This window comes from Triticum urartu, chromosome 7A, assembly GCF_056163025.1.
Source record: "Triticum urartu cultivar PI428250 chromosome 7A, HENAU_Tu73, whole genome shotgun sequence".
Taxonomy (NCBI): Eukaryota; Viridiplantae; Streptophyta; class Magnoliopsida; order Poales; family Poaceae; genus Triticum; species Triticum urartu.
The window spans coordinates 672,810,176-672,881,033 of NC_141879.1; the positions used below are offsets into that span (position 1 = coordinate 672,810,176).

Here is a 70,858-nt window from a genome sequence, read left to right on the forward strand (position 1 = left end):
CGGGTAATTCTCCATAGCATATTTTTTACCTACCAACAGGAGACCTATAACATTTCTAGGGTTTCCTGAATACACAGGTACACGGCTGTGGCCCCGGGCAAGAATTGTACCAATTGTTTCCCTGTAAATACAAGTAAAGAAGGTTCACTATAAATAACAGTATGTGATAAGCATGTCAAAAGTTGCATAGCGGAGTCCTCTCGATATATACTATTCACAACTGTTTGTTAATTATAATATCTAGGTCAAACTTTAAAATGATTACATCACCGAAGTATAGAACCACAGATAGAGAACTAAGGGAGTTCAATCAGGATCAATGGAATATGCTTGCTAGAAGAACCAACACAATTAGAAGCAGAAAATGGCACCGATGGACAATGCAAACTGCTCATTGCAACCTTTCAACTGAAGGACTTAATACTTCAACGAATCTAAAACTAATATGATTCAACTTTGTTATCTGCCATCAATAAGCATACACACACTGACCAGAATCACAGTCACAAGTGTTGATGCTTGATACACAGTCACAAGTACATGATCAAGTTATTAGTCTTGAGTATGTGCCTTCAGAGCTTGCTTCAGTTGATCAAACTAACTGTGTCTGATTCACCTGATTTTGAAAAGGGGGTTGTTAGCTATGTATAGTATATACATAGCATGTTTACCTAGTTCTAGCGTGTTTGTATCACCCAATTGTATAAGGTGTTCTCTACATATTTACCACACATTTACGTGTATATATTTAGGCATAGAAGCTCATAACAAATACACATGTTCTTAGACCTTGGTAACATGCGTATCATTATTTTCCTAGGATGAGGAATATATTTTGAGCAACGCTAACATAGTACATGTGTTTCTCCATAGAAACTCATGGGTATTTATCTAGCATGAGGAAAGCAAAGAATTGGGAAAAGAATAGCAAAACGCAACAAGAGAACCATTAGATCAATGGTAATAAGGAACACCATTCAGATAATGGTCTACCAAATGGAAATGCATTTTTACCAATCCAACTTGGAGTCCACATCTAAAGAGAAAGTTGATTCAATAGGTGTCATAGCTTCTTCGGCGGTCTACATACACAATAAAATGAGTTTTCAGCTGAAGTCAACTATATAAAATTGAGTTCCGATTCACAGTGAAGCACTACACTGTGAAATCGTAACAAAAATATTTGCTTCATAAATGAAACTGAGGCACCTCATCCTGAACTCAATACAAAGAAAGAAGAAGCACACTATTGTTGACTGCTCAAGCCTTTCCATGTATATTAAACTAGTTTTGGATGAGAACCATGCTTCGTAGCTGGAAGCCTCACGTGCAGGCATGATTATTGGGGATATTACACATTGTTAAATGCTAATAGAAGAACACAAAAGAGAATCATAGCTAAGTTTGCTTTCGTCTCCCCCAAAAGCAAAATGATGCAGCTACATCGAGAAACAATAAGTCAAGCAACATCTAGTTTTATGCCAACTACCAAGTTTATTTCAATTTCGGTTGCCAATTGTGCCCCTTAATCAGTTTTTTTCAAGTGGTAACAATGAGGTTGCTTGGTTTGGTACAACAAAATTGGCTTCCCAATATTTAGGCAGACCAAAATTTTGGCTACTAAGTGGTATGGCCACCAACTTACCTAGCCCACCTCTGAAAACTTGGCGATTTTCGACAAGTTTTAGAGTTGTCAAATGTAATGTGCCACAATTTTGGTCAGCCAAATTTCTGCCGCCGACCAAGTATGCCAAATATTTGTTAATTTTGCAAAGCTCCAGATATATGGTTTGAAAATCAGTTCAAATTTCAATTACAAAATTGTTGTAGGAATAGCTAATTCGACCAGGGATCCTGCCTGGTCTTACATGGCAAATTGCCAAGGTAAAAGCTACCACACCCCTGGGTAGCCTTGGTCATTTGTCAAGGACCGCTAGCCTATATAACCACAACCACCAGCACCACCCACCCTACCCCTGGATAGCCTTGGTCATTTGTCAAGGACAGCTAGCGTATATAACCACAACCACCACCCACCCCACCCCCACTCCCCGCGAGAATGTAACCATTCAATCTCACTTGAATAGAACTCAAGGGGAAAGGCCTCCAAGGGCTTGAAGATTAGGGATGGATCTGAGGGAGTCACCTCACACGCCTAATCCTCCGGCCTCCAAGGTGACATTGTCAGGAGTTTGAAAACATCAAACGACATGGCCGCAATCAAAAAATAACAGAAGATGAAGGCAGAGGCTAATCCCATAAGACGCGTGTTGTTGATGCACATGTGTTGCTCTGATGGTGAATGCACGGCAAGGTTAAGGGTTGTGGTATTTTTTGAATTATGTTAGTAGAGTATGCATATTGTTTATTTTTTACTTTTTCTTAGTTTAGTTGTCATCTGTGTGTATCGCAAGAAGATCAAGTTCAAATGAGTAGCGAGTGGTGTATTCAATGACATGTCTCTAGGTGACGCTATATGATTAGTTGGCTGCTAGCATGTATTGCGCACGGAGCGGATGGTGTATTCAACAAAATTGCTAGTTTGGTATGTAATAATGAGTTGTGCCTATAAAGAGAACAAATCAAAATTAGGGGGAGATTATGGCAAACAATCTGGCTTGACAATTAGACTTGTCGTGGTCGAGTTGGTGGAGTAGACAAGTTTGGATTTAGATTTTGGAAATAATCCACAGCTTCTGTAGTAGTCTCTGAATTGAAAACATGGTTTCCAATCCAAGTTTGCCTACATGCAATGCATACGTGAGTCAAATTCATGTTTGATTCGTTCTCCTACTTTCCATTTATGAGTAAGTCTACAAGTCGTGTAGTTTGGTTGCTATAAATAAATGGGAAGGTGAAAAACCAAAGGCCTGAAATTTTATAAGAACTATTAATCGTACTTCAGTTTATGCCTATGTGATACCAAAAGGAAACATTGATTTGCCCCATAGTTGATGTGCCTAAGAGGATCTGTCCTCCTTTACATTACTATATTCTACCTTATTGAACTCCCAGTACAGAATAGTTTTTTGCTGAAAACTGTAGAGGAAACCCTGAGATTTTGTTCTAGTAAAACAAATAAGTACGTACAAATAGCGCTATGCAAGACCGCGGGGGGTAGCACCTCGCTCCTTTCATTCTTGAAGAGAAAGAACCAAGTGCCCAAACTGAGGTTGATATGGCAAAGATTATATAAAGTCAAGCAAATCCTCAAAGTCACCTCAACTATGGGGCAAATCCTCAATTCCCTCGTGAAAAACAGGTTAGGACCAAAACTATGAAGATGATGCACACCTTTTCAGTTAAGTCCAACGCTCCACTTATGATTGTAGTCTCATCATGGGTAAGCTCTCCACCCTTACCAGCCTGCCATGAGAGAGGCAATTAACTGTGAGATAACATGGGTACAAGACTACAAGTGCATACTTCTTATAAGGTTACATGTTAAAAGCATATTACCGCTTTGCTATGGATAGAAACAAGAGCTTTCAATTGAGCTCGCCTGAAAAGCGCAGATTCATGCCCAAGAGCAAAGTCTAGGAGCTGTGGGGCAATATAAAATGTCAACCACTTCAGTCACCAATAGATAAATCATATCAAGGTTAAACTTTGAACAAAAAATTTATACAGATAAGGTTACATACTATTCCATGTCAATTTACTAAAGGGTAAAAAAGATGCTACATTAATCTACAACATTTGTATTTAATTACTGCATGAGCCGTGTACATTAATTGCAATTTTTCAATCACGCATGAACACTACATATTTTTTGTTTGAAATAGAACAAAAGGGTACAAACAGATTGTGGATGGCTCTTAGCTACAGAAACCTTGATACAAGCTAGGCAGCTACAGCAAGGGGCGTTCACTAAATATGCTTGGACACAAAAGTTAACTGTTGACGGTCGTTTTCCCAGGAGAAAATTAGCATCACCAAACTAATGCAAGGCATTAAGAAAGACCTAAATATTATAACATGGATGGACTTCAGAAGGATTCATTTTTCTGACTGGAAACAAATGCCTGGAAATTGTAAGATACTCTTTAAAACCACCAATAACACCCTATTTAGTAGAGAACCATAACTAGCAAGCACTACCTTCTATTATTCTTTTGCACCACGCAGACATGGGTCATACCTACAATTTCTAGTAACTAAGTTTTTCTTTCTCGAGACATCCGGCAGCACTAGTTCAAGTCCCAACATACAACACCAAATAAATAAATAGAACTACATGTTCTTTCGTAAGATATTTAAAGTTTGTGTTAGCTCAGCATATACAAACCAACCAGGTGGCTGAAATGGAATGTAAAGCAACAATGGATATCTATGATAATCTGAATACCAGCTATGAGGGGCAGGGCTAAATAAGAATAGAAACAAGAAATCACTCGCACGCATGTTACCAGAATCACCTAATTAGAAAAGTGTAACCAAAATATCACTTCATGACCTTGTCAATCGACAATGGCACCAAGGAGCAGTGAGCCCAAGCCTCATAATAATAGTCTAATTCATTGGAATTCAAAATCTAGGCCACTGGAGAAGCTTCAAAGGATATTGAGTAATGTGACTTTGATGATTTACCTTCCCAATCGGGTAAGCAATAGGATAGGCAATGACCATGACGATGCGTACAAGCCAGACAAAGCTAGCACCCACTGCCAGCCCATACCTAGTACATATTGCTTGAGGTATAACCTGGTTGTCGAAATGTAATGATCAATCAGATAATCTGTGGGCTGGTAACAGAAATATAAATGCTTGGACATAAGATGCATTACCTCCCCAAAGGCAAGAACAAAAGTCACTGACAATATAATAGCAAGAACAGGATTGAAAATCCTGTCAAGGAATATAGGGAGAGCCTGAAAAGGACGCAAAGAAGTAAGCAGAAGAGCCACTGGTTAAAACAAAATAACACAAAAAAGACACGAGAGAAGAATGGATTCTCTGTCTACAAACAGCTCAACAATTCAGAAATGAGGTACAGAAAAAACATACACATGTGTGTCACCTAAACTAGGAGAAAGTACCACGCGTAAGGCGGGGAAAAGTTTGCAAATATTGAAGTTGAAGATCCATAGTGCAGAGCTGACCAACTATACCAATGGGGCAAGCAAAGATACTGACATGAATGTTATGAAATCACTTAGCAGTTAGCACTGATACTGACATGAATGCTCGGCAATATGTTAATTTAGCTACGCCTTTTTGGTACATTCTCAAGTAAATCATAGCTACGCCATTTTGGTACATGACTACGTTCCCAAGTAAATCACTTCAGAGTAAATTTATATTGGATGCAAAGCATGATAATCTAAACTTCATAAGGCACTAACACAGAACTAACATCTCTTTTCTCTTCAAAAGAATGCAAACATTTAAAAGTATAACACATGCAAATACTGACTCCCACATGTAGAATGATCATATACCAGAAATCGTGCAGCGACGTGACTTAATACAGACAAAAGTGAACAAGGTGTTCAAGGTCGATAACTTTTCGAGTGCCCGAGCTAGAAACTTGAAACGAAACTAGCACTGTTTCAGCCATATCCATGGAGTGCAAAGCAATGCGGTAAGTGTCAGACAATGCTACCAAAATTACGTACCTCCATGGCACAAGCATTACACAGCAGCAGAGTGACAAGAAGCTGGTGCTGCTTCTTTACAACCGGAAGGATCGCGGCTGCAGCAAACATAATAGTTCATCAGTAACCTAAACAGGAACAGCAACAGAAAATGCCAATCGGGTAAAGGAGATGAGCCGTATTTATTTGCATCAGTCGAACATTCAATAAATGGTGCTGAAAGATGCAGCACTTAGCTAGTAACAGTAAATAAGCGGCATCATTGTTGCCATTAGAAATAACTTTTGTAGAACCTGACACATGAACTCTGAGATGTCCAGATAGAGATGTGTAATGTAATATAATTACCTAAGACGACTGATGTTTTGTCCTAATGTGAGACTGAGGAATGGAAATTATGGAACAGATAACGGGAAGAGGAGGGCGTCTGGTCCAACTATCCAGCCGTAGGCCCCACCCACGATATTTTCCGCCGCCGGGGGAATGGACACGGGCAGCTGACTCCTATCTAATCCAATCCACACCTCCCCGCACGCCGGCACGGGCCCGCCCCTCTCCGGCGGCGACCGGCCCAGCCCTTGTTCCGACGGAGCGGAGGAGGCGGGTGTTTGGGGATCTTACCGGCTTGAGCCTTCTCGGCGTCGGTGCCGCTGCGCATGAGGATCTCCAGATCCACGGGGCCGAGCGACATGAGGCCCAGGGTGAGCCCCGACATGATCCCGGCCAGCAGCACCAGGAGGGCGGAGAAGGCCGCGTACGCCCACCACAACGCCGTCCCGAACTCCGTGTCCTCCCCCCGCACCGCCGCCATCATCAGCGCCGCGCTCGGCGCGGGCCGCGCCGCCGCCCCCACCACCATCCGCACCGCCACCGCCGCCAGGCTCGCGGCCCTCGCCCTCCCGGCGGACGACATCCGGGCCTACGGCCTCTGCTCTCAATGTGGGCGAGAGAGAAGAACACGAATGCAGCCCTGCTGTCCTGCTCGGTCCAACCACCACCACAAGTCTTCTACTGGTGCAGCTATCAAACTTGCCTGCCGTGATGGGGAAATGGTGCGCCCCACAACTCGTCTCCGAATAAAACTTTTTTTTCAACTTCTTTTCAAATGAAGCGCTCTGACTTTTTTACAACTAAATAAAGTTGTCATCTCAAAATAAAAAACAAACAAAATAATAAACTAAAACTTGCTATCTAAAAAAATGTTCATGCTTGACAACTACAGTTGTCATCCTCGTGTCACTAAGGGGCTGTTTGGATGGAGGCCTATCAGGCAGCTCCTTTGTCGGGCACATATCTCAGCCTCAAGCCTCCAAAATCGGACGCCTGAGATTCATGCCTCACTCAGCCTGGTTTCTGTGAAAAAGAACCAAATAGCTCCTAAATTGCCATCATAAACGTTCGGAGTTGACATATGTTCGTGCCACACGTGTGGTACTTATCAGGGTCTTTCTTTTTTTAGAACCACCATCTCGACACTTTATTCAATAATAAGATGGTTTACATTAGATTGCACAACAGCAATCAAAAAATCAGGGCATGCATCAAATGCGGTTACACACGAGGAAGAAACTAAACCCTTCTTTGCACACCATTGAGCAGCCTCATTGGGTTCCTTTCGAGCATGTCGGATGCTAAAACCCTGGAAGTGTGAGAGATATGATCTGATCTTTCTGAATACTAAACTCCCCACCATACAATCCTCATATTCCCATTCCTCTCTAATAGCTTGACAGTCTATTTCAATGGTCACATATTGCCAGTTCTTCTTCATTGCTAGGTAGACCACCTCCACACAGCTAGTAGCTCAGCAGAGTATGGATTCGTCAGTCCAATGAGCTTTACCATTCTCGCCTCCATGAAACTTCCCACATGATCCTGGGCTATCACACCTGCTGCTACATGTCCACCATTGTTGTCTACCGCTACGCCTGTATTAAGCTTGAGCCAACCATCGATGGGTACTACCCACCGGGCCCTCCGCCTTGTTTGAGAAGAGCATCTAAATAAATCAGACAGCCTCTCCGGCATTGGGGCCAATTGACCGTTTGCCCCACTTTTACTGTACCCTAGGCCCATATGCCCCTGTCTTATAACGCAATTGATAACATGGCTCATGCATCTTTGTTTGTACAAAATGACACAAACTTATATTGACGATGTATCTTTACTATATGATAGAAATGAGAGGTGAAAAAAATTACCTCTTATACAAAAAAGTATGTTAGTGGCTCATGCAATCGTATGAATATGTTTTTTTAAATTACAAAAACTAGCATGCCCAGAAAATCCTAAAACAATTACATAAAAAAAAAGTATAATCATAGTAGTCTATTGTTCAAATTTCAGCCAGTTATGGACAACGAGCAGAGAGAAATCAAGATTTCAAATTTATGTTCATTTTGTTTAAATTTTGGGCAAAAAATTTGAACTACCCAGAAAAATCTCACAAATTACAGAAAACCAAGTATATTTGTAGTAGTGTACTATTCAAATTTCAGCCAATTCTAAACAAGTATCAAAGAGAAAACGAGATTGTAAATTTTTGTCCAAATTTGTTTAAATTTTGAGTGAAAATTTGAACTGCCCAGAAAAATCGAAACAAAATACAAAAAAAACTAGTATATTCATAGTGGTGTGCTTTTCAAATTTCAGTCAATTCGAAGAAGCTATAGCAGAGAAAATTGCGTACATACTTAATATCCAACAAATTTGGCACATTAGCCATACACAAATAGATGAAGTTTCCCATTGCATAGTTCCAATTTTCATTCTACATCACAAAAGAGAGCCACACATCACAAAGAAAATTTCAAGTCCCAACACATCACAAACATATCATAAAATAGAGCAAATCTCAAGTTCACATGCAAAAGCTTCCTCTTGTTCTTCCTTAGGGTTATCCTTTTGAGAGTTGATGTGGTTGTTCTCTTGGGAGTCATTTGCCTTAGAGAGGTCGTGTGCATCGAAGATTGACCATCTCCGCCAGCCATTGCCAAAGCAAGCAGTTGTGATTTATAAGTTCACCTTTAGGTGAGAATGCAAATAGTAAAATAAATGTACTAATGAAAATAAGCAAGTTATCAATTCACCTTCTCATGACTGGCCTAGAATTGTTTTATAAGCTTGGGGGAATGGTGATGAACATTATATTGGGAGTTATTGGGGTGATAGTTGTAGGGGCATCATTTGTTTGACCATCACATACATCCACCAAGGTAGCGTTCACCTTATTTCTACTCCTTGGCACATATCAAGCCCTAATTCGTCCAAATCAGGGAAATAACCATCCCCATGGGGCATCACGTGTAGAGATGTAGAGCAAGGGTAGGGGTAACTCACCTAGATGGCCTCTCTTTCCCTGGATCCGAGAGGCTACAATTGGTCGTTATCGCGGACACGGCCAGATGGGTTCAAGGAGCTCTGGACGTGGACAAGTTGGGGGGAGCTCTAGCGATGGAAGGGGGTGATGGGTCGGCAACTTGGTGGGGGAGCATCGGAGTTAGAGGAGGCCAACGGCCGGTGGCTCAAAGGAGGAGGCCGGCAGGCCGACACCTGGGCGGAGGAGCTCCGACGGCGGAGAAGGACGGTGGGTCTGCGCTTGTGCGGAGGAGGACGACAGGCTGGCGGTTAGATGGTGGTGCTCCTACGATGGAAGTGGTGGGACCGAACGGAAAGGAAAGATATCGTTCTGGATGCATGCTTTTTGGTGATTGTCTAGGGGCAATTCTAACATTTCCCATCTCTAATTGCAGTTGTTAACTAAAGATGTATGTTTATTTTTAATGTGTGGAATTTTGTCTAGAGGCATGGTGAAGATGGATCATTTATCAACTGCATTGTAAGATGAGGCATATAGGCCCGTGCAGAGCAAAGGTGGGGCAAATGATCACCTCGTAATAAAATCAACAACCTCTCTAGTATCGACGCCCCCCCCCCTGTGTCACAAATGATTGATCTGCTTCTGGGCCAGCAGGTGGCAATAAAAAATACCGGAGCCAAAAAGTACCAGAGAGGACCCACTAGGAAACTGCATGGAAAGGTAGCGCGGCCACCCCCTGGTCGCGCCATGTGTCCGTGTGGGGCCCTTGGGCACCGCTTTGACCTGATTCCAACACTATAAATTCACATCCACCCAAAAAAATCATAGAAAATTTTCATTGCATTTTCTGGCTTCGAAGAGAGCGATTCGTCGTCGTCATCACCAACACTTCTCCATCAACAATTTCATGATGCTCACAATCATGTGTGAGTAATCCCTTTGTATGCATGCTAGAGATAGATGGGATTGGATGAGATTTCATATGTAATCGTTGTCATTTTGTTTGGGCTTGATCCCTACTTTCCACTATGTTCTGAGATTGATATTGCTATGACTTTGCTATGCTTAATGCTTGTCACTAGGACCCGAGTGACATGATTTCAGATCTGAACCTATTATATTTTCATGAATATATTTGTGTTTCTTGATTTTACTTGCTAGTTGCATGCACCTATTATTGTTCTGAACCCTAGACCCCAAGGTGACAATTACTGGGATACTCTACAGGGATGATTGTAATTTGAGAAGTTCATGTATTCATTATGTGTTAATGCTTTGCTCCAGTTCTCTATTAAAAAGGGTTCCTTAATTACCATTAGTTTCCATTAGGACCTTGCTGCCATGGGAGGGTAGAAAAAAGATGTTATGCAATTTTTTATCGCAAGAACATATGACTATATACAGAATACATGCCTACATATGACTGATGAATTGGAGCTAGTTTTGTATCGCTCTAAATTTTGACCATTGAATATTAAATCTCATCTGAACACCCCATCACTACTCCATGCCTACACTTTCTACTACTGTCATCATTTCAATTACTACTGCTCTACTTGCTACACACTTGTTACTATTATTGCTACTGTTACTTTATCACTACTACTACCATATTATTTTGCTACTAATAAATTACTGCAAGAAAGTTTCTCTCATGTGTGGTTGAATTGACAACTCAACCGCCAAGGCTTATAAATATTCTTTGGCTCCCATATGTCAACTCAATAAATTTGGGTGAAATACTACCCTCTAAGACAGTTGCGATCATCTATACTTGCGGGTCATTAGTCACCAACCCTATCTTCCTCCCCCTGGCCCTCCTTATTTTCTACATCCTCCACTCATCCACATTAGCCAAGTTTGCACCTTGACATGGTCCCTCTCAGCCGCAATGGGGATGATCATCTACCAATTACAACTGCCAGAATCGTCGGCTAGTGCACAGCAAGGTGGGAGCTCCACATTTGGCAGGGGCAGTACATCTCAAGCGGTTGGCTATTGTGGGCAAGAAGAAACAAGTCTTGTCGCCACTAGGGAAGAAATGCACCTCTATTACACCCTCCCACAATCTACGTCAGCGCTGCTTCTCCTCACAAAGAAGGGACGATATACAGTAGGGAACACGTGGCCAGGTTGAACGGTTGCATATAGGAGATGCCTCTTCGGGGCCTCCTCGTCACATCATCAGGCAAGATCGCAAGATGTCACAGCCAGTGTTGCCGATGAGACGTGATTGTTTGCTTATTGTGCTTACCATGTCTCATGTTTTTTTGCCTCCACTTTATTTCCATTGGTCATAAATCACCGGTTCGCCACATCAATGCACCAACCTCTGGTGCGCTCATTCCTTTTTTTTGTCACTAGAATTTTTTGGGTTAAATTGGTAATCAACAAGGAAACTGCAATGTTTTGTATTTTTATTTGAGGTAAGGCTAATTGTCATCAACATATCCTCAGGTATTTTGTTTGTGTCTGGTTCAATGTTCAGGCATGGTGCAAATTTGACTCTTACAACCAAGTAAGTGGGCTCCTTGGATGGTCAATAAGAGAATGATGCCAATTAGTCTGGAAACGGTGCTATCGTGCAAATCCTAGAAGGTGTTCGCCCAACCGTGCCACTCAACCGTGCTGTGAGAAAAATTTCAGTTCGATATGCCTCTCAATTCTTGCCGCATCCATGTGATGCGATTAAAATTTGGAATCTTCATTGTTATTTCCAACTATTTTTTGCGCTCGAGTGTACAATATTTCCGCTACTAACTTACTTTCTTAAAATGACTTGCCAATGATCCTTGAAAAAATTATAGTGTTTTGCTTTATTTTTTGTAACTGGCATCCTTTAAAATCAGTTTATTTAAGGCCTGCATTCCTTAACAAAATTTATCCAGTAAATTTCTATGTCTGCTCCACTCGACAGCACCTACAGCGTTTTATGTTTGGCTCTTGCACCATTGTTTCAGATTTGTATGCTCTATTTTTCAATTCAGTCGCTTTGATCTTTATAAGTTTATATTCGGCTTGTGTTTGTGAGAAGCTTATTTGATCAAAGGTTATAATATATATGACATGCATTGCCTTTGTTGCCAGTGGCGGAGCCAGGTTTAGAACCAGGGCAAGATCTAAGTGCTGCCAAATTACTTAGTTTCTGCCCAAACAAACTTCCACTTCACCCAATTTTCTCTACTAGAGCTTCATGGACTTGCACCAAGGGAGCCCGGGCAAGTGCCCCAGCTCGCCGGGTGCTGTCCCCGCCACTGTTGTTGCAGTCAAGGATACATATGGTGATGAAAAATCTGTGGTTTGTTCTTGCTCAGTTGTGTTTCTCACCAATTTTTTGCTATACATTTGTTTGTGCAGGTTATATGCCCACATATAGAGACATACAGTCATGCCCACATCAACAGAAAAGGCTAGCGATCAGCAGCAACTGAATTGATTAATCAACTTCACGTCACAATTGCTCAAGGTAAATGTTTTGATCTCGTGAGCTGCTACTCCATTTCTCATGTCCACATCATCATTTAGAAATCTTGAGTTCGCACAGCCACAAGGAAACCTTACTCGGCGGTAGAGAAGCCATTGACACATTAACACCACACTAGCATGGCACTTGGTATACAATAATTAATTAAACAACATCTTCATAATCTCTCAACTACTAAAAAGAAGCAAATGTTGTAGTACCCAGCAGCAGCTGCAGCTGCGGTGCATTGCAAAATTATAACGTACTAGCATTATAAACAAATGGGTCGGATAGAGATAAGTGAATTATTTTTATATGTCATTTTTATTATATTTTTTCCGGTGGCAACACATGTACATTTAGCTATTGTATTTACAAAGACATCATTATCATTTTTGTGTATACAAGAAATCTATCAATTAAAAATTACTAAAGAATAGGGGTGCCAATCACCTCAATTGTTTAGAAATAATCAATACAACTTCCTAATTTTCAATTTATCACGGATCCTCATGAATTTACCTGGAATCACCTGAAGGAGTATATTGAGATCGGTCAAATATTATTAAAATTGTCATTATTAGATATGCTAATAGTTATTTAAAAAATATATTTGCCCATGATTTGATCTCTTTGTTTTCATTTGGAAGACCTAAAAGATCTACTCTACCTCATGAGTATTCATAGTTCAATATAGTTATTTTTATTGTGTAGACAGGATATGGAGAAACTTATTGTGCAATCTTGGTCAATTTAAGAGATGTTCTAAAAACAGTCAAAAAGTAAATAAGAATGTTGTGATTTATTGTGCCATGTTTATTATCTGATTAATAATTCATAATATAAAAATAAAAATATCAAGATAAAATAATAAATAACTTCCCTTATACTCCCTCCGTTCCTTTATATAAAGTGTATTTGTTTTTTGATAAAATTCCAGAATGCAAGATGCATTTATTCTAAATCCTCATAATTCCCTTGTTAGCCCTCTAGAAAAAGGAAAGTATCTTTCTCCTGATTGTCTATATCTCTCCTTGTAGTAAAAGAAGGAAACTATCTCTATGTCGATTGCATGTATCTTTTACTTTCCTGGACTAACTGATTTACTTGCCACTAAGGGCATGTACAATGGTGCTATCTTAGGATTGCCACGTAGGATAAATGATGAGGTGGAGGAGAGAGAACTCGTAAGAAAAGGCTTGTCTTCTCTTATTTAAGATAAGACAAGAGATGATCTTTTAGCACAATTTGTCTCACCATGTTTTAAGGAATTGCTAGTTATTGAAGATAAGGCTAAGATATAACCTATTGTAGACATACTTTTTTGTCATCTCTAAATTACATGTAAGACTTAAGATAAGACTGTCTTATCAACCATTGTACATGCCCTAACCAATAATTGCCAAGAGTAATTTTGTCCTAACACGTCTATAATTATGTGCCTTGGTCACCGTGCCGAAAATAATACACCTTGGATAAAGGAACGGAGTGAGTATTAACTAATGGTAACATGTTGTTCATTATTATTGCACAATACTAGGTCCACTATACAATTTAATTTACATTTGTGTGTTATAATATGTGTTGGAGTAACAACAAATTTCTATAGATTTTTTAGTTTAGTTTGGGACATTTTAATCCACATGTTAAGTACAAAATTGTCTTCCTAATTATGGGTAAAGTAAATAAGTTCACAATGCATTAATTTGTGCATCTTAGGTGTACTATGTGTATTATATGTGTTCATGTCCATTGTAGTATTCTCACTATCTTGATACAAGGTTGTGAAGCATACTAACGAGGGGAAAATCTTGATAGATATTTCTAGATATAAAATGACAAAAGCGTGGAGAGTATCGGTTACTGCGTGTCTTGAAATCTTCCTCCCCCCCTCTGTTGTCGACAACACTCCTTTCTTGGTTTATTGTGATCATATCTACTTCACATGCTTTGGCATTTCATGGTTAACCCATTCACGGTGGGCGCATGTGTGCAACCTTGCATTTTTCCAGATGTTATATTTTTAGTGTACATGAAGGAGATTTTATATCCCAATTATTTATGAGCTCAAGCATTATTCCTACCGTGAGTTGCTAAACGATACACAATGTCGACTAAAAGGGTTGGTGCAATTTAAAAGTCAAGAACCTTTGGGAGCTAAACAAACCAAACAAGCAACTAAAGAACTTATACTGATAGTTGAAAGCAACTGAGTTCCTGAAGTTTGAATACTCTCTGTAGTTGGATGGAGTTTCAATACTTGGGAGGCGCAAAATTGATCTTTTTATATGTGTCTTTTGTAAAAAAAAAAAGAGGACTCGAACGTTGACACTTTTTATTTCTTAACTAGAAAAAATGCGCCCTTCCACTGTAGCTAGTGCCGCAAAAATAAGAGCACAACCAGGTCCTTGTTCAATTGTTATTTTTAGATAAAGACATGCACCCGACTTTATAAATAAAGCCAACATGCAGAGTAGCAACCACAATACCAAAACAACATCAACCCCCTCAAAAGGGCAAGGTTTTTACGATAATACACGGCCACCGGGCCAAATCAAGCGGCAGGCCGACAACCTAACAAGCCAAAAAACATAATGAAGCCCAAAAGAAGACAGCAAGAGAGCCTCAAGTAGCGCCAGTTTGTTGAGCATGCACGAACTCTGGATGTCAGCTCCTCCAAAGCGAGACGATCAACCTTCTCAGTCAATAATTTCTACTACTGTAGAAAGATCAACGTTTTAAACAAGCAGTCAGTCGGCCTATTAGGAAAAATATGCTCAATAGTGAATTTGCTTCTAGTGGTACAAAGTGCCCAAGAGAGCACCGGTGGTCCTTGTGCAATTATACAACCTCATCCCGAATTAAAGCCAACTGGGCACATCTACACGTACAATTGGTAGCAGTTTCTTCTTTCGTCAAAGAAAAGAATAGAATAGAGCAGAACTTTGGGGAGAATATCTAGTGTTCCCAACCTTCACATGCTCCCGTTTTTATACAATCCAATTTGAATATTTCAAGAGAAAACTGAAATTTTTAAGAATGTTCTCAAGACATGTGCCTACTTATTATCCCTAAAAAGGTCAAATCGAAAACCAAAATGCACTTTGAGAAATCAAAAGGCAAATCCAAACGTGAAACCCTGGTGTTTTGCTTTTGCCTTTTTTGGCACACTATTCATCCTGAATTTGTCATTTTTGTTTCTCTGTGTGTATTTCGAATTTGTGTTTGAACTTTGTAGAGGACGTGGGCACATGTTTTGGGAACGTCCACTGTCTTTTTTAGAGTTTTCTGAAACATTTCAATTTGAGTTTTTGATCGTTGGAGCATGCGAGCATACGAGTGTTTGGAGCACGAAGTACTTTGTTTTGCACGCAGCATGACAAGTCTGACTTTGACCCCCGATCGTCACCATCTCGTCACGCTCGCACGCATGCAATTATGTCCCCGTACCGCCGGCGGGGCCCACGTCCTCCTCCGCCGGCCAATCGATGCCGTCGGCAACGTAGCCCACGCCGTGGCCGCGAGACCTTGCTTGTAAAACAATCCATCCATCCACCCACCGATCACTTCCCATCACTTTGACAGATGCAAGCGATCCATCGGTTTCTCCCATTAATGCGCATCATAATCCGCACGAGCGACGCGCGAGAGTGACAAAATCACAGGCAAAATCCAAATATCCGTTCAAATATTTACATATAGCGCTCCATGTGATGGATGAACTACCCTGAACAAACAAGCCAAGAAATTCAAACAGAAGCTCGATCGGACGCCAATTCTTCTCCGCGTTTCTAAAATCTTTCACTCCGTGCATGTAACTTAGTTAATAATCACTTGATCGATCAAGCAAAGTAGCCATTGGCGCTGTTGTGAGCGGCGCGCGCCCCGGGCATCTGCGCCGCCTGCATGCTCTGGAGGAGCATCCGGTCCTCCGCGGCGCCGAGCCCGTGCGCGAACGCGTCGCCGCCGGAGAGGGAGTGCTGCAGGTGGCTGCCGCCGTAGCCGAATGCCGCGCCGGTGTACTGCTGCCGCTGGTGGAGGTGGTGGTGGTCGAAGGACAGGGCGGCCGCCGGCTGCTGCTGCTGCTGCTGCTGCGGCGGCGCGAAGCCGTAGCCGGATGCCCCGCCGAAGCTGATGACCGGCGTGCCGGAGAACGGGCCGGCGGGGGCGGAGGGGATGCCGGTGAACTGCTGCACCATGGCGCGGAAGTTGCTGGCGTCCGTGTTGAGCAGCGTCACGGGCGCCCGGCGCGACGCCCGGGCCCGCTTCCTCGCCGCCGGCTTGCCCGCCACCCGCGGGCCCAGGGCCCCGCCCGCCGCCCGGGACGGGCTCCCGTCGCCGGACCCCGCCGACGCCGGGCTCGTCGGCGTCGCGGAGGCGGCGACGATCGTCGAGTCCGCCGCGGCGCCGCCCAGGCTGGGCGTGTCGTAGCGGTAGAGGTCGTCGGTCCAGTTGGCGAAGCTCGAGCCAGTGTCACTCATCGCCATGGCAGCGGGTCAGCCGGCCGGAGGGGAGCGCTCTGGTCTGCTTTGCTTTGCTCAGCTCAGCTCTTCTTGCGTCTTTGGGAGCTACTAGGAGGAGCTCGAGACCGGCGGAGCGGCGTCCGATTTATAGCGCAACGGAGCGCCACAGCGTCCACCAGCCGTCGGATCGACAAGGACGCGGGACGGACGGCCAGGATCGTCCGGCGCGTCGCGGTCTCGAAGGTGGCTCGTCTGACCGGCCCCGTGAGACGCTTTCCACCTTCCGGGAAGCGTCGTTGATCCGTCGTCCCTGCTAGGTCGCGGCCCACCAACCTGTGGACCCGCGCGCGCCACGTGCGCGCGTGCGCGCCCGGCTGGGCCCGGCCCCGGGGCCACTTCGCCGGAGCGCCGCCGCGCCGGAGGTCGAGATCGACGGAACTTTTTTGTACTTTGCCCGGAACGATCGGAGGAACCTTCGGCGGAAACTGGGAAGGGGAACGGACAACGGATGGAGACGGCCGGCGAGACGAATCCGTTTTGGGTGGAGGGAAGAGCCCACGTGAATTCCGGCACGTGCGCCATTTTACCTTGGGAAGAGACGGATGGATCACTGTCAGTATCCACCTTGGAGACCGTGGTCACGTCGCGTTCAGGTTGGGCCGTTCAGCCATCTCAGAGAATGACCTGCCGGAGAATCATGTAAAAAACCATCTGTCTGTTTTTCCCTTTTAAAAAAAATAGTAACAACCCACTACAAAATCACTCATCGTTTCATCATGCATGTTGTTTCAGTGGAGACAAAATTACCCCCACCTCTGATCTGATGCATATAGCCAAACGATTACAACCACTCATTACAGTTACACCCAAGACATGATTTAGCCTCTTGTACTCCCTCCGTCACTAGTATAGTGTCAGAATTGTTCTTATATTATGAGATAGAGGGAGTAAAAAAGTGATGAAACACATATCTAAATGGCGGGCAACCTATTACATGCACATCACCCAAACCAGGGATACAAAATTTCTGGTAATAACTCCATCGGCTCCTCATGCATGTTTTGTCCATTGTGGTACAACCCATGTTTGCAACCAATTGATACACAAGAACAACACTTGCACGCATGTGGTGGAATTTATCGACAAAGCATTTATTCCGCACAATTGATTGTTATATCCGTCCACAAAATACACTTACAAAGTAGGCATTTGGTTTTATCATCTAAATCTTGAATGCCCAGCCCTCTATGGTCTATTGGAGAACAATAAGATACTCCATTTTTGGTAGTCAATGTTTCTTTCTGTGTTGGTCAGACTACCAAAAGAAATGCAGCCGGTAAGAATCTTTTCTTGTTTGTCAAAGACAACATCGTCATTACGACCCAACCAAATGAAAACACCGCTGCTACCCAACAAATACGAGAGACCGGAGAGACTTATCCACCCCCGCGAAGCCATGAGCCAAACAATGTGTCACATACTTTGAGGTGGAGGTTTTCGAGTTAAGGAGCATCACTCCTAACTTTCATTTATGAAAATGTTAACACACACAACCGGGCTCAGGTTTAACAAGAATTCCACGGCCAGTTCTAGTATCCAAATTGAGAGGGGCCAATGGATTCCACGAGGCGAAGGCCTAAAAACTGCGCATTTCATAAGCCGCTCCAGACTGAGATGGGTCAACCAACTAATGCTTTCGGACACAAAGGAATGGAACATCGACCTCATAAGGAGAATTTTTCATGCTTTTGATGCAGACGAAATCTGCAAAATCCGAATCCCCTCTGCTCAAGTAGAGGATTGTGTGGCTTGGCACTATGAAAAGTCTGGTGTCTTTACTGTCAGGAGCGCCTACAAACTTGGCGTCACTCTAAGTAGAAATGGAAGGGAGGCTCCCTCTAGCTCGTCGAGTGAACCCAGGAACAGAAGCATTTGGGATGTCATATGGAAAGCAAACATTCCAGAGAAAACAAAAAATTTTGGGTGGAGAGTGGCGACCCCAAACTTTGGCAACAAAACACAACACCTTCAGAAGGACCATTGTGAAGGAAGATATATGTGATTTATGTGGAATGGAAAGTGAAGATGAGTTCCATGCGGTTGTCTCATGCACAAGAAGCAGGGCGTTGAGAGCTGCCATGAGAGTTAAATGGGACATCCCCAAGGAAGTTGAGTTCAGACGAACGGGAGAGGATTGGCTTCAGAACCTCCTTCTGTCACAATTAGCTAGAATCAGAAGCAATATCCTGTTAATACTATGGAAAGCCTGGAGCCTCAGGAACAACACCATCCATGGGGATGGGAAGGATACTGTCACGAGAGCAGTGCATCAACTACTCAGACTGGGCGAAGATTTGCTAGCGGCTGAACAGGCAGCTAATATGCCTCATAGAAAGCAAGCAACCACACTTTTTGATCAGAGCACACCCAAGCCTGCACCCCTGAAAAATAATCGCTGGTTAGCTCCTGCAATTGGGTATGTAAAAATCAATTGTGATGCGGCCTTTCTTAAAGATTCAGGGGATACTTGGGGAGGAGCAGTAGCCCGAGATCATCGGGGTTCTGTCCTCTTGTCTGTCGGACGCCGACTGAACCAGTGCAGCTCGGTAGAAGAGGCAGAGGCAGCTGCTGTACTGATGGGAATGTCTGAACCGTCGAACGTTTATGGGGGACCTATAATACTGGAGGTGGATTGCGCTGCAGTGGGCCGGAATTTGCTCTCGGAGGATTCCTGCAAGTCGTCTTGCTGTGCAACCATAGCTGACATAAAGGAAACCTCAAATGCCTTCCAAAGATTTGAGATCAGGGTGACTAACAGAGCTCAGAACGAGCTGGCTCACCAGATTGCAGCCACAACAAGGGCATCAGGTGATCACAAAGTGGTGGCAGGCGTGCATGATGCAGTAAGGCAACAGATGGTTGAGGAGTATATTACTACCATCGCATAGTGTATGCATGGTTCTCAAAAAAAAAAACAATTGCATATCATTTATAACATCTATTGAAGCCTAGGTGAAGTTTGCACCAAGTCCGAGATATCTACTGAATGACCGGATGTAATCGGGTCATTTTATCTTCCCACGACCGAACAGACTCTCCATCATCTACTCAACATGCCAAAGGAAGGTCCCATTGGCCCTCATAAGACCCTTCCTAAAATGGGAGTCCACCGGTTTGACTATGACTGAAGGTAGCGTGGTATGCCGACTTAGTATTTATTCCACATAAGTGATTGCTATATCCCGTCCTCATTCAGTTGTTTAAAAACCACTTACAAAGTAGGCATTTGTTTTTATCATCTAAATCTTGAATGCCAAACCCTCTATGGTCTATTGGAGAGCAATATGATACTCGATTTTGCTAGACAATGTTTTTTTCCAGTGTTGGTTAGACTACCAAAAAAGAAACACACTCGATAAACATCTAGTCTTTTCCGTCAAAGATAACTTCATCATTACAACCCAACGGAATGAACAAAAACACGGTTGCTACCCCTACAGTTATGAGAGATCGGAGAGACTTATTCAGCCCCAAGAAGCCATTAGCCGAAAATGTGTGACCAAGTGTCGGATATCCAGTACATGACAGGGTGTAATCAAGCCGTTTTATCTTCCCAAAACAGAACCCATTCTCCATTCTTTTTAATGACTAGTGTTGGAAATATGCCCTAGAGGCAATAATAAAAGCATTATTATTATATTTCCTTGTTCATGATAATTGTCTTTATTCATGCTATAATTGTGTTATCCGGAAATCGTAATACATGTGTGAATAATAAACACCAACATGTCCCTAGTAAGCCTCTAGTTGACTAGCTCGTTGATCAACAGATAGTCATGGTTTCCTGACTATGGACATTGGATGTCATTGATAACGAGATCACATCATTAGAAGAATGATGTGATGGACAAGACCCAATCCTAAACATAGCATAAGATCGTATAGTTCGTTTGCTAGAGTTTTCCAATGTCAAGTATCTTTTCCTTAGACCATGAGATCGTGTAACTCCCGGATACCGTAGGAGTGCTTTGGGTGTACCAAACGTCACAACGTAACTGGGTGACTATAAAGGTATACTACGGGTATCTCCGAAAGTGTCTGTTGGGTTGACACGGATCAAGACTGGGATTTGTCACTCCGTATGACGGAGAGGTATCACTGGGCCCACTCAGTAATGCATCATCATAATGAGCTCAAAGTGACCAAGTGTCTGGTCACGGGATCATGCATTACGGTACGAGTAAAGTGACTTGCCGGTAACGAGATTGAACGAGGTATTGGGATACCGACGATCGAATCTCGGGCAAGTAACATACCGATTGACGAAGAGAATTGTATACGGGATTGATTGAATCCTCGACATCGTGGTTCATCCGATGAGATCATCGAGGAGCATGTGGGAGCCAACATGGGTATCCAGATCACGCTGTTGGTTATTGACCGGAGAGCGATCTCGGTCATGTCTACATGTCTCCCGAACCCGTAGGGTCTACACACTTAAGGTTCGGTGACGCTAGGGTTGTAGGGATATGTATATGCAGTAACCCGAATGTTGTTCGGAGTCCCGGATGAGATCCCGGACGTCACGAGGAGTTCCGGAATGGTCCGGAGGTAAAGAATTATATATAGGAAGTGCTATTTCGGCTATCGGGACAGGTTTCGGGGTCACCGGTATTGTACCGGGACCACCGGAAGGGTCCCGGGGGTCCACCGGGTGGGGCCACCTGCCCCGGGGGCACACATGGACTGTAGGGGGTGCGCCTTGGCCCGTATGGGCCAAGGGCACCAGCCCCAAAAGGCCCATGCGCCAAGAGATAAGGAAGGGAAGAGTCCCAAAGGGGGAAGGCACCTCCTAGGTGCCTTGGGGAGGAGGGATTCCTCCCTTGGCCGCCACCCCCCCTAGGAGATTGGATCTCCTAGGGCCGGCGCCTCCCCTAGGCTCCCTATATATAGTGGGAGGGAAGGAGGGCCTCTCACCCCACGCCTTTGGTGCCTCCCTCTTCCTCTCCAACACATCCTCCTCCTCCATAGTGCTTGGCGAAGCCCTGCCGGAGTACTGCAGCTCCATCACCACCACGCCGTCGTGCTGTTGCTGGAGCCATCTTCCTCAACCTCTCCTTCCCCCTTGCTGGATCAAGAAGGAGGAGACGTCGCTGCTCCGTATGTGTGTTGAACGCGGAGGTGCCGTCCGTTCGGCGCTAGGATCATCGGTGATTTGGATCACGACGAGTACGACTCCATCAACCCCGTTCTCATGAACGCTTCCGCGCGCGATCTACAAGGGTATGTAGATCCACTCCTCCCTCGTTGCTGGATGACTCCATAGATTGATCTTGGTGACACGTAGGAAAATTTTGAATTATTGCTACGTTCCCCAACAACTAGAACAATGTCCGTGCGTTGCAACGGGATATAAATATTCTAGTACGTTAGCTTGTGATTTACCTGTCAATAATAATGCAATTGTGTAAATAAATGTTCATCAAATTCTGACCGTGAATTATCTTATATTTTGATTAGAAGTTTGGTAAGTAAATTAAAGTGAAATTAATTCAGAAGGTAAGTAAATTAAGGTGATTGATTATCATATAGTCCCTCTGTCCCAAAATTCTTGTCTTAGATTTGTTTAAATACGGTTGAATCTAGTTATGTTTTAGTGTTAGATACATTCGTACCTAGACAAATCTAAGACAAGGATTTTGAGACGGAGGGAGTACATGGAATGTTGGACAGATCTTGAATGCCCAACCCTCTATGGTCTATTGGAGAACAATAAGATACTCAATTTTGCTAGACAATGTTCTTTTGGGTGTTGGTTAGACTACCAAAAGAAACACATTCGGTAAAAATCTAGTATTTTCTGTCAATGACAACTTCATCATCACTAACCAACCAAATGAACAAAAAGATTGTTGCTACCCCTACAGGTATGAAAGACCGGAGAGACTTATGCGGCCCCACAAAGCCATTAGCCAAAAATGTGTGACCAGGTGTCAGATATCCAGTACATAACAGGGTGTAATCAAGCCGTTTTATCTTCCCCAAAATAGAACCCACTCTCCATTCCTTTTAATGACTAGAACAATGCTCGTGCGTTGTAACGGGATATAAATATTCAAATATGTTAGCTTGTGATTTACCTGTCAATAATAATGCAATTATGTAAATAAATGTTCATCAAATTCTGACCGTGAATTACCTTATATTTTGATTAGAAGTTTGATAAGTAAATTAAAGTGAAATTGGTTCAGAAGGTAAGTAAATTAAGATGATTCGTTATCATATACATGGAAGATTGAATGAAGGGGTGATGGAAAGAAAAATGAAATGAAAACCTTATGTTTTTTTAAGTAATAGAGATTTAGAGATTGCTCACCACACGCCCGCACATGGTGAACCCATTCTTCGTTATTAGCCTGAAACATGCCAAAGTAGAGAAGGTTCCCAGGCCCTCATAAGACTCTTCGAAAATCAAGATTCTATCTCTTTGACTTTGACCAAACATATGGTGTAAGCTGCCACCCAAGTCTTTATTCTGCACAAGTGATTGCTAGCTATATTCCCCAGTCGGTAGTTTAAGAAGGCAATTACGAAGCAGAAATTAGTTTTTAACGTCTAAATCTTCAATGCCCAACCCTCTTTGGTATATTGGTCAACAATAAGATGCTCCATTTTGCTAGTCAATATTTCTCTGGATGATAATCAGATTCCCCAAAGAAGCACATCTTTTAAAAAATGGACGTCATAAAACCATAGACTCCTTGACACTAGACTAATAAGCACCATCCGGCCTCCACAAGATGATTTCCTACGACACTGTCTAGTGAATCATTCCTCAAAACAATCTCCCCGTCCTTGTTTCACAATCTTTGATAGTGAATCACAATCCACGGTATTCAAATGGAAATGAGCCCGCAATGCGCCCGAAACGTTTCATATATGTATGCTTTTGCTCATTGTTCTTTGCCAACAATACATCATATATCTTATATCTTGTTTGTTATGTCAGTTAACCATAAAGGTCGAAAGCTACTCAATTACACTTGGGTAAGCTACATATTTGTCTTGCTTTTATGGGAGTGATTTGCATCATTCATGTTAAGAAGGTCCACCATTAATTGCTAGCTTCAGCTGACACATCTCTTGTTTGACGCAACTACAGGTCAAATAGAAAATCGACCTGTCTGGCTACGTATGCCTATAGTGTCCTCAACGTGATGTCTATCTCTTCTTTATGTGCACCTCGTATATACATATAGCTCGGCCCCGAGAAACAAAACTTGAATTAACACCATTTAATTTATAGGATTGCTAAATCTCGGTCGACCGAGATTTAATCAAATCTTAGTCGATGTTATATTTATAGGATCTTATGTGAGGATCCGCATAAAATTTCTTTTGTTTTTTTCTTCTTGTTTATATGCTACTTCCTTCGTTTTAAAATATAGTGCTTCCTTTATTCCCATGCTTCAACTTTGATCATAAATTTAATCAACGAGATGGACTGCGGCGGAAGCAAAAGTAAATTCGTATTCAAAAGAAGTTTTTAATTATATAATGTTTTCTCCCGCCGCAGTCAGTCTCGTTGCTTAAATTTATGGTTAAAGTTGAACCTCGAAAAGCGCGGATGCACTATATTCTGAAAATGGAGGGAGTAGGTCACTTGATTGAGACATAGCCACACGCTTTAATTTATACACATATATTACCAGCCAATGTTATACTACACAGATATATCACGCGCACATCATGTAAAGCACCCCCTCTATAAACAAATGTACGGAGGTAGTAAATGTTATGAACTTGAAAGTCATGTAAGGACATCTCCAACGCTGACCCGTGAATAGAGACGGCAAATGCCTGTTTTTATGTCCAGACGTGGCCCGTAGACATGATACCGAAGAGAGTCATCCAACTTTATTCACAAATTAATCCAGTTAGGAGGAGAGAGAGTAGAGGGGATCATGCATGTGTGGTGTCGGGTTGAGAGGAGAGAGAGATCAAGATGAGATCATGCATGTGAAGAGAGAGAGAGAGAGAGAGAGAGAGAGAAGAGTAGGACCATGTGGAGACTTTGTGTTGGTCTTCGGCAAAGCTCCCCCAAGTTTGTCTCGGATTTACCAAAAAGCGAACGTCCGAACCACTTTGCAAACTATGCTCCGTGCGGTCCGGACGTATGCGGCGGTTTGAGGGTCCGCGTTATGAAGTCCTAAGAAGACCCTCAAACTTTCTGTATATGTCCGGATTATCATGTCCGGACCATAAAAGCTATCCAACGCGGGCCTGTATCGGTTCGCTTGGCAGTCCGAACGTACTTTCTCCTGCAAAGTGGAGACAAAAATGGGAGAGGGGTTGTGGGAGTCCGGACAGCAGCCACGTTAGACTCTGCCACCCTAGGCGCACTGAATCCGCCCTCCCAGTCCCATTTTCTTCCACTCTTCCACTTCTCTCCCTTACTTTGCATACACAACCTCCATCTCCACCGCCGCCACTATACCCTCTTCGTCTGCCACATAGGCATTGTGACATTGTCGGACGTTCGCAACAAGCACGGACGCACCTGCTTGCCTTTTACGATGGTGTTGTCCACTCTGGAGCAGTTTGTACCTAGGTACACTCCGTCACCCTGTCAACGACTTCCATGGCGGCCGCCACGCCCGGCAGGTGTTCAGTCAAATTCCATTGAGCTTATTTGCGGACGCCATGTCATTTTTTCAGAGTAAGAAGGATGGCAGGGTACCCGATCATGGAGAATGAGTTGTTATGCAATGCGTGGTTGGCCGTATCCACGGAATTTGTAGGCAAGAGCAGAGGGGGAACATTCTGGCAGCAAGTACATGGATCCTTTCACGCACGAAAGCAAAGTGCGCCCTACAACATGCACATCATCCATGATCGCAATGTGCGGTCATTATCATATGGATGGTACGCCATCCAGTCCATCATCACCTAGTTTTGTCATGTAGTTGCTCGGCTGGAGACAATGTGGTCATTGCACGCGGCAGAGGCGGAGATCGTAAGTTTTGCTTCTTTTTCCTCAACATGTTGATTGAATCATTCATTCACTCAGTGTTGCTCTACACATTGTGTTGCCCGTACGTGCTGTCGTGATGTACCACACGATAGAGGGATGACCATTTACTTACACATATTGTTGGATGAAGCTGAAGGGGCAATATGTGTGGGACGACACGATCCGTTGAAAAACTTATTGGACATCGAATTTGAGACACTAGACTCATTTACATGCTATGTATGGATGATTCGTGCTATTTTTTCCCGAACTTTGATGAATATCAGTCGGCTTGCATGAATTTTGTCCGCTAGATCAAAACCCGGCTTGAAATGTATGCGGGCAGCGTTGGATGGATGCCTCCTGCATCCATATGTGCAAATTGGTCTCCGCTATCCATAAACGGATGCGGCAAAAAATTTACGGGTCGTCGTTGAAGATGCCCAAAAGTACACACTACGAGTTGAAAAATGTGCACCGCAGATCAACGAGATGCTCATGCTCCTCCCTTCGGACGATCCCGGTGGGCAGGATTCTGAAATTTATGCAAGAGACCGAAAGCAGTATGGTTAAACATTCCACCGATTTGCTGTGAAACGAAAAGACTCACATCCCATCTTCGAATGTTTCCTTTCCGTAGGGAGCAGGTGCATGCCCTCGAATCGTCGATCTACTATTTCGGAAGCACAAAATCTTCGGGAGGGAAGAAGAACCACGCCCACATGGCGCCGGACTCACTCGGCTGATTCGCTCGGCTTTTCCGGGTAAACAATGCGGCGACCATGTGCCCCGGATTAGGCCACGTCTAGAAGCAGTCAAGCGAGCAGGGCAGGGCCGGGGTTCACTGACGTGTGTGGTGACGCCGCTGCGCGACCCGGTCAAGCCGTCGACAGATTTGGCTTCATGCGCAGCCCGCCGGGTCTGCTGTTTTAAATTAAGTGTAGTACGTATGTGGTTCATGGAATGTGGTAGGATCAGCTGAGGATAAGCCTCGGCTAGTACATCAACTGGGACTGGACAGAGGAGGAGGGTCTGTCAATCTGATCTTAGCTGGGATTCTTGGGAAGGAAGGAAGCAGCCAAGGAAGGAACCGGCGACGCTGCTGCATGCATGCATGCATGTCCTGAGTCCTGACCACCAACTCCCCTACAATACCAGGGATCTTGGCGCTGAAGGCATGGACCGCGAGAGCGGGTCGCGGCGGCAACTCAACCCTACACCCACGTAATCCCTGATGATGAATGGTGTCGTTGCATTCATCGCTGCTGACTATAGTACATTCGTTTTTTTAACATCAATACAGACACAAACGTTCATACACACGCGCATACACTCACCCTATTCTTATGAGCACTTTCAAGAGACTGAGCCGGCATGTCATCTTGAAATTTACGAAGTTATCATAGGCGCCTCGTCGTCGACGGGAACGTCTCCTCCCATTGAAAATGCATCGCCGAAAATTCTGAAATAAATTCAGAAATAATGCGAGCACCAGGACTTGAACCCTGATTTTACCGCGTTGTATCCAATCCCATATTGATGTACACATCTCTCTATTTTTTTTCTTCGGACGACTACTCAGTGCTAACCGTATTCTTATATGCATCCCTATCTCTTTACAAGAGCACAGTTGTTTGATCGCGACTGTCCGTCCCGTGGCCCGTACACGTAGTCGTCACGAGCCATGTACAGCGTCTGCCCAGCGCGGACGCTCCATACACGGCACGGCGTCGATCGACAAGAAGCAACACATTTGGACGCTGGCGCCACGCCGTACCTGCGTCCTAGGGCGTGCGTGGCACTGCCACGATCGATTGAGTAGCTGTAGCGTGCCGCCACGGCCCAGAATCCACACGTCAATTTGGGCGCGCACCGCATGTGATGCGCCGCCGGTGGTCGCGGAGGAAGAGAGAACGTAATCGGCCGGTGCGTCGTGTAATCGACACAGCCGACCTGAGGGAAAAGGGAAGGTGAGTGTTAGCCGCCGGCGCGCCGGTCTACGCACATTTCTAGACTTGGGGGGGGGGGGGGGGGGGGTAATGGCATGCACCTGTAGAGTTGTGTGTACCTCTGCCGGTGGGTGGGGTATCAAGACTTTCGTCCCCACTAGTCGGCGTCACATTGGACTTGGTAGTGCCTAACCTCGCTTATTGCAGGAGGGGGGCACCACGGGCAATCAGCCATATGAGCGAGGTTGCAGGGGCATAACGCGCAGTGGCGGAGCCAGAAAAAATTAATTAGGGAGGGGGGATGATGTTAGAATGGTTGGGGCCATACATTAAAAAGAGAGGTTTTAGCAGCAAATAATCACTAAATGTATATTGTTCATAAGCAAATCACTAGCAAATCACTAATTTTAGGGGGGGGGGGGGGGGCAGGGCCATGCTGGTTCCCCCTATCTCCGCCACTGATAATGCGGGCCCAACTATCTGTCCGCTCAGTATGTAGCTCATGCTATTTCTCAACTTATCAAACTACAAGAGTAGAGGAAAACCTATTTTCCCATGAGGCAATGCTTTTTGTTGCCGTTGATTCCCATCGTCTCCGGTGGTTGATATGGTATCAGGGCAAGAAGAATAAATGTTTATTTTTCAAAAATCTTTGATGTTGGTGTGTGTGTATTTTGAGGCGGCATCTCAAAGATAGATGTGGTTTTCAATGGAATAGTCTCACGACTCTATTCCTATGTTAGTTTACTCGTTGTATTTCATGCAACCAACACCAGAGAGTCCATTTTGCATTTGGTCCTAGAGATCACCATGGATTTGATGATTTGTATATTGATGCTTCAACATGTATAAGAGGTGGTCATGACAAGTTTTATTTGATCATTTCTTATCATGCTCCATTCTTGCCGCTAGACTTGTTCCTTGGTACGACAATGAATAAACGCCTCATTGCTTGCCTTATAGTACTCTAGCAATAACACACTAATGGGTTCTCGCATATTGGGAGGCAACTCAAATAGCTTTTGTGTTGTGTTGCACTGCTTTATAGTTGGTGCCCTCATCTGTAAGGTGGTGTTGGGACTTCGCTTTGTTGTGTTGTGCTGCTATAGAGTTGGTATGTGTGCTTCACAGCCATGTGAGGTGATACTAAGGTTTAATTGTTTTTGGATTGTTTGTTCTTGTGTGATTTGTCACCAAAATGTGATGCAATCAAAACTTGGCATAGAGGTGGTCATGGCTCGATACTTTGTTGTCACCTCTTATACATGTTGTCACCTTAAGCACGTTTGGAGTCCTTCCTGATGCAATCTATAAGAAATTTAGGAACAAAGTTTATCCATAGACATATCCTTCTACCCGGACTTGCATGCTCCGCGCAAAGATGCACATGCTCATTTGCTTCTTGTTTCATAAACTTGAGCTGGAAAGCTTTGAAATTCACAGGAAGCTCATGAATTTCATGAAGCGTTGCAGCAACCTGAGAATGGTTGATGGGCATATCGTTCCATAGATTCACCAGATGTAGAGCATCAGTTTCCACAACAACCGTGTGAAATCCCAAGTCGGAGGCGGGTTGAACGCCGTCTCTCGGTCTCTGGTTGCAAGAGTTTCCAGTGCAAGTGCACTAGCACCTGCATTATACAACAATGCTTGCACCCTTATCAGCCCCCCTCGTGATCTCTGAGTCCAAGCATGTACTTCCTTGGTGGTTTGCTTTAGAGAAGGCATCGTCGACACTGATTTTGATACTATTTGCATCGGGTGGCTTCCAGTGGTGCTTACCAACAACTTTCATGTTGTTTCTTTCAATTCTTCTTGCCGATAAATCCCAAGCCACATCCAATGGCCATTTGAGAGATTGCTCTACTATCCATTTTGAATCGATAAAATTGCATCATATGCGTGCAAGATGAATGACAAGGGTGCAATTTGATGGTGGAGGTGCTCCATTGTATTCTTTGTCCTTTGGAATTTTTTAAGGGTGGTAGTATTCTTTGATCAGTTTTTGCATGGATTACACTCAATTCATTCTCTTTTTTTGCGGCAATTTCTTTCAATTTGTGGGATGAGCGTCCCTTTTTAGAATCCTTGGGACTGATTCCGTCTGAATAAACACAGCCAAATCCTGAAAAGTGCGGATGCACTATTTCGGGGATTCGAGCTGCCCCTCCACACACACCCATGCATGTGGGTCTAGATTTATCTTTATGCTTTACATGTCACGTACTGTTCAAAGCTCATGTAGGCAGCAACACTAACGGATGTGTATGTGCATTTAGTTCGGGTTTTCAAAATTTTAAAAAGTGCCTTCCAAACCGCGCGTCTGAGTTCGGATCCGCTTTCACTGTTGGAATCCTCGCGGCAAGATCTTTGAAACTAGATCCCGTATGAGTCGACTTTCGGTGCCAACTTTGATGCTATACGATGCAACTGTTTTGAAAATCAATTTTGGAGCTGCATGATCCAACTTCCTATGAGAACGCAACTTAGCAACCATGACAACCAACTTTTTATGATGTGCAGCTAGTTGTTGCCTAGGCAACTACCTACTGGTAGATGTGCAACCCCCTTCCAACTCATGCATGTGTACTTTTCACAACTGGCACACCTTGCCCTACCTACCCTATTAGCGATATATGCAACTTAGTTTGTTGTTTTAGTCATCTGCCGAATAGTCAATGTGTAATTCTTTTCCCTTTCTATTTGTGGATGTTTAGTTTTAGTTGGCATGGCATTGGTAAAGGCAGCAAACGAAGTTGCACATTTCACTCATATGGGTAGTTTGGTTTGGAGGTGTCATAAATGAAAAGTTGCACATGTACACCTAATAATAAGGGGGCTATTGCTTTCGGTGGTATGTCACGAAAATTGCCCCCAAAGTTGTAAAATATTACACACCAATACCATCTATAAGTGATAAAAAAAAGTTTTACAAAGGGGAATCCCACGCCTGGGGCGGCCCATGCAGTAGGGACCTCTTATAATGCGCTCTGCGTGCTGTGAGAAGACGCAGCGTGCTCGTTTGGGCCGGCCCAGGTTCGGGCGGCATGTTTTTTTATTTTTTTTTCTTTTTAATTTTTCTTTTTGTTTTTTCTACTTTAAATAATTTGGAACCTCAAAAAAGTCCCGAAAAGTAAAAAAAATAGAATTTTGAAATAAAATGATTAAGAAATTATAAAATGTTTGAGGATTCAAAAATGTGCGTGATTTGTAAAAAACGTTTTCTTATTCAAAATATGTTTGAAATTTCGAAAACGAATTTTTGGGAAATCAAAAAATGTGCATGTATGAAAAATGTTATTAAAATTGAACAAAATTTCACCAATTCAAAAAATGTTCATGAATGGAAAAATATATCCTAAAAATTCAAAAACTATCCATGACTTACAAAGTAGTTTATTCATTCATAAAATGTTCGATGATTCAAAAAATGATCATGCATTTCAAAAAATGCTTCTTAGATCAAAAAATATTCATGAATTCCAAAAATTGTTTCACCAATTTCCAAAAAAATGCTCGTCAATTCTAGAAATGTTCGCGGATTCAATAAGATTATTTTCAAAAACTGTTCACAATTTTAAAAAAATGTTTGCAAAAAAATGTTCATGAATTCAAAAAATGTTCTTGATTTTACAAAATGTTAGAAACTTTGTATAAGTGGTTACGAATTTGGAAATGTTCATAATTTCAAATATGTTCACGAGTTTAAAAAAAGTTCAGGATTTAAAAAGTTATTCATGATTTCACAAAATTGACAGTGATAGTTATCTCGGTGATGCAGCAAAATATGGTCATGGCGATTGAAGATTATGAATTTTTTTTCTCGTTGCAACACACGTGGCCTTTTGCTAGTCGATTATGAGGTAGTTGCATATCGACAGTTAAGCAGTTGCACCAAACAGGGACTAAATTGCTTAAAAATAATTCATCAAAACATAGCCACGAGGGATATAGTTTTGAACAGCATGTCGCGAGGATTCCGATGGTGAAAACTGATCTTAATTTCGATGCACAGTTTAAAATTATGGTTTTTAAAATTTTAAAATTTAAATTAAATGTGTTTACATCTATTCACATGAATAACTTTTCTGTTTATATGGTATGTTTCCAAATATGAATTAGAATTCCCTTATATGAATTCGGGGGATTTTTTCGCTTGTACTCGTATGAATTAGGGGGATATAATCGGGAGCAACTAGTTAACGAGCGCTTCTTCGGGAGCCTCGCAATGATCAGCGCCACTTGGCGCGCTCTCAGCCATTCGCCACGTGTCGTGCTCTGGATGCTCCCTCAGGATTTTGTTTTTTTATATATTTTTCCGCATGCGTTTTCAGCTTTTTAAACGATTTTTTCGGTTTTGGTTTTCCCCCGGTCTTCCTTAGCTTTTCGATAAAAAAAAATTCTGATTTTTTTTCCACAAAAAAATGCATTTTTTCTTTCATGAAAGTCAGGGTTTTTTTTTCCGTGAGAGGCACGGTTGTGTGCTTTCGCGAGAGTCACGGACATGCCTTTCGGAAAGAGAAAAGCAAAACTCGTTTTCTGTTTTTTTTTTCTTTCGCGAGAGTCACGGTTTTGCTTTCACGCGAGGCACAGTTGTGCTTTCGCGAGAGTCATGGCCGTGCCTCTCGGAAAGGGAAAAACAAAACGTGTTTTCTGTTTTTTCTTTCGCGAGAGTCACGGTTTTGCTTCCGCGAGAGGCACGGTTGTGCTTTTCGCGAGAGTCACGGCCGTGTCTCTCAGAAAGGGAAAAAAATACGCGTTTTCTATTTTTTTTTCGCGAGAGTCACGGTTTTGCTTCCGCGAGAGGCACGGTTGTGCTTTCACGAGAGTCACGACCGTGCCTCTCGAAAAGGAAAAAATAAAATGCGTTTTCCATTTTTTTCTTTCACAAGAGTCACGGTTTTGCTTCCGTGAAAGATACGGTTGTGCTTTCGCGAGAGTCACGTCCGTGTCTCTCGGAAAGGGAAAAACAAAACGCGTTTTCTGTTTTTTATTTTTTTCGCAAGAGTCACGATTTTGCTTCCGTGAGAGGCACGGTTGTGCTTTCGCGAGAGTCACGGCCGTGCCTCTTAGAAATGGGAAAAAACGTGTTTTCTGTTTTTTTTCGCGAGAGTCACGGTTTTGCTTCCGCGAGAGGCACGGTTGTGCTTTCGCGAGAGTCACGGCTGCGCCTCTCGGAAACGAAAAAAAACAGTGTTTGCTGCTTTTTTCCCTTCCACGAGAGTCACGGTTTTACTTCCACGAGAGGCACGAGTATGGTTTCACGAGAGGCACGGGCGTGCCTTTTTTAGAAAGGAAAAAAAACCGTGCTTCCGATTTGGTTTTTTCATTAAAGTTCGTCAAAACCTATCAACATGGAATCTGGTTTTGAAGATCTCTATACGAGGAATCCTATGATGAAAACGGTTCGAGATTTGGATGCACGATTTAAATGATTAAACGTTTTGAATAAACGAATCTACGGAAAAAAGGAAAACCCCCGGATTGCGATAAGTGGCATACTGCATGTGCGCCATTTGTCACGACTTGAAAAAATAAAATGTTCTTTGCAATGAATACTCATTAATTAGTGATTTTGGATATAATTCTTTATAGATTCTTAAGGGATACATTTTTTTCATTTTGGGCCGGCCGCTTGGACGGCTAGGGAGGCAGCCGGCCGCTCCCTAGACACACGTCCATAAACAAACAGGGCAGCCCAACACGCCGCCAGCCCTCTCACTCATCGGCTTTCCTCAGGGAAAAAAAACTCACCCTGATCCAAACCTCAGACTTCCCCACCGTCGGCCGGCGCCGCCACACCCCACGGCCAGCCCGCCGCCATCCATCCTCGCCTGCGGCGATGTCTTCCCTGGTCCAGAGCAGCTCGCTCGAGCGCCTCCACCACGTCGAGAAGGTTAGCCGCTCACCCCCACAACCCCCCCCCCCCCCCCCCCCCCCCCCCCGGGTCTCTCTCTGGGTTGTCGATTAGGTTCTTGAATTTTGACGCGGCTACGCGTTTATTCCTTCCTGTGCAGCGGATAGTGCGGGTGCTGGAGCTGGCGGGGACGGTCATGGAGGAGCTGGGGAACTCGCAGGGTCCCCGCGGCGAGGCCGTCGTCGCCCACTGCCGCGAGTTCATGCTCTACATGAAGGTACCCCTCCCATCATCCATCCACCATCCCCGTCCGCAGATCTTTTCGCCCCATGCTCCTGCCTTGAAAACCAGGGGGAATGGATGGATTTGTTGCCGCAAGCATCTGGGTGCTATATACTAGCAGAACATGTGGGACCACCGTTTCAGGAGTTTGCTTTAAATTGCTTGCTGATGGATTGCTGTCACTTATCAATGGGGGGATGCTATGCTTTGCGAGGTATCCTGCTGCCCGCTGATAATACTATGCATGATGCACTGCTATTTCTGTGTGTCCACCCTTTTCCTTTTGATATGAGCTTATTGCCTTCTTATTGTTGGACTGCTAGTGCTCTGAACCGCAACCGGTTAGTTCCGTTAGACGATTCATCTTTTAGCTTCCAATGAAGCACATTGCCCCATATTGGTTGACATGCTCAACCATTATTTTACATGCCTGTCTATTGCACGAAAATTTGCAATCTTTGCTCATTGAAACAAGTGCTTCTGATGTCAAGTAGTGATGTTTCTGAATTGAATGTTGTCTGCCTGTGTGCACCCTCCTGTGTGCAACCTTAGAGGCATTAAGGGTCTCATGTCAAATTCTGACCTGATCCAATGATACATTTCTTCCACCAAAATACTTGCCTTATGCAGGGACGAAGCTAGAAAAGAAGTTTGATGGGGTCATATATATGGCAGTGGGTTCGTCCTTCTATAAATGTTAGTGATTAGTACTAAATTAGTGAAAGATTTTCAAATTTCATTGGGGTCAACTGACCCCAATGCCTCTAAGGTAGCCCTGTCCCTGACCTTATGTGAACCAATTAATCCATGGCATTCATATGACTTTCTCAGTTCTGATTTTTTTTTGACATGTTATATTCGCCATGAGTGATGCATGATAAATTAATTCTATATTGTGGCTGGAGCAGGAAATTCAAACTACATTGCGTGAGGAAATAAAAAGTGCTTGTGAATACCGGCCATTTGAGATGTGTGACTACAGTGCAAGGATTGCTAACGAGATTTGTTGCAAAAAGCTGGAGTATGTGATTGAGAAGATGGATGCCATGCAACTGAACATTGAGCACAGCACCAATGAAGTTTAGCTAGTTTAACTGGCTATCTAGTGCCTGGTAGTGAAATGGTTAGTGCCAAAGCATCATGTGGCTTCCCCAACTCCAGTATCTTATGTTCCATTCTTGCTATACATATCGCATGCGTCCCATGGCTTAATGCAGTGACTGAATTATGTAGGGTATAAGTTGCAATATCCCAGAAAGAAGATGTATTTCAACTACTGCTGCTGCATATGCTGTTTGTTTCATATATATCACGTCTTACAGCTATTTCAGATCCTTCAGTTGTGTTTCCACTTAGTTGATTTCAAACTTCTTCTGTACCATTGACACCCTTGCAGTGTCACATTGGCTATAACTTTCAAGGCATACCTATAAATAGATAAACCACCATAGTGTAAGTCTGCCATCCAGATCATTACCCAATGGCCAATGGAGCCATGAGGTTTTCCTCGTTGCACGTTTTGGCTATGCCATTTTATAATGGGCAGAACTTTGAAGTTTGACTATCGTGTGACTCTTCATGTTCTTTCAAGTTTGGCTCCAGCGCCCGCACGTTTTGGCTATCATCATCTTCATGTTCTTCTTTGCACTATTCATTGCCAAATGTGACATGACTTAGGAGCTTAACAAGCAATTACCAGACTAGGAAACAATAATGTGTTAATTTACACTTTTACTTAGCCCGGGCGCAACTGCGCAATGCTTTGTTCAACATACTCTGGAAACCGTGATGTTCGACTTCAGTGATTGATCTAGGAGGTTGTACAAAATGTTACTCTAGCTCTAGGATTGGTCATGGTCTCTTGAGTCATGTCGAAAGACCTGAAGCGTGGTTGCACAAGAACATCTCCGTATGCAGCAGTGCATAGGCTGCTTCATCTTCAGAAGGAACTGCTGTTGGCCTGTTGCACTAATCTGTAGGTTTTTTCTGTATTTGATTTTCATGTGATCAGGCCGTAAGGGATGTATTTTTGAAGTTCAAACCTTGGACAAACAGAAATTTGATTAGGGGTTCGGGAAAGAAGATTCAGCAGATTGAAGCCATGGCACTGGTTTATTGTAGCTCACTAGCTCTTTACGCACTTGACAAGCATCTCAGTGGTGTACTGGCATTACATGCCTGACTAGGTGTGAGGAGTTTGCTTTAAATTGCTTTCTTATGGATTACTCTCCATTATCAATGGGAGCATGACATGCTTTGTGAGGTATCTGCCGCTGATACAGATAGAAGTACTACACATGTTGCATTGTTATTCTTGTTCGTTCCATGTATTCCTTTTAATTGAACCTATTGCCATCTGGTTGCTAGAGCACTAGTGTCTGAACTGCAATCAGTTAGTTCCACTGGATAACTCTTCTTTTAGTTTCCATGAAACATTGCTCCATACTGTTTGGCATGCTTAACCATTGTTTTCCATGCCTGTATCTGTACGTTGCATGAAAATCTGGAACCTTTGCTGACTGAAACAATTTCTTTTTGATGTGAGATAGTAACATTCTTGTATCTAATGTTGGCTGCCTGTGTGCGCTGCTCCTTTGGTTGTCGCAAAATCAGGATTATTTGGAAACCGATTGTTAAGGTGTCATGTAACATTCTGCTCTGACCCAATGATACATTCCTTCCACCTAAATACTCCCTCCGTCCGGAAATACTCGTCATCAAAATGGATAAAATGGGACGTATCTAGACGTATTTTAGTTCTAGATACATCTCTTTTTATCCATTTTGATGACAAGTATTTTCGGACGGAGGGAGTACGTACTAGCCAAGAAACTTATTTACAGCTATTTCAGATCCTTTAGTTGTGTTTCCACTTTGTTGGGCTTGAAGTTCTTCTGTAGTACTACTGAGACTATTGCAGTGGCAGATTGGTCATAACATCCAAGAAACTTATTTACTTACAAAACGTAACCGGTGCGTGACTGTCAATATGACATCGTCAAGTTATTTCAGTCCCCTGCTGTGTTGGTTTGCCATCCGGATCATTACCCAACAGCTAATTGAGCATCAGGTATGCCTCATTGCACGTTTTGGCTATGCCATCTCATAGTGTTGGGCAGAACTTTGAAGCTTGAATCCATATGAAACGCTCTAAATGGGTTGACCATCTTCGAGCTTTTGGCCTTCATGTTTTTGTATGCACGAGATTTCACGGGTCTTAGGAGCAGAGTACCATTAAGATTTTGGTTTATGCCTTGCACACATCCTGGAAGTGTTGTAATTTATGTCCAGACTTTAGAGTCTTGGAGGTTGCACACAGACACACAGTGCGTAGATTGCTTCATCTGGAATGCAGGTTTTTCCTGATTTGATCTTTGATGCGTGTGAAGTTGTCGATGCGGTTTCGAGACGTGATTTCCGTCAGTGTTCCGACATGACGACATGTATTTCGGTACAGAGGGAGTAGATAGATAGATGTAGTTTATAAAGCCATCTCCTATCTTCCCCTTAACAGTGATTATTCGAGTTCTGCATTTAAACCAAAAAGAAAACCTCGAACATTTAGCAGGATCTGTGAATCTGCATGAGTTCCGGTCGCCCGGCCTTATGATTCTGAGCGAGTTGAGTCCGTTGTCATGCTACCATCTGAATCCGAGATTAACAAAGCGGTGCACTGAAGAAGAGGGAAAACCTGCCCGGTGAACCTCGTTCATCGCCATGCCGTATCGCAAGACGCACCAGTTCCGAACGCTGCAGCTGCGCGCCAGCCCCAGCAGCCCATCTGAGGCTTGCTTGACTGCTATCTTTGGGTGCAACAGTTAGCAACGAGGGATGCGTGCGTGGCTCCCGCTCAAGTGACACTGACGGTAACAGCCCAGGCCCATGCCCATGGAGCGAGTAGTGCCGGTGGGACGGGGACGGGGACGGAGACGGGGGAGGATCCAGCCGGCCGACTCTGGTCCAGCATCATGCCGATGATAGAATTCGGTGGTCCCCGTCCCCCTGAGACCTCCCGATTTTTCGCACGGGCACCTCGGAGCCACTCATGATTGGTTTCACTACATATATGTACTCAAGAGACACTATGAGTGGAATACACCACCACATAGCCCGAGTCCGGTGCCTTGGCACACACAAGGCATGGATGAACACTATCATGCCTTGAGGGCATCTCCTGGCCGTTGGATCTACAAGCGACGGTTCGAAGAACATCAAGAGTCACCGCTACAGTACATAGTTACAGGAAGTCTGCTAGGGAGCGCACAAGTGGGCTGGTGCGCTTGTCTCCCTTTCCCGTGCAGGACAAGCAAGACAGACCGGGCACGGAGAGAGGCGGCAGCATTAGCAGCCCATCCATCATCTCATGACTCATCATGGGGGACTCGGCCATTGCAATCGCCATTGGACCACTTCCTTGTGTCCCCTTCCTTCGTCTCCTCCCGCCGTTCATCATCGGGCCTTTCTCCAGCTACACCATCATCATGGCAGCCCTCCATGTCCATGACTTGGACTTGTACCACGCCGGTGTGACTCTTCCTCTTCCGAACACGAAAGCGTCGAAAACCACCACCGGTGCGATTCTTACACGGCAGTCCTCCACTTATACACTCGCTTCTCCTTAATTAATGCAATGGCAAAGCCTTTTCATCTATTAAAAGAAAGAATGAACGAAAGCTCTATTATCCATTGTCGGTCAGTGCAGTCGATGCCCATATATTTGCTATACCATGCGGGGTGACATGTATACATGCTTCTCATTTGTTGCATGAAACTTGCGGATACGGACTACTGTGATGGTAACATACTAACATCACATGTCATGTCATCCTAGCTAAGGTAAGGACCTGTTTGGTTTTAAATAAATCACCAACTTATAAGTCGAAAAGTGAAAAAAGTGACTTATTTTGCCAAACGGACCCAACTTATAAGTCACCCCAATTTATAAGTCATAAGTTGCTCCACCCCAACTTAAAACTTATAAGTCAAACCCTTTTGCTGTCCCATCACCTTTACATTAAAAAACAAAGTGAGAAGGTGTGGTCAGGTGACTTATAAGTCAGGTGACAACCAAACATGCGTGAATTATAAGTCATTGGTTTTAAGTCACCTGACTTATAAGTCAGGTGACTTATTGAAACCAAACATGCCATAAATTCATGCACGGTCGGTCAAGAGCACGATCGATTGGGGCGGCCGAATTCCATTCCAAACAGTTGGGCGCAGGTGGGTGTGGCAGGGCCAGGGGAGACATGCATGGCCGCGCTCCAAAAACCACCACACCACAAATGCATGGTCCAAGACGAGTCCGGTCGGGGATTCACTCGTCAATCACTCACCACTCACCAGCTGCTCTGCTCGCCACACCGCACTCACTAGCGACCTGCAGCGCGCCCGTGGTCCTCTCCTCTCCTCTCCTCACGACGTGGTGGGGTGAGAAAGAGAAGAGAGACGGAGACAAAGCCTGTTGAGAGAAAAAAGAGAGACGGAGACAAAGACAAGAGCATCTCTATTTCTATCCTGTCCTTCAGTAAAGAGGTAAAATCACTTCAAGTACCTTAACTTGCGTAGAATGTGATGATTTAGTCCCAAACTTACAAAATGCAACTTCATCATATCTCAATTTGCATTGAATGTGATGATTTAGTCCCCGGCCTATCACAGCTCGACAAGTGGCAGCTAGGTGGCTGGACCGGTCGTCACCCACACTTTTGCAAGAAACACCCTGCCGTCTTCTCTAATTAACCCGCAGTACAGGAGAGCAGCTGAATTAATTCCGCTTCAATTCCCACTCGCGTAGATGTGGTACTTACAGGTGTTGGGAGAAGTCTTGAGCGTGACACCAACCCACTGTCAGCACTGTGTTTCAATTTGTGCTGTTGATCAATACTAGAAAACTGTCCGTTGAGCACGGAAATGGAATCGAGAACAAAAACACTAGGGAATACCTGCTGCAGCTGGGACGATGTATCCCAGACTTGTATTTGTAAGTCCATGAAAAAGTAGCAAAATGCTAGTCCAGAAAGAATTCACAAAGACATCGGCATAGGCTGTGCAGAATAAGCTTGCTGGTCCGGGTCCCCTCGTTGAGGCCCAACCTCAAGGTGAAGTGCAAAATGTCCAAGATATTTAGCTGTGTTGGTCTGTATCGGTTTTCGTCTGATTTTTCGTTAATTAACTGGACAATTCTCTTTTGCTTAATTAATCAATGAGGCAAATCTTTTGCCTCCGTTTTAAAAAAAAAGATATTTAGCTGTACTGGGCGTGCTGGTAGTCAGTGCATCGACGATGGTTACGGCCGCAAGGGACACGGCTACGGCTACTGGGACGAGCACCATGACTGCGATGGATGCCCCGAGCCAGTCGTGGTTGGGGTGCTAGTGCTCGACGCATTCGTTGCATTTTACAGTTACAGTGGCAAGTTGCAACTGAAGTTTCAGGTACCGTTGCTGCATTTTCATCCATGCTTTACTATCATCCATGCTCGGGCCGTGCATTGGCCGCTGGCCTGTTCCTCATGTTTTCTTGGCTTGAACCGGTTGCCGCGTAAGCTGCTTAATTACCTACCTATCTCCAGCGGCCAACCTGTTTGTTGATGGAGTAAATGTCTGAATGTACTGCTGTGACTTTGTGATTTCATTTTCTGTGGCAAATAATAAATGGAGTAATTTTGGACATGGAGTAAAAAATATAAAGAATGATGGAAGACGTCCTGGTATTATTGAGCTGCTTTTGTGTGAGTTCTTGTTGGCTCTTTTCATTATTTGTTCCTTTTACCGGCTGCATAATTGTGCCTGACTGACTAAGTCAGTTTCCAGCTCACACAAGCTGCTAAGCTTGCAAGCATGTGCACGGTAAAGGCGAGCAATTTCTGCATATATTGATTGTCTCTGCAGAAAAGCTTTTTTGGCCTCTACGGTTCTACCAAAAGGATTTGAAGCAAACGCTCGTTGCAATATATATGATGCTTCTGTATTTATGCAATATATATTACTAATTTTCTTCAACTTTTGCCTGAAACTGTATGTGCAAATAACAAAATATTATGCAGATTCCTTAAAAAACTGCACGTACTTCTGCCTGTCATGGTTGGGACCGCAGGGATGGCCCCCCTCTCGTTGTGCCAAGGTCTAGGGGGAACCGTCGGCCCAACAGCCATCTGATCGGTCAAGACTATCGGTGCAGCACTCGAGCCAACTCTCTTCGTCACCTAGCTCACCTGTGTAGCTCCTTAAATAATAAGGCGGACGCTAGCCATCGATCCATCATCTGATCCCAGAAACAGACTCAAAATGTTGCATGTTGCTTGCTCATTGTTTTTCTATTTTCCTTTTTACAATCAACACTGTGCTTCTCCTGGTTGAAATCTAAGTGGAATTAATTCATTTGCTCTTCTGTACTGCGGGTTAATTAGAAAAGATGGCAGGGTGTTTCTTGCATAAGTGCGGGCAATGACCGTCCAGCCACATGGCTGCCACTTGTCGAGCTGTGATAGGCCGGGGACTAAATCATCACATCCAATACAAGTTGAGATATGATGAAGTTGTATTTTGCAAGTTTAAGACTAAAACATCACATTCTACACAAGTTAGGGTACCTCGAGTGCTTTTACCTCTCCAGTAAAAACCTGCAGCTCAAAACACCCAGCAGTTGCCTATCAGCGGCCGCACTGCAACCGCAAGGCCGCTAGTTTTTCGGGCCAAGTTGCGGCAAGATCATCAAGCTAGCTTGGAACTGTGTACGTATGTTACCATTCGGTACAGAGGTCTTACGACTCTGGCGTGTGCATGTGCTGTTGGGTTCTGCTGCCCTTGACTGTTGTGGTAAAGCTGACACGGGACGCATAGGTAAAAGCGGCCGGGCCGGTGACGGGCGGACGGACGGACGACTCCACTCCACCGAGGTGTGGTGCCATGCTACTGCTCGTGATAGATAGATAGATAGATAGATTCCGCAGGTTTCAGGTCAGGTCAAGAGTCACGACACAGGAGCAACACGTCAATCATTGCAGAAACGATCGAAGAACGGTGCGTGCCACTCCACACACTCATCCACATCCTTGCCGCTGGCCGGGCCGGGTCTCGTTGCACCTGCCCGTCCCCGACATGGATCTTAGCTACAAATGTGTGCCTCACTTGTTTTCTTTTCGATCTCCGCGAGAAAAGCATGCATGTATGTGCCACCTTCTCTTCCGGCAGCTGCAGCTACCAAGTGTGCAACGCTTGTCAGCTAGGCCCTGGTAATCCACTGCCCACTGTGCCTTTTTTTAGAGTTATAAAAGCACTGGGGTCCTAGAACTTGCTCTCAATGTGATGGTTTGGTCCTACAACTTGAAAAATGACCCTACCTAGTCCCTGAACTTGCTCAAGATGTGCAAATCAAGTCTTGACGAATCCGAGCTTGCCATGTGGACTCGTGGGTGCGCACCCGGTCAGCGCGTCGCATTTTGCAAAGACCCCCCTGCCGTTGCTTGGAATCAACCCGCACTACCACCATTTCACCTGAATTAATTAAAGGAGACCACGGTCTGCCCCCCCCCGATCCAGACAACCCGCAGCTCACTCCCCTCTCTGTTTTCTTGCTTTGCTCCTCTGCTCGACGCCGCAGCTCTTCGCCGCCGTCCAGCCCGCCGCAGCCGCCAAGCAAGCTAGCGGCCATGGTTTCATGGAGTGATTCCGGATCGAGCTCGTACGCGTCAAGTGGCGACGAAGTCACCAGTCGGGTGAGATCCTGTCCAGGTTCAAATGAGCATCTAGGGTTTCTAAAAAATGCGATTTCTTACCGGATTTTGTTTTAGGGTCCTCGCACCATTGAGAGCACCGATTGGGCAGGCCTTGCTGCAGATCTACCTAATAGGTGTGAGCACCAAGCAGTGTGTGAGAAGTTTGTTGCATTTGAGTCTGTTGACAGTGGAAGAAGATTTCTGGGTTGTGCACAAAAGGTTAGTACATGTTGGTAGTTGTAGATTGAGATGGTAGTGCTGTAGTACTAGTTCATTTGATATTGAACTTGATCTGTTGTGCCATTTTGTGCCATTTAGTTTATTTTAGTTGTTCAAATATGTATTTTTGTGCAAACAGACATGTTGTACTGAAACTTGATTCAGTGAGTTAACTGAATTTTGATTCAGTTAAGTTAGTTTTGTCCAGTTAACTGCATTTTGATTCAGTGTTTTCTTCAGTTAACTGAATTATGCATTTCCTCACCAATTTTAGGATGGTCCTAAATGCCCCTATGTGCATTGGGTTGACCCAAAGTGGCCTCCACAATTGAGGACCAGTCTAGCTAGGATCTGGGGCATGTATGAAGATGAGGTCACATCCAGGATTAGGCAAGCTGTTGTTCAGGCTGAAGAAAATGTTAGGGTTGTGAAAGAGAAGGAAGCCATGGAAAAAGACCTGAGGTTTTTTAAACTTGATTTTGCTAAGATGGTGGCTGACAAAGAGCAGGCAATTACTGAATTGGGCAACACAAGGCTAGCTCTGCCTGACCTAAAGCTAGAACTTGAGAAGAAGAGAATGGCTGACAAATCAGTGACCAACATTCATCAGGTGGTCAGGGTTAAGGCAGAGAAAGAGAGGGATGAGATGAAGCAAGAGAGGGACAAATTGAAGGAAGAAAGGGATGTGTTGAAGAAAGAGATTAAGAAGCTAGAGTATATGATTGGTGACCTGTTCAAGCATAAAGAGGACATCAAGTGCAAGATAAGGAAGGTTAGGGAGCTGCTAGATGAATTTGAGTGATCATCTGGACTTGTTTAGTTAATGATTATCAGTGGACTTGTTTAGTTAATTTGGGTTATCTTTGATACCCTGTATCCAGATGCACTATACTATTTGCTGCAATCAACAAGCATGCACTATGTTATCTGAATTTGGTTAAGTGAATTTGGATTATCAATGCTCTGCCAGTTAACTGAATTGCTTTTCTGTTGAACTTAACTACTATTCAGTTATCTGAATGTAGATTCAGTGAAGTGAGTATTTCTTTGGTTAACTGAACATTGTTTCATACAATGAAATTTTATAAGATTTTTTGTATAAGATTGTTTTTGCAGTTAACTGAAGTTTGCTATACAATGTTAACTGAATATGGTTCAGTTAACTGTTATTTGTTCAGTTATCTGAAAGTTGCATACACTGGTATTTTGGATCACAGAATGGTAGATGCAGGATTTCATTAAGTTACTTCATACATTCCATACACTACATCACATATCATAGAAGAAGGAGGAACTAGGATTTATTACATTGCATCACATGAAAGCTTATTCATCTGGATATAGAATTCATGTAGATACTGCATGACAAATAAAACCAGATACTGCATCACATAAAAACTTTAGTTAACTGCAAATAGCCAGGAGGATCTAGATACTGCATCACATAAAAACTTATTCATCTGGATACAGAATTCTACTCCACCTCATCCTAGTCACCTGAAAGGGATGGAAGTTTGCCCTCCTCCTTGCCCAGTGGATGACATCATCATCACTAGGGTTGGAGCCAAGGGGGAATGCCTCATGGAACTGCTCCATGTCTTTGCGGTTGCGTGCTGCAAGTATCCGCTGAGCTAGGTTCCTTCTCTCCCTCCTTCTTGCCTCTCTGCGCCTGGCTACCCTTGGCACCTGTTCTTCTTCATCGATGACCTCTCCAAGATCCATCTCTATCTGTCCTAGGGTTTTCTCTGGCGGCTAGGGGGAGGAGAAGGGATTGTGGCTGTTGTTTGTGGCAAATGGGGGTGCTTTATATAGTAGAAATGGTGGTTGGTAGGTAGGCATTAGATTTATGGTGGTAGGTAGGCCCAATGTTAGAGTCAACTGTTGGTTTCCAAAGTAATAAACACTCTGAATTTGAACTTAATTGAATTATAACTAACACTCTGAATTCTAACTAAATGGAATTTGAACTTAACTAGATTATAACTAACACTCTGAATTTAAGTTAACTGAATTCTTACTAAAGGGAATTATAACTTAACTGGATTTTAACTTAACAGTCTGAACTAGACTGAAGTTTTACCAAACTGAATTCTTACTAAAGGGAATTATAACTTAACTGAATTTTAACTTAACAGTCTGAACTTAACTGAATTTTAACTTAACAGTCTGAACTAGACTGAATTTTGACTAAAAAATGAGTCTGAAACCTGAATTTCTGTATGAGGTGCCATATGTACAGATTGCTATTTATAGTAAGTGCTCCACATGCAGAAAGAAGAGAAAGAAACAAGTAAAGCAGTACTGTATGCAACATTTGCATCACAGCAGTGCAGCACACCACATTTGCAAGATTGGAAGCAGTCCAATTGCATACCAACATCATGCATGTTCAGATAAGTACAGATAACTTATGTGTTGTATATAGTAGCACACCTAACCATAGAATGTCCAAAAGAGTTCTAACTTAGATGCTATGATGATATAGCAGCATACCTAGCTAACAGCCCCATCTTACTAACTTATATGCTGTCATATATATCAGCATACCTACCTAACAGCATCATATCTCTAACTTATATGCTGTGGTATAACAGCATACCTAAGCAGCACCTCTTGCAAACGCAGCATACTTCAGTCCTTGAGCAGCTTCAGGCGCTCGGAGCGGCGCACCTCTAGAACAGCTGCCCTCTTCACTGCTGCTTTCTTCTTCTTGCTAACCTCCTGAACAGCCGGCGCCACCTCCTCCTCCTCAACCTCCTGCTTGATGATAGCGGATTTAGGAAGATCTGGCAGGTCGTCCACCTCAATGGGAACGTTGCGGCCACCATCCATGGCGGCTCCGACCGGCGCAACGATCTGCACCTTCGGCTCATCGTCTGACAACAGGACGACCTCCAGCACCTCCTCGTCAGATGACTCATCGTCGGAGTCGTCGTCAGGCCCGAAGAGGACAGACGGACCTTGACGGTCCCAGTAGGTGGCGTTGACGGGCGCCGGCAGGGCAAGCACGAAGTCGTGGACGTGCTCGGTCCTGGACGCAACGCGCTCTGCATCCGGCTGGGCCGGTGCCGTGGTGGATGAGCGGTACATCCACCAGCGGGCCCGCTGCCTGGGGTCAGGGGAGCGCTGAACCTCGCGCATTGCCCAGAGGAGGATGGTCGCCGGAGGAACGTTGATGCCGTCGGGGAAGGCACGACGCTTCTCAGCATCCGTCATCACCTTGACGAGACCGCGTGCGTGGATCTTCATCATCTGAACACTTGGGAACCACCGCGCGATCTCTCTGTATTGCGCGCGAAGCTCGGGGTTGTCGCCGGCCAACTCTTCGACGGCTTTCTGCCATCCGAGACTCTGGTCCATGGCGGCGGCGGTGGCATGGTCGTCGAGACGGTGAGTGGCGTGGTTTTTTTGGTGGTTGGCGGAGTGGTGGAGGAGTGGGGTGTGCGAGCGGTGAGTGGAGAGGGAGAACGGCAGGTCACCATGTCTTAAAGTGAGGAAACCGAAACGACTACGCTACGGTGTGCTCGATCGTCAGATAGAGGCCGTAACGCATGCTTAACTGCAGGACCACAAAAGTTACAATATGTATATCCAGAGGTGCTATTAGAACAAATCACTAGCTCTATCCCACTGGCATTGCACGCAACGTTATAAACCCCAGGTCTTGGGTTCGAGCCCCGGGCAATTTTTTTTGAAACTACATCATTGTGCACATTGAGTTAGCTAGCTCATTGTGCACATTCACATAAGTAGAAGAATATTTTTATTTTATTTTATTGAACAACATCATTATGCACATTCAGTTAACTAGAAGAGCAGGCAAAAAATTCAGATAACTAGAACAACATGCATTAAAATTCAGTTAACTAGAACAGCACAATGAGGGCAAATTCAGTTAACTAGGTCACTGAGCACATTCAGGCATTAACTAGTTTTGCCACCAAAAGAAGGCAAATCTTGCCACTTCATGCCACTGTTTGGCATACTTAATAGGCCAGTCTTAAAGTTACATCAGTCTAGGCCTTTACAAAAAAATGGCAATTGCAACAGCCAGCTAATCAGGGAGCAGGTGCATTCAGATCTTCAGCAGGTGCATTGAGATGAGATATTTGCCTCTGAATCTGATCTCCAAAAAACAGCCACCATGCCCTCTCACCTGGAACACTTGATCTTCCTGCAACTGGAGCAGCACCTCTTCCTCTGCCTGCATCTGGAGCAGCACCTCTTCCTCTACCTGCATTTGGAGCTGCACCTCTTCCTCTGCCTGGAGCTGGAGTTGCACCTCTTCCTCTGCCTGCAGCTGGAGTTACACTTCTTCCTCTGCCTGCAGCTGGAGCTGCACCTCTGCCTCTGCCTGCAGCTGAATCTGCTCCTCTTCCTCTGCCTGGAGGTGCATTTCTTTGTCTTTTATTTGCTCTTCCTTCTTCTCTTTGAGCTATTGTGTTTACCCTTGTCTGTCTACCAATGAGCATCTCTGTGGTGATCACTGGCTGAGGTATTGCAGCACCACCAGCAGCAACAAAGGCAGACTGCTGTGGTAATGGGCCATATGCCCTTTGAGGAGCTCTTGTAGAAATTTCCCTTTGAGCCATGGTGAAAACCATACTTGTTGGTGAATCAATTGGATCCAACAGAGGATCTACATTGTTTGGGAAAATGTTCTGCACAGATTCATTTAAGCACATTAAGTTCTACAATGACATAAGTACAGTACAAATGCAGTACAATGACATATGTAGTTAAGTGCTTGCTATACCTGAAGAAAGGTAGGGTCATCATAGCTTTCATCAACCACCTCTATCCCATCTTGAATGAGACTTTCCAGCCATTTGTAGTGCCCCTTCCTGTTGTGATCAGCTCTGCCACAAATTGAGCAGTGCATTGTCACACCTTTTCTGTTCAGAACCCTAACACCATTCTTGATCTTCTCCTCTGGTGCTTTCTTCCTATTCTTCTTGGGTCTTCCCAACTGTTTAGTAAACACTGGTGGATGCACCTTGTACCCATTCTGTTTCTCCCAATGCTTTGGGTCTGCAAGAGGAACAAGAGTGTACCCATATGCCTTGAGATATGTCTGGACTGTGTAGCAGTCATGAACCATTATCTCTGGGTCAATCCTCTCCTCCCTGCAACATGCTATACAATAACCACATGGTACTCCTGACAACTGCCATCTTCTGCAATCACATGTGTGCAAAGTAAGATCCACTGTGTAACAATTGTTACCAGACTGTACTTTGAACAATTGTTGTCCAGCTTCAGATACATGGCAGTTTGCAGCAAACTCTGTATTCTTATCCAATTTCTTCTGAATCTTTGGGCATATTCTCTGGCCTACCCACTTTTCTATAGCTTCCCTTTGTTTACTCACTAGCCTGTGCATGATCTTGTAGAAGATATATTCAAGCATACTAAGCACTGCCATCTCTCTGCCATCAAGAATGTAGCTGTTAAACACTTCAGAGTTGTTGTTAAGCAGGATGTCACATTTGGGAAAATCCCTGAAGAATACCTTGCACCATGTGTTTGGCTCAAGCCTCTCAGTCCAGTGGAAGGCAGCTTGGCAGTGATCATCCATTTTCTGACAGTTCTCTCTCCATTTTACCTTGTTTGGTGATCTTGCAATAGCCCACAGATCTTGCTTCAGTACCTCTCCTTTGTGCTTCTCATTAAAATTTTGGTAAATATGCCTCACACAAAACCTGTGTTCTGCATCTGGCCAAACCTTGTGCACAGCAATTATTAACCCTTTCTGCTTGTCACTCATAACTGTGAAAGGAGCTGTGTTTGTAATATTTAGATCATCTTTTAGAGTGGTCAAAAACCACTCCCATGAACCTTTGCATTCTACTTCCACCCAGCCCATTGCAATGGGAAATATGCAGTCATTAGGATCAATTCCAACAGCACTAAGGAGCACTCCTTTAAACCTTGTTTTCATATGACAACCATCAATAAAGAGAATAGGCCTGCAGCCCTTTAGCCATCCTCTCTTACAAGCATCATATGACCAATATAATGTTTTCAAACATTTTCTGCCCATTGGAAATTTTGTATCTTTGACAAGTGTAGTTGTTAGCAGAAATGTAGACCCAGGGTTTTTGCTCCTTAGCTCATGCCCATAATCCCATAGCCTGCTGAACTGCTCTTCCTCATCACCATGTATCTCCTTAAGTGCTTGCTTCCTAGCCCTAGCAAGCTTCCATCTATTAGAAGTAACATTGAATTCCTTTGTTATTTTCCTTGAAAATGTTCCAATGGACATCTTCTGGTCATCTCTGAACTCATCAATGAAAAAGTTGCATAGGAATTTTGCTGTCATATCCTTTAACTTCCACTTCTTCTGGCACTTATGCAATCCATTATATGCCTTGATGACAAAACCTCCAGTCCTGTTGTCATTTCCAGCCCTAAGCACCCATGGGCAACCACCACCCTGACAAACTGCCTCCAATCTGATCTTGTCATTCTTAAGCTTCTTGATCTGCACTCTGTTCTTTGTTGAATAGGCCTTGAGAGCTTTCCTCAACTCAACCACATCAGCAAATACCATACCTAGTTTAAAAACAGGGGATTTCATGTCCACCTTGGAATTGAAAGCTCTGAATTTGTACTTCAGTTGATCTTGTGCTTGTGTGGAGAGGTTGAGATCTTCATCTTCAAGGACATAGTCAGGCTCAACCTCTACCTCCTCTTGCTCAGCCTCTTCATCAACATCAAAGTCAATGTTTTCTTCATAAAGATCATCATCTCCATCATCTATTTCATAATCACTGTCACTGAAATCTGAATCTGACAGCACATCATTTTCAGGTTGCAAATTTGGATCTGCAGCAGCAACAATCACATTTGTCTCTACAGCATTAACCTGGTCTGGCTGTGCACAATTAAGGAGGTCTTGCTCTGCACTTATAAATAGGTCAGGCTCTGCACAGTATGTCAGCAAATTTGGGTCAGCAACAGAATTAAGCAAATCTGTCAGAACATCATCTTCTGTTGTCCCATCAACTGCAACCTCTGAAATTGGATCTTCAACATTCACTGAAATAATGCTCTGACCACATGATGCACTGCTTGCACCAACAATTGAGTTGCCCATTCTGACATGGTTTACAACAGATGGCAGCTTTATTATCAAATCTTCTCTGAAATTGCAGATGAAGTCTACATGGTCAACCATAATTGCAAGAACTTTGTGCTGAGCACTAGCTGTGATAAGATGCTGCAAATCCTCATCACCCTTAATTCTCACCAAGCCATCTAAAAGTGTTTTCTCAGGTAAACACCAGTAAATAATGTGCTCATTGGCAGGATATCCCAACCATTTTAGGTGTTCTTCTAAGACTGCATATGAAAATGTGCAAGCATCAACATAGTCAAGGACCTCCAAAGAAGAGTTATAATACTCTGGGGCAGTGATAGATCCACAGAAAAGACCACCATGTTCTAGCTCAAGTGTAAAGAAAGGAGTGTGAACACTCTTTCCCATTGCTGAGTCACACACTGCATACCAAAAAGAGAGATATTCAGTTAAAATTCAGTTAACTGAACATGAACTGCCCAAGTTCAGTTAAAAATACAGTTAACTTAACTGAACATGTACTGCATATAAAAAGTAGATACATTCAGTGCAAAATTCAGTTAACTTTAAATAAACTGCACAAAGTCAGTTAAAAATTCAGTAATACTTAACTGAACATGTACTGCATGCAAAACAAATTCATATAAATTACACATTCAGATTTATTATATCTACTTCACCAAAACCATAGCATGGTAACCCAATGTACAGTACAGAACACAACATGTCAATCTCACACAAGAAGTAGAACATAGCTCATAACCCTAGCTTCATGCAAAAACCACACCTTCTTCACCAAACCCATAACGACGAAGAGTAAACCCTAGACTAAATGCATCGCTCATAACCCCAAGCGCACTTGATAGGATTGCCACTTGGCTAGATCGAAGCAACTAACAAGCTTGAATCAGCTTCCCCAAGGGCACGGATCCGCCGTACGAGGCCGTACTGTGGCCGGCACAATCAAGAAACGGAACAGAGAGAGAAGATGCAATTCGGAGGAGCTCACCATAGTCTGGAGGAATGACTGCAGGCGGCCGGACCAGATGAGCCGACGGAGGCGGCACATCTCCGCGGAACTGCTCCGGCGAGGCAGCCATTGTTGTTGACGTCAGCAACGGCCGCTCCAGCACCGACAGAGACAAGGATGGAGAAGAATGAGTTGCGATAAGCCACAGGAGTTCCCCCCTCGATAGATTAAATGCGGTTAATAAATTCAGGTGCTCTGGTGCTGGTAGTGCGGGTTGATTGAGAGCAACTCCAGGGGGTTATTTGCAAAACAGCACGGGCTGACCGGGTGCGCACCCACGAGTCCACATGGCGCTCTCTGATTCGCCAGGACTAGTTTTGCACATCTTGAGCAAGTTCAGGGACCGGGTAGGGTCATTTTTCAAGTTGTAGGACTAAACTATCACATTGAGAGCAAGTTGTAGGACTCCTGGTGCTTTTACCTCCTTTTTTAGTGAGATGCTCCCACGTACACGTACACGATCTCTCTCTGAAATTAGTATGTGTGCACATTGCTTGTTGGGCCATGGCGTTAGGGGCTGCTCGGTTCTAGGCCTAACCATGCTACATTTTGCCATACAATGTTGCTGCATTTGCCTAAGGTTAGGGCTGTTTGGTTCCTAGCCACACCTTGCCACACTTTGCCTTAGGCAAATTTGATCAAGTTAGATAGGTGTTTGGTTCTAGCTATATCTAAGGCAATATTTTTTTATGAGCAATGAACCCCATATGTTATAGACACAAAAAGTGTGACAAGATTCCTTTAGTCAAGTCAAAGTGTGGCTAACAATTTAAACAACTCAACTAAGGCAAGTGTGGCCAGTGTGGCTAAAATCATGTGGCAACATATGGCAAAGATAGTCACAATCCAAACAGCTCCTTGTCAAAATGAAGGAATAGAAAAAATGCAGAAATAGAATGGCATATCCCATAGTATCCTACATGGTTTGAAAGAATGTTTGATAGCGCAAAAAATAAAGGAATTCTATAAAGAGGTTTGAGTGAATGTAAAATTTCCTCTAAATATAATACAAATGGATCCTATGGAAGAATTCCTAAGGATGCCAATCCTACGAATCAAACAAGCATCACAATTTTTTTCTAAGGGTTCAAATCTTCCAAAAAATCTTATGAAATTTCATTGAATCAAAGGAGCCATAGTACTGGTACTGACTAGTTTAGTAAGAGGTGTGATCAGGTCTCAGGCAACTGATATTTAACCAAGTCTTAGTCAAGTGGGAAAAAAAGAACCCCGGCCGCCGCCTTCTCCTCCTCCAAAACAAAGCAAGGGTTCGTGCCTCTCGCCAGCACCGTTGCAGGTCCGTCTCGTCTCCAGTGGCCCTAGGGTCATGGGGGCGCAGTGGATCCTAGCAAGAGCCGGCGAAAGGGCTTTGTTGTTAGTCGTTCCTTTGCGTTTTGTTAGGGTTTGAGTCCTGCTCAGGAAGAAGAGATGGCGGCAGCTCCCTGCCGCTGAAGATGGAATAAAGGTCTCCCCCTCTCACCCCCGTTTCAGTAGCGCGTCTAGCATCGTTGGTAGGCGTGTGGAGGTATGTCTCCGGCGAATTCATCAACGATGGATTTGCTCGGATCTGGTTGTTATTCATCTATGTTCGTGTGCCTTCGGGTTGGATCATTTCGATCCATGTTATTCTTTGTTGACGACAATTGCTGTTTTGGTGCGCTAGTCCTATGGTGTCTTAGCACGACAACTTTCCGACTATCTACTACAACAAGTTGTGCCCGACTCCGGCGAGAGACGGGCGATAACGGCGGCGCGCTCGCTTCAATGCTTGTAGTCATCGCTAGGTGGTTTACGGATCTGGATGTAAATTTTATTATTTCTGGTGTTCGTTGTACTTTCATGATTGAAGATAAATAGATCGTAAGTTTTCTAAAAAGAACACACACACAACTAAGAAAAAATTTAAATTTTTCTGCACGGATCTGAATAAAAAATTCTACGGATATAGTATCAGCTGAGACTTAGCAAGACAGTAGTAAGCACAAACGGGATAAATGTGCCGTAACTAGAAGTAGATTCCCAGGGACCACGGTTGGTCGTTGATCAGATATTTTATTTTTTTCCACTATATCCATCTGACAACATGTGAGCTCGCAGCACATGGGAGGATACGGATATCTTCTTGTTAATTACTCGTACTAGAAGAACGCCCGTGCGTTGCAACAGGACCGTATTAACTTTAAGAGTTTAAAATAAATTATGTTAATATTACATTTAACATTCCCATACATATCAAGTGACATTGACGACCTTTTCTACAATCAAATCCTCACACACACACTCTCTCCCTCCCTCTTCCTCACTCTCTCCCCCTCTCCCCTCTCTCTCTCTAACACACACACATATCCATTTTATTGGGTACGTGACCATAATCTATCTATTTCACACACACACGCTAGTGCATAACAATATGGATTATGTGTATTATATTTGCCACCACAACTGAGGGAATTAATTTCATGTAAATCGGCCAGCCTGAGTTTGGAAATGGTCATGAGAAGAACAATGAAGATACTATTGTCACATGAGCCGATTACATAATGGGGTAAAAAACCTGACTGAACGAAACATATAATTTTGTTATGTTGGAAATCAGAAACATTGTGTCAATTTATAAAAGCCACAGATAACATATTTGCTGATTCATTCGACAACATGAGAGCTCAAACTAAGTTGAAGTGGCTTCCTTTAAAAAAATCCAGTATTGATCATGAATTGTTCAGCAAAAATGAGAGTGCATGAATATAGGCTACTACAGTATATTATATATGCAACTGGTAATTCTCGTAAGTGAGAAAATACATCGCTTGCAAGAACGTGCTTACCTAATTTGATCTCAGCTATTTTCATATGAGCTTACAAATTTTACATACTGTGTTAGATACGTCTTTCTGTTCTCAGGATTTAACTGAAAAAACATGATACTATGCAATTTGTCCTCACCACGCCGGTGGGTCAACGGTATGGTTATGGCTCACCCTTGGCGTGCTTCGGCGATGACCACCTTTGGGGTGCATTAAGGTGAAGGCCGTGTTGTCCGATGCCATGCTGTCACATGATCATGTAACTGTAATAAGAACTCCAATCAGAATAGGTACACAGGGGCGGCGATCAGCTCTTCATCTCCAATCTCCATGGTTCGTCTTCTCAAAAAATTTAGCGGCTGCTGTGTGTCTTCTCAAAATGTACTGGACGGGAAAATGGAAGACAAAAGGAGAGAAGTAATTATTATTCAAATTTTAGTGTCATTTTGAGAAAATGACCGGACAATAGCATGATTTTAAAACGTATTTGTGTGCATTTTAGTGTGCATGAACTACTTTCGTTTTCCATTGGAATTTTTTTATGCTTCAGAGCCGCCCCACCTTATTTATTTTTCGTCCTCCGCCATCCAATGCATATTATCAAAGTCATCCCAGCTGTCTCTTCCACAACTCAAAAGAATTACAAAGATTTTCATACAAAGTTTTCAACCTTATCAAATTCTGAACCAGCAACAGATTGACACTTACCTACTATTTTTTATATTATGAAAACACGAAGATAGTCTTGCCCACACACATTTGGGATTTTATCGGTGGATGCAATCAATGTATAAGTCTTCTATTTCTTGGATCAGGCCCAGTCTACATTAATATGAATAAATGCAGCTCTAATCTTTTTTCTTCTAAATAATATGATCAAAGAGTGTGGTTATAGTTTACTTATTTTAGGGATAGTGGTTATAGTATACAGAGACGCAGCAAAAAGGAGCTGCCGACAGCCCAACAAACAGAGAGGGAGATACTCACCCAACATGGGTATGAGCTCCAGATCAGCCACAATTAGGGAGGCAAATTATTAGTATAAGCTTCAGATAAGCACATGCAACTCTCACTTCATATAACAATACTACAGAATAAACAAGCAAAAACGAGGTCAATTACTTCATGAACTGAAAGCTCTAAAGGTAATATGTAATTTTCCCTAAATTCTCAAGCAGGCATTTTCACCTAAAGCCAAACTGATGAAGATTTACTTAAGTAAATTAGAGAAATGTGAAAGTATCTTACAAGAATTACCTATGGTTGACACCTGCAACTGCTCATCGGATGCCAGCAGGTAAAAACATTTAACTTCTTTTGGCTTCTTTGCTTGCTTTGGTGTATCATTGTATATCAAAGTCCCTAGGACTAAATTTCCTGGATGAAATCTGTACGCGGACATAAGCAAAAATCACAAGTAAGTGCAAAGAGAGAGAACAGAGAGGACAGTACAATTAGCAGCACAAAATTTGTTGCTCCGAGTGTGTCAGAAGCCAAAAACTGATGAAATGGCTTCCTAGAGTAGGGTGAAAACTTACGGAGTATGTTGCCGCTCTATTATAAAGATGATGGCATTAGCTACATGAAACTTTTAACTCCAGCATTAGAACAGGATAAACAACTCTAAACTCTATAAGTTCATACGCTGTATAATTAGTCAATAAAATGACCAAATCCATATAGTATTGTCCATCCATACATGTTCCCAAGTTTTACCTAGATAACGAACATCTTATAAGAACAACTACTCATAATGTAAACAAAAGAGCCACAAGCCTGATTGGAGCTTTAGTTTAACATGAAGCAGTTGCTTACAGTCCAGAACATAGTTGCAAAATTGCACCAAGAACAGGATCTGACACTTGCATTGTGGTGTTTTTTCACTGTATATCTGACACAATATGCATTCTGCAGATAGGTGACTTACCAAGAGGTAGGTCACGAAATTACCTAGAGCTGCGAGGAAATGGAAATCAAATGAGGGAGAAGAAAAAAAAAGGATTTTTACCTTCTTCCAGCTGGTGGTGGTCTTGGTTCTTCAAGATTTCTTTTTCCGCAGTTGAGGTGCAGTTGCCGGCGGTATGATAATTAAACTGTTGCTATTTCACTCTCACGACTTAAACTCACTTGTATGTCATCTCACTTATGCCAAATCATAAATCTTGGTATTGAATATCCTCCTGCATGCAAAATCAAATGAAGTTAGACAAGAAAACTACTGTTATTTCATGGAAATAATAAGAGGCGAATTACACAGCAAGCAGTTTAATCCTGAGAGTGAACACAATATTGCAGTCTCATATGCTCACCAGATTGGTAAAACTTTACAAATCGCATTAGATAAGTACCATGGTAATTTACCTGACAGAGAAAGAGGTCAAGTAAATGCAGGATCTGCAGCTATATATACATGTTCTCTGAAAGTATCTATACATGTAATGGTCAAGTAAATAAGATACGGAGGGTAAATATTAAGCGTAACCTTTTAGACATCTTTGAGTTGCTCACCATTAGCAAGGAAAGTGGAAGGTCCTTTTTGCTTGGAGTTTGGCGAGTAGCAGCGGAGGAGCTTCTTCTGTTGCATTTCGCCCGTCCTATAAGATAATCTACCTGGAAAGGACATAACCCTTGTAGATAATCCCTATGTACAGTCCCATAGAAGGAAGAAATTCGGCAGAATATAAGTGAAAGCAGTTTGATGGAGACAGGAACTTCATGTTGCTTTTTCTTCCGTCTGCAACAAAAATATATTAACAGAATCAAAACAAATTTAATGCACACACGTGAAGACGCATGTCTATATTTTCTACTCTTGTTCTTTACAATCAGATAGCCATAAGTCCAGGGCAATGGAAAATGTAGACCTGATGTGTTGCAGAAATGCACATCGCCGTGCAGTTTTGTTTCCGCCATGTCCTATCTCTGAAGAAGAAAAGCTTGAGTTCTCACAGTGCAGTAAGCAAATCAGGAGGGTTCGGGATGAAGAAAACTCACCCCTTTGCGGTCGGTCGGATGGGGCGGAGCTCGCGTTTGGTGAAGACGTGATCCCCAGCGGCGGCGGCGAGGAGGAGGCGGAGATGGCCGGTTCCGGAGGACCGGACGGGATCTGCAGCTCGCTCCACCCAGGGAGGAAGGATACCTTCCTGAATCCATCCATCCATGCTTGAAGCTTAGACGACCGGCCGTGGGTGGATCTGCAGCCATGGTGGCTGGGGGTGAAGACCGCGGCCGCCATCGCTTGCGAACGGAGGTGGAGAAGGAGGCATCGGCGGAGGCGGAGGTGGAGATGGTGGGGGCGGCGGTGCGCCAGGAGGAGGCGGAGGTGACCTCGCGCGGGAAGTAGGTCGGGGCGGAGGCTCGCGGGGTTCGAGGGAGGGGCCAGGTGGGGGTCCAAACCGCCGGGGCACCTAGTGGAGGTGTTCGGCTGCTCCAGCGGTTGGGGCGGCGGCCGAGTCGCGGGAACCGGCCGTGAGGCAGGATCCGGTGCGCCTCCGGCAGATCTGGGTGGGGGGAGACCGACGATGGGACCACTGGTCCCGTGGGCGGGGGTGGCGGGGCGGTGGCGCTCTGGGGAAGACAGCGGCAGCGGCGCGCTCGGGAAGATGGCGAGGGCAGCGGGGTGGCGGCGCTCCAGGGAAGAAGGAGGGTCCGGCGGCGCGCCGGTAGGAGGCGGGGATGACGGCGCGCCAGAAGGAGGCGGGAGTGGTAGCGCACCGGTAGAAGGCGGGGTAGGCAGCAGCGGCGACGGGATCGGACGAGGGGATTTTTTTTTAGAGCAATTTGATAAAATGGCACACTTTTCCTCGTACTTTGATCCAATGGCATATTTTTTTTATTGGATTAAACAACACACTTTTGATTCATAGCTGGATAAAATGACATAAACTGAGTCTTTTTTCCCTTTTCAAGTCTGGGCACACAAGTCATAATATTTTGGACTATTTTGCCCTTTCTTCTTGGTCAACTGGTTCGGAGCCAAGCACAGCTATAAATCCTCGCCGCTACTGGTTCGGTGTGCTTCTTCCCCACAACTATGAATCCTCGCCGCTACTCCCTGGCGCCACCACCTCACCGCGCCGCGCCCGTTCCTGTGGAGGACGCTCTGCTGTCCGCCGCACTCTGACTGCTCCCTTGGCGTGTCGGAGAAGAAGGGCGCCGCCGTCCACCACGCTCCGGCCCCTCCCTCACCCATGCAGGAGAAGAAGGGTGCCGCCACTTCAAGTTCCCTGCAGCGCGTCGTAGTCCAGGTCCCTCGCTGGACATGTTCGAGTCCTGACTGTAGCACGTGTTCGTAGCTGCTTGCAGTTGTAGTTGGTTGTAGCTGCTCGCCGCTGTAGTGCTAGCTTTAGCAGTCTACCTGATGAAACTCATGCCGCTGGCCTGAATTTAGCTTTTAATTTTGATTGCCCGTTCAGCTGTCTAAAAGCTACAGATGCTTTTTCTTGTGAAGAAATTCAGCTTGTATTGATGCCCGGTCCTGAAGAAATTTAGCTTTAATTTACATGCTTATTGAATCGAATTAGAAGGAGAGAGAGATATATAATAGAGAGAGATGAAGGGAGAGACGGGATGGGAGGGAACCTGTGAGTCTCCTCGGGATCGTTCGTCTTTGTTTTGATCGTTTCTCTGGGTCATTCGTCTCCTCTGATCTTTTTTGGCATAGTCTCCTTTCCTCTGTTTCAATGGAACCGGTTGACCAGACAGAAGGGCAAATTCGTCCAAAGTATTATGACGTGTGGGCTCAGACTTAGAAAAGGAGGAAAAACTCAGTTTGTACCATTTTATCCAGCTATGAATGAAAAGTGTGCTATTTAATCTAATAAAAAGAAAGTCGTGCCATTGGATCAAAGTACAAGAAAAAGTGTGTCATTTTATCAAATTGCTCTTTTTTTAGCGGGTCGGGCAGTTCGGGGTGCGAGAAAGGGACGAAAAAAACCAGCGAAAAAACCAGACGAAAATGATGGGACGAAAATGATGGGACGAAAATAAAATCTGAAACGCGAACTACCAACTGAGACATTAGAAATAGAGACTAGTACTGGCTACTTTATTTACCACGACGTGACAGCTTTCTGCTCGGTGGGTCTAGCCTTTTTCACCCAAAATGAGACGGCGTGGGCGATCACGTGGGGTGAAAAGATTGACCGGATCCAGGCGGGATCCCTCCTGTCCTGCCTCTGCATGCGATGAAAACCTACTACACTGGTAGAAAAAAAAACCTTACTACTACCTCCGACGTGACAAATCATAGGGCACCAGACCAGATGCACGTTACAACAAGACGACCGCCGCTGCGCCGTTTCTCGCACACATGCATGCATGCTCCGGCCGTCGATCCATCCGCGGCTGACCACCACGTACAGTTCACCTCTGAGAAACCCCACGTTTCTACTACGCTGGAAAAGGCATAGACCAGTTCAAGTAGAGTAGAGGGTAGAGTAGCGCATGCACGGCACGCGGCAGGAGCCCACCATGCACGTCAATAACCAACCTGTGGGGCCGTGACAAAGCTTGGCGTGCCCGACACAGTGGTTAGCTAGCTACAAGCTACAAGGGGCAGAGGCCATGCCATGGACACTGTTTGCTTTCCCTAGGGTGGCCGGCACTACTAGTACACGTCTTTTCTTCCTCGGCCGGTGGATCGATCGGCATGCCTGCATGCATGCAGCTGCTGCCGCGCCGGCTGATCGGGGCACATGGGATCGAACTTACAGCCAGGCATGTGACCGGGCGTTGAAACGAAGCAAGGAGATGGTTCCTGGGAGCGCGCCATGGTGGAGTCTCGTCGATCCGTCTAGCTTTTCATTGACTGGCTGTTTCTTCATAGAGCAATGCTAGAGCTACGTAAAAGCTTCTACGTAATTAACGTAACCAACCAAGTGGATGAATCTGATTGGAGGTAAGGGGGAGGACGGGCCCACCCCCTGAAAATCAGGGAGAAGAGGTTTAGTTGTTAGGAAGTTTACATAAAGCTGTACTTAACTCTTCGTAGATGTAGGATTTTCGTTCTTCATATATAAAATGGTCACGAAAATGGAAAAACTTTGCAACTGAAAGGAGCACGCCATACATGCATGCTGGCAGATTTTTGCATGCATGCATGGTCTTGAGATTTTGTTGCATCTGTTACCATATATCCTACAGCTACAAGACGTTGCCGTACTGTTATATGCTCCTGCGTACAGAAACAGGAGTAGGATCTGTTGTGCATGGCTGAGATTTCATGGGACGGACAAGCCGGCATGACAAAGAGCATAATGGAGGGCCCTGTCCAGTTATCCCCATGCCGTAACAGAATCCCTTATTAGAGCATCTCTAGCGCAGCCGCTATAATCTCTGGCCGTAAAATTGATTTACGATTCGTCCTAAATTGATTTTTGCATGCTTTTTGCCTAGCGCAGAACAGATACTGGAAATGGACTTCCAAATTCATGGACTTAAGATAAAGCATGTTCCCGCAACATTTAGATAGGCGGGGAGTTCATCACACACACATTTAAACAAACTAAATCCTAAATGACGGAGGGCTGCGGCGGCTCACGGCTTCACGCCGACGTGGTACTTGCAGGCAGATTTGTAGTGGTGTAGGCGAGCTCGTGCTCCGTGTGCACCGCCTTGAAGCATGCCCTCTTTGCCGGCATCCAACGCCTCCTTTGCTGCAAATTGCACCACCTCTGTCTCGCGAAGAGCCTTCGTCGATGGCCAGAGCACATCATACAGCTCATCGAAGCGGCGCCACACGCGACTCCCGCCACTATGGGAGAGGGCAGCGCGGTTGCGAGCTTGCTCACGGCGCCACAGCTCGACGGCGTGGCTGCTGGAGCTACCGGCCTCCGCGTCGTGCCAGCCCCCATGTCCAGTGCGTCCTCCTCGGCCTTCTCCCAACATTACTCGCGGAGCTACGGAAGAACCATGTTAGAAAAGAAGAGGAAAGTGGCGGAGGGGAAGGAACGCGCCGGATCTAGATGCGAGACGGGAACCATAAATCACCCCTCCCCGTACATATAGCGGCTGGAGGGGGTGGTTCGCGGGCCGCTTGTATAATGTTTAAGGGCCGCTGCAAATTTGGTGAACCTATTCTGGTTAAAAAAGCCGGATACGCTATCCCGCTCATGAATATATGGGTCGGCGGCTAGTGGCGGAGGAAGGGGGCGAGCAGGGGCCTGACCCCTATCGATCGACAATACCTTTAACGGCTATGAGTAATTTCTTTTGGCGGGAACGGCTATGAGTAATTAGCGTTGCATCAAGGGAATACACGTAGTTGCCACCCCCTCCCTTAACCTAGACGATGGTGAAAGCCGAGAGTATAAAATCTGAAAAAATGCCCATAAGAAGGCTCATCCATGGTCATGGCCTCCTTCGTTCCTAAGTACACTCATTGCTTTATTTTACCCTAAAAAGGTCAACCTCGACGTGATTAACGTATGACGTAAGGGCATGTATAATGGTGCTATCTTAGAAGGGTCACTTTAGATAGATGCTGAGATGGAGGGGAGATTTTTTTTTAAAAGGCTTGTCTTATCTTATTAAAAAGATTATCTCTTATTACAACATGTCTCATCATGTTTATAAGAATAATTAATTATTATAGATAAAGCTAAAAGATAATTGATTGTAGACATGTTTTTATTGTTATTTCTAAATTACTACATGTAAAATTTAAGATAAAGTTATTATATTAATCAGTGTATATGCCTCAGACGATTATATCCGGTAAAAAATCTTGAGGCAATTAGAGCTGGCGGCCGCCACTGCCTACTCGCCATGTCCGGTTAAATCAGGCGACACCAGCTCTGCGACTGGGAAATCCTGGAGACTACAATCTTGACTACACTCTTTCAATTCTCTAGCGGTTCAGCAATAAGGTTAGCAACTATTAGTTTTGTTAAGTCTCAGTCAACTGAGACTTTGTTATGTCTCAGTCGATGCTATGTTCGTTTGATCTTGCATGAAGATTCGTGCATTTTTCTTCTTCTTATATATTATATCACTTCATTAAGACTTGGTTAAATATTAATTGATTGAGACCTAGCCACACCCTAACACGGTTGATTACTACCTCTCTCAACTCACATCTTGTACCTGTTGAAATCGTACATCCAATTTTACTTATTTTGATGGTAAGGTCAATGATTCTAATTCATTTTCAATTTCTTTTGATTCTTTGATTTGTGATGTGATCATGAAGAGAAAAGTGCAGCCAAAAATCCTAGATATTAATTTGATTTTTAAGCATGTTGATTCGAGTTCTCAACCTAATAATATTGTGAATGAGGCTAATGCGTGAGTCACCAATCCTAGTCCAATGGAGTATGACTTCCTTTGAAATTATGGATGATATACACTCTTAGGAAATTACTAGCAGGTAGGTTATCTTTCGATGAAATTGTCTTAAATAAATCTTTGGATGAAATTATTAATATTTTTCATCTTAGTGGCAATTGTAGGAATTTTTTTAAACAAATGCAAATGAATTTGTGTTAATATTACATTGAAGCGACACATTATTATGGTCATTATTTCTCGTGTTGTACTTTTTTGCTTTCTCAACTTAGCTCGGGAACCCTATACCCAAATCGTGGCTCACGAGAAATGGTGAGCTCGGCAACCCTATATGATCAGGTGCGCTATCTCGTCACCCGTGTACACCTGCTAGCGTACAACCACAACAGGCTAAATTTCGTGTTTTGACTCTTTTTAGAAACTTGATCGAGATCTGATCCTGTCTTGCAAATTTTTTCGGGATCTAACCCTTCTGTTACCGCCAGGGTTCTGGCGGTAGGGTATAACAACCTACCGCCAAGGTCCTTGGTGGTAGGGTTGCACACTCTACCGAAAAATTTCCTAAGTATGGAACATAGTGCATGCTTGTACCTATCGCGGGCACCTTGGCGGTAGGGATGTACAGGTTACCGTCGGCCTGTTTGGCGGTGACGGTGTTTCCTACCGCCAAGGTCCCTGTTACACCCTACCGCCATGGATCCTGACGGTAGCAAAAGAATCAGATCCCGAAATTTTTACAAACTGAAATCAGATCTTGATTAACTTTCAAAAAATGGTCGAAACACGAAATTTTGCTACCACAACTCAACTCCTTCGTGAAAATGAACAAAACTGGCCATTTTTCGATAGTTAAATACAAAATGGCCTAAATCTAAAAATATTTCACAAAATGGCCCTCTTTTGCATGACGCCCGGGGCCAAGGCGTCGTGCTAAAGAGCATGACGCCCCGACCTAAGGCGTCATGGTTATGACATGTAGCATGGCGCCCCGGAATAGGGTGTCATGCCAAATAGCATGACGCCCTAACCCGGGGCGTCGTGCTATCTAGCATGACGCCCTAGGCCCGGGCGTCATGCAAAAGGGCCACTTTGTGAAATATTTTCAGAATTAGATCATTTTGTGTTGAACTTTTGAAAAAGAGTCAATTTTGTCCATTTCCACAACTCCTCCTGACCGTGGTTCTGTTTGGATACTCTAACACAGTTAGAGTTAGAGTTATTTTCTAACCCACTCTAACCCAAATAAGCACCTCTTCACCGGGATAGTTGGGTTAGATGGAACTAACCCACTCTAACCCTCCCTGTTTGGATACTTTTGGGTTATTTGAGCCTTCAACTAATCCAAACTAGCTCTAACCCCATGATCCAAAACATGGCAGTACCACGGTTCATGACGACGGCTTACTTTACATGGCCGATCGCCAGGTCGAACGGCTATAGTCCTAGCTAGCTACTGCGGCCGGTCGCCCTCATGCGTGTCTCGTCAGGTTCGGGCATAGCACGGCCAGTCGCCGCCATCGGGGCAGCCCAGCAGCTGCATCTGCATCAGCATCAGGGAAAGGTCTGAGCGGCGCCATGCAGTTCCATCTCATCGGCTGGTGCGAGTTCGTTATTAGAGTTGCGGTGAGATCGGTCGCGTGCAGGTGCAGCTGGTCAGGTTATGGATCATGGATGTGCTCGAAGTAACAGTCTCTGGATGGGAAGTTCAGATTTGTGCCATTCCTCCCTGCCTGCTACTGCTAGATACTCCCGTTCCACTCGGTAGGTTTAGGTTACTGCACGTATTTATAGAATTACTGCCAAATTCTTATTCTAAGAGGGAGTGACTAGCGCTTAGTAGAGTGAGAATCAATGGCAGTTACATTGGAAAAGAAAGTCTTGGTTGATTTAACAAATTTGTTCATATACTAGAAAGTCTTGGCCTTGATGCAATCCTTTTGTGGTGTTTGCTTTCAAAGCTTGGAAAATAAATAAATCATGCCTGGATCATAACTTGGGATCAATGATTCTCCTTTCGAGATTTTACTAATATTTCCTATTTAACTTTTTAGAGTGCGTTTTTAGAGTCCATGACAGTGTCAAAAACAGCTTACATTAAGTTACAGAGACAGACGGTATTTAGTCGACTAAGAATTAGCAAATACATATTTGTAAATCAATGTTGTTTTGAGTAAAAATGCATGACTACATAATACTCCCTCCATTCCTAAATTTAAGTCTTTCTAGAGATTCCACCAAGTGACTACATACGGAGCAAAATGAGTGAATCTACACTCTAAAATATGTCTACATATATCCTTATGTTGCATTCCATTTCAAATGTCTAAAAAGACTTATATTTAGAAACGGAGAGAGTAATATTCATTAGGTAAAAAACAAAAGTCTAGATCATTGACTCGGACATATAGTTTTTTTTCTTTCTATTCCTGCATAAAAATAGACCATCCCTACAATTTCAAGTGTAGGAAAATATTTCTAGAAATATCTAGGTTGGATAGTAAGAATATGTTACGGTTTCGATAGTCCCTCTCCATTTCTATTTACACTAGGACAATGCCCTTGCATTGCACCGGGATGAAAATATTCTAGTACATTTTCGACAAAGGGAATATATTAATTTCACGAAAAGACCAATTATATCTGGCCTCTATACCAACAAGATGTCCAGAGGCATCAAGGATACACACGGCCAAAACAGAAAATGAAAAGAACAAAAGAAAAATGACGCCGCCACGGTTATCAATCACTAGCATCAACAACACTCTAAGCACCACCGAAGACAAAACCCGAATTACGAAAGAGATTCTCCAAAAGCAACACCTTGAAGAAGAAAACAATTCATAAGCTTGTCATTGCCCGATCAAAGATCTTGATTCATCTATCCATATTAATGTATGTAGACATATTTTAGAATATAAATTCACTCATTTGGCACCGCATGTAGTCCCTTATCAAAAAATACTTATATTTAGAAACAGGTGGAGTAGATTATAACACTCTCTCTTCATGTTAACGTAGATTTTTTTGGATGCCACGGTTAAACTACTAGGAAACCTGGACTATTTAGAAGATATGGGCGCGTTTGGTTATCTGCATGATTTTTTGCCACTTCGCATACTTGTCCCAACTGGGCCTGGCTGAGGATATGCAGGCAAAAAAACAACATCTGCATGTTGATTGATTGCCTGCATTGCATCAAGGCCCAGATGGCTGCAACTTGTTTGGTTGAATGTGTTTGTGCTTTAGGTGTGAGCAGATGCAAAGCACAACTGTTTGGTTGTTTGCAAGTACTTGATCTGCTCACCCCTTTTAAATGTGGTGGACTTACCACCCATTTGACAGCACACAACACACGCACAAAACACTATGATCAACAACAGCAAAAAAACAACAAGAACAAGCAAAGAACATGCATATCATAAACTACTAGGCATACGTTTAAAACAGCAGGGCAACCCATGCTCCTGGTGGACCCCAGGGTGTTGCTCCCTGGGAAAAATATACACAAGTTCACAGCAAAAGAGACGGGGTTTCACTTCAAACCTATACTACTTCAGTTCAGACTACAAGCATGAGAGATCACTCTAGACGGACGAACTAGAGGGCCTGAGTGATGTTGTCGATGCAGCTGTGCTTCGAGCACCGGACCATTGCAGATGTTGGAGCAGTTGGTGTTGAAGATCTGCACCTTCAGCCCCAAGCCAGAGATCTTGAAGACTACAAGGTTATCGGGGAAGATCTTATGCCGGTCGCAGAAGTACTCCCAGCCGCACCCCAGCACCATGTGCCCCTTGAACATCTGCACCTGGACCCAAAACTCGCACCACTTCTTGGCGGAGAGGCTGACGATGCGAGGAGGGCCGCTGACCAGCCATTGCTTCATCACCGGCCTGAATTTATGCGGGATGATGAGCATGTCGATGTCCTCCTAGTCAACGATCTGCTCGTAGAACCTGATAGGTTCCCGTGCACCCTCCTTGTGGTCGTTCCTCGACCTCTTGCCAGCGCCCAACGGCATCCTCATGAACTCCACCCTGCCAGGGAGCACCACTCTCTTCAACCACCGGTTGGTGGGAATGAGGTCCTCCACCCCCTCTGCGCCAACGACGACCTGCGCACCACCGCCGGTTGTGTCCCACTCTGTCTTCATTATCTTGACAACAAGATGGACATCAGTTAGCAACACTTATGACACATGATCAAAGCTAACATCATCTATGCTCACTGAACACAACTTACAATGATCACTACTAAGTACTAACACATGATCAGTGCTACTCTGATTAGTGCTTACAGTTATCAGTGCTAACACTGATTAGATGAAGCCACCACTCACATGTCCTACTTGCACGTACTATTTTTGGCATTCAGGTATGTCCTAATTGCATGCCACATGCACCGACGTAACCTAGCAACAAGAGCAATATAACAACAACAACAAGAAGAGTAGCATATACACTACTAACAACAGTAAGAACTAACAACAACATCAAGAACTAGCATATACACTAGTAATAACACTAAGAACTAACAATGTGGCAGTAGAAAATAACAATGTGCCACTATAAACAAACAATTTGGCAGTACGGAGTAACAATGTGGAACTAAAATGATGCAAACTAACACTGCAATAATAACAACCTAGCCATGTGGGACGAACAAAGTAAGCATGCACTCTGGTTCATCCCCAAAACAGTGGATTCTGATCGAATTCGGTCGAATCCAGTCGAATCAGATCGAATCGGGTCCAATGTGCGGGCCACAATCTAATCTAACACACTTAGAACTACGAAGCAGAGGGAGATATGAGAGCTTACAGTGGGGGTTGCGGTATAGCATACGCCGGCCATGGTGAAAACCCCGGCGGGAATAGAGATGCTGCCGCCGCCGATGAAGAGGACCCGACCATTCCGAGGGTCGTGGTCGTGCACCTCGTCCTGCGCCTGCTCAATGATGATGCCGGCGTCCTGGAGCTTCCCTCCCCTTGCACCGGACGCAGAAGAGAAAACCCTCTTATGGGGGTAAAAATACCCCCATAAGAGGGGCCTGCAAAGGACGGTGCCATCGGGTATTGGATCCCCGCCAGGTTTGATCCGATGGGAAGGACTGCCGGCTCCGGTCACAGAGCCGGAGTGACCGGCGCTGCAGTGGCCCGGGGCGGCGGCATGGTGCAGAAAGGGGAGGGAGCTCGCAGTGCCGCCATCAGATCTACTCCGGTTGCGGAGAGGCCGGTGATACGTCTCCAACGTATCTACTTTTCCAAACACTTTTGCCCTTGTTTTGGACTCTAACTTGCATGATTTGAATGGAACTAACCTGGACTGACGCTGTTTTCAGCAGAATTATCATGGTGTTATTAATGTGCAGGAGCAAACGTTCTCGGAATGACCTGAAACTTCACGGAGCCACTTTTCAAAAAATAAGAAAAATACCTGCCAAAGATGAAGGCCAGGGGGCCCACCGTCTCTCCACGAGGGTGGGGGGCGCGCCCCCTACCTCGCGGGTCCCCTGTTGCCTATTCGACTCCAACTCCACCTCCATATATTGAGTTCCGGGGAGAAAAAAACCAGAGAGAAGAAATCATCGCGTTTTACGATACAGAGCCGCCGCCAAGCCCTTAAACCTCTCGGGAGGGTTGATATGGAGTCCGTTCGGGGCTCCGAAGAGGGGAATCCGGCGCCATCGTCATCATCAACCATCCTCCATCACCAATTTCATAGTGCTCACCGCCGTGCGTGAGTAATTCCATCGTAGGCTTGCTGGACGGTGATGGGTTGGATGGGATCTATCATGTAATCGAGTTAGTTTTGTTAGGGTTTGATCCCTAGTGTCCACTATGTTCTGATATTGATGTTGCTATGACTTTGCTATGCTTAATGCTTGTCACTCGGGCCCGAGTGACATGATTTCAGATCTGAACCTATTATGTTTTCATCAATATATGAGTGTTCTTGATCCTATCTTGCAAGTCTATAGTCACCTATTATGTGTTATGATCCGTTAACCCCGAAGTGACAATAATCGAGATACTTACCGGTGATGACCGTAGTTTGAGGAGTTCATGTATTCTCTATGTGTTAATGCTTTGTTCCGGTTCTCTATTAAAAGGAGGCCTTAATATCCCTTAGTTTCCGTAAGGACCCCGCTGCCACAGGAGGGTAGGACAAGAGATGTCATGCAATTTCTTTTCCATAAGCACGTATGACTATATTCGGAATACATGCCTACATTATATCAATGAACTGGAGCTAGTTCTGTGTCACCCTAGGTTATGACTGTTACATGATGAACCGCATCCGGCATAATTCTCTATCACCGATCCATTGCCTACGAGCTTTCCATATATTGTTTTCCGCTTATTTACTTTTTCATTGCTATTGCTATCATCACTACAAAATACCAAAAACATTACTTTTACTACTGTTACCTTTTGCTACCGTTATCACTACTATCATATTACTTTGCTACTAAACACTTTGCTGCAGATATTAAGTTTCCAGGTGTGGTTGAATTGACAACTCAGCTGCTAATACTTGAGAATATTCTTTGGCTGCCCTTGTACCGAATCAATAAATTTGGGTTGAATACTCTACCCTCGAAAACTGTTGCGATCCCCTATACTTGTGGGTTATCAAGACTATTTTCTGGCGCCATTACCGGGGAGCATAGCTCTATTCTTTGAGTCACTTGGGATATATATCTGATTATCATTATGAAGAACTTGAGAGATCCAAAAACCAAGATCTATCCCTCAACTACGTGCGGAGGTAAGGAACTGCCATCTAGCTCTGCACTTGATTCACCTTCTGTTATGAGTAAGTTTGCGACACCTACACCTGCTTCTGTTATTCGTTCTGATATGTCGCATGTTATTGATGATGCCACTTCTGCTATGCATGATACTTATGATGAAACTACCTCTATGCCTTATACTACTATGCCACTTAGTGATTTTCTTGATGAACAATTTGCTAGGGCTAGAGAGATTGAAAATATTGAATCTGATGATACTGATGAAAGTGATGATGAAGAATCACTTGTTATTCCTAAGGGTTATGTCTTTGATCAAGAAGCTTCTTTAGCTATTTTAGCTTGCCAAAATAGAAATGAACTCAAAAGATTATTAGCTAAATGGAGTAAGCAATCTTCAAATGCTAGAATGAAACCTGACCCTGCTTTTGCTACTTCACCTATCTTTGTTACTGATAAGGATTACGAATTCTCTGTCGATCCTGATATAATTACTTTGGTTGAATCTAATCCTTTTCATGGTTATGAATCTGAAGCCGTTGTGGCACATCTTACTAAATTGAATGATATAGCCACCTTGTTCACTAAAGATGAGAGAACTCGTTACTTTTACATCCTTAAAATATTTCCGTTCTCATTAAAGGGTGATGCTAAGATATGGTTTAATTCTCTTGATCCTGGTTGTGTGCGTAGTCCCCAGGATATGATTTATTACTTCTCTGCTAAATATTTCCTTGCTCATAAGAAACAAGCTGCTTTAAGGGATATATATAATTTTGTGCAAATTGAAGAAGAGAGTCTCCCACAAGCTTGGGGGAGGCTTCTCCAATTACTTAATGCTTTTCCTGATCATCCTCTTAAGAAAAATGAAATACTTGATATCTTTTATAATGGACTAACCGATGCCTCCAGAGATTACCTGGATAGTTGTGCTGGTTCTGTTTTCAGGGAAAGAACACCGGATGAAGCTGAAATTCTATTGAATAATATGTTGGTAAATGAAAATAATTGGACACCTCCGGAGCCAATTCCCGAGCCTATTCCTAAACCAACTCCGAAGAAGAGGGGTATTCTATTTCTCAGTCCTGAAGATATGCAAGATGCAAAGAAATCTATGAAAGAAAAAGGTATTAAAGCTGAAGATGTTAAGAATTTACCTCCTATTGAAGAAATACATGGTCTTAATTTACCGCCTATTGAAGAAACATATAATCTTAATCCATTACCTATTGAAGAAACTCATGGTCTTGATAACCCGACACAGGTAGTAAAGGTAAATTCTCTCTATAGATATGATAAAGCCGTAATCCCATTTACTAAATTTGCTAGCCCATGCTTAGATGAGTTTGATAAATTTATGGCTAAGCAACAAGACTTTAATGCTTATTTGGTAGACAATTGAAAAATAATTCAAATATGCTTGAACACTTGGGTGATTATATGGCCAATGTTAAAGGTGAACTTAAACTTATTAGTAAACATGCTTCTATGGTTACCACTCAAGTAGAACAAGTACTTAAAGCTCAAAATGATTTTCTCAATGAATTGAACAATAAGAATAATGATAATGCTGTTAGAGTTATGACTAGAGGTGGTAAAATGACTCAGGAACCTTTGTATCCTGAAGGCCATCCTAAGAAAATTGAGCAAGATTCTCAAAGAAATAATATAGATGCACCTAGTCCTTCTAAAAAGAAGAAAAAGAAAAACGATAAGACTTTGCATGCTTCTAGTGATCCTATTGTTGAAACACCTGAGAATCCAAAGGATATTTCTATTTCTGATGCTGAAACTCAATCTGGTAATGAACCTGAAACTAGTGATAATGCTAATAAAAATGTTCATGATGATGCTCAACCTAGTAATGATAATGACATAGAAATTGAACCTGCTGTTGATCTTGATAACCCACAATCAAAGAATCAACGTTACGATAAGAAAGACTTTGTTGCTAGGAAACATGGTAAAGAAAGAGAGCCTTGGGTTCAGAAACCCATGCCTTTTCCTCCCAAACCATCCAAGAAAA

At 43.9% G+C, this 70,858-nt stretch overlaps 7 protein-coding genes across 9 annotated transcripts in view; 3 read left to right on the forward strand and 4 right to left on the reverse strand.

Annotated features, from left to right (window-relative positions):
• LOC125524750 (DUF21 domain-containing protein At4g14240) overlaps positions 1–6,592 on the reverse strand; it is a 9,525-nt gene extending 2,933 nt beyond the window's left edge. Inside the window, exons 1-8 of the mRNA XM_048689781.2 lie at positions 6,219–6,592; positions 5,619–5,695; positions 4,788–4,871; positions 4,591–4,704; positions 3,460–3,543; positions 3,295–3,366; positions 1,015–1,082; positions 34–121 (exon numbers count right to left, since the gene is read on the reverse strand). Of these exons, the coding sequence (XP_048545738.1) occupies positions 34–121; positions 1,015–1,082; positions 3,295–3,366; positions 3,460–3,543; positions 4,591–4,704; positions 4,788–4,871; positions 5,619–5,695; positions 6,219–6,510 (879 nt within the window). The 5' untranslated portion in view covers positions 6,511–6,592. The remainder of the gene's footprint in view (positions 1–33; positions 122–1,014; positions 1,083–3,294; positions 3,367–3,459; positions 3,544–4,590; positions 4,705–4,787; positions 4,872–5,618; positions 5,696–6,218) is intronic.
• A 9,438-nt stretch (positions 6,593–16,030) lies between these two features.
• Positions 16,031–16,963, reverse strand: LOC125520454 (uncharacterized). Its single transcript, XM_048685381.1, has one exon. The coding sequence runs from the start codon at positions 16,864–16,866 to the stop codon at positions 16,222–16,224; it is 645 nt and encodes a 214-aa protein (XP_048541338.1). The 5' UTR covers positions 16,867–16,963; the 3' UTR covers positions 16,031–16,221.
• A 1,759-nt stretch (positions 16,964–18,722) lies between these two features.
• Positions 18,723–19,790, forward strand: LOC147961306 (uncharacterized). Its single transcript, XM_087533754.1, has one exon. The coding sequence runs from the start codon at positions 18,723–18,725 to the stop codon at positions 19,788–19,790; it is 1,068 nt and encodes a 355-aa protein (XP_087389880.1).
• Positions 19,791–33,504: 13,714 nt separating this feature from the next.
• Positions 33,505–36,256, forward strand: LOC125523764 (mediator of RNA polymerase II transcription subunit 11). Of its 3 annotated transcripts, none has more exons than XM_048688834.2 (4): positions 33,505–33,700; positions 33,822–33,938; positions 34,852–35,066; positions 35,955–36,256. In XM_048688834.2, the coding sequence occupies exons 1-3, from the start codon at positions 33,647–33,649 to the stop codon at positions 35,026–35,028; spliced, it is 348 nt and encodes a 115-aa protein (XP_048544791.1). In that variant the 5' UTR covers positions 33,505–33,646; the 3' UTR covers positions 35,029–35,066; positions 35,955–36,256. The 3 variants fall into 3 exon arrangements, with proteins under 3 accessions (XP_048544791.1, XP_087392242.1, XP_048544790.1); XM_087536116.1 differs by lacking the exon at positions 35,955–36,256 and adding an exon at positions 35,177–35,282; XM_048688833.2 differs by lacking the exon at positions 35,955–36,256 and having other exon boundaries at positions 34,852–35,282.
• Positions 36,257–42,596: 6,340 nt separating this feature from the next.
• Positions 42,597–43,683, forward strand: LOC147961307 (uncharacterized). Its single transcript, XM_087531524.1, has 3 exons — positions 42,597–42,662; positions 42,738–42,881; positions 43,156–43,683. The coding sequence occupies exons 1-3, from the start codon at positions 42,597–42,599 to the stop codon at positions 43,681–43,683; spliced, it is 738 nt and encodes a 245-aa protein (XP_087387650.1).
• A 2,978-nt stretch (positions 43,684–46,661) lies between these two features.
• LOC125518692 (uncharacterized) lies at positions 46,662–56,442 on the reverse strand. The gene is made up of 4 exons (XM_087531523.1): positions 56,305–56,442; positions 55,054–55,976; positions 47,638–50,384; positions 46,662–47,542 (listed from the first exon to the last, which is right to left on the reverse strand). The coding sequence occupies exons 2-4, from the start codon at positions 55,196–55,198 to the stop codon at positions 46,940–46,942; spliced, it is 3,495 nt and encodes a 1,164-aa protein (XP_087387649.1). The 5' UTR covers positions 55,199–55,976; positions 56,305–56,442; the 3' UTR covers positions 46,662–46,939.
• On the reverse strand, positions 56,274–57,165 carry LOC147961308 (uncharacterized). The gene is made up of 3 exons (XM_048683520.2): positions 56,791–57,165; positions 56,661–56,718; positions 56,274–56,406 (listed from the first exon to the last, which is right to left on the reverse strand). The coding sequence occupies exons 1-3, from the start codon at positions 57,029–57,031 to the stop codon at positions 56,403–56,405; spliced, it is 303 nt and encodes a 100-aa protein (XP_048539477.2). The 5' UTR covers positions 57,032–57,165; the 3' UTR covers positions 56,274–56,402.
• Positions 57,166–70,858: the final 13,693 nt, after the last annotated feature.

Coding starts and splice junctions, on each gene's coding strand:
- LOC125520454 (XM_048685381.1), bottom strand. CDS start 16,866: ATGGCGATGAGTGACACTGGCTCGAGCTTCGCCAACTGGACCGACGAC.
- LOC147961306 (XM_087533754.1), top strand. CDS start 18,723: ATGGAAGGGAGGCTCCCTCTAGCTCGTCGAGTGAACCCAGGAACAGAA.
- LOC125523764 (XM_048688834.2), top strand. CDS start 33,647: ATGTCTTCCCTGGTCCAGAGCAGCTCGCTCGAGCGCCTCCACCACGTC. Junction 33,701..33,821: donor GCCTCCACCACGTCGAGAAG/GTTAGCCGCTCA, acceptor CTTCCTGTGCAG/CGGATAGTGCGGGTGCTGGA. Junction 33,939..34,851: donor AGTTCATGCTCTACATGAAG/GTACCCCTCCCA, acceptor TGGCTGGAGCAG/GAAATTCAAACTACATTGCG.
- LOC147961307 (XM_087531524.1), top strand. CDS start 42,597: ATGGTTTCATGGAGTGATTCCGGATCGAGCTCGTACGCGTCAAGTGGC. Junction 42,663..42,737: donor GCGACGAAGTCACCAGTCGG/GTGAGATCCTGT, acceptor ATTTTGTTTTAG/GGTCCTCGCACCATTGAGAG. Junction 42,882..43,155: donor TTCTGGGTTGTGCACAAAAG/GTTAGTACATGT, acceptor CACCAATTTTAG/GATGGTCCTAAATGCCCCTA.
- LOC125518692 (XM_087531523.1), bottom strand. CDS start 55,198: ATGTCCGCGTACAGATTTCATCCAGGAAATTTAGTCCTAGGGACTTTG. Junction 50,385..55,053: donor GTTGCAGGTGTCAACCATAG/GTAATTCTTGTA, acceptor TTTGGTATGCAG/TGTGTGACTCAGCAATGGGA. Junction 47,543..47,637: donor ATGACCCTACCTTTCTTCAG/GTATAGCAAGCA, acceptor GAATCTGTGCAG/AACATTTTCCCAAACAATGT.
- LOC147961308 (XM_048683520.2), bottom strand. CDS start 57,031: ATGGCGGCCGCGGTCTTCACCCCCAGCCACCATGGCTGCAGATCCACC. Junction 56,719..56,790: donor ATCCGACCGACCGCAAAGGG/GTGAGTTTTCTT, acceptor TTTCTTCTTCAG/AGATAGGACATGGCGGAAAC.